At 39.2% G+C, this 72,089-nt stretch overlaps 1 protein-coding gene across 2 annotated transcripts; it reads right to left on the reverse strand.

Annotated features, from left to right (window-relative positions):
* Positions 1-42,494: 42,494 nt before the first annotated feature.
* LOC145156284 (WEB family protein (DUF827)) lies at positions 42,495-44,331 on the reverse strand. 2 transcript variants are annotated; one of them, XM_079075716.1, is made up of 2 exons: positions 44,118-44,331; positions 42,495-43,100 (listed from the first exon to the last, which is right to left on the reverse strand). In XM_079075716.1, the coding sequence occupies exons 1-2, from the start codon at positions 44,238-44,240 to the stop codon at positions 42,633-42,635; spliced, it is 591 nt and encodes a 196-aa protein (XP_078931842.1). In that variant the 5' UTR covers positions 44,241-44,331; the 3' UTR covers positions 42,495-42,632. The 2 variants fall into 2 exon arrangements, with proteins under 2 accessions (XP_078931842.1, XP_078931841.1); XM_079075715.1 differs by having other exon boundaries at positions 42,495-43,112.
* Between the last annotated feature and the right edge of the window lie 27,758 nt (positions 44,332-72,089).

Below are 72,089 nucleotides of genomic sequence, written 5' to 3' on the forward strand. Positions count from 1 at the left end.
GATTAGCATAACATAAGAACTGATTTCGAGCATAATAGAAGAAGAGCAATCAATTTTCAGAAGAATAGAACAAACCTGTTATTGATTTCTGATTTTCGACTTTAGGGCACAAAAAACGCTGGGAAGGCTGCTGGGACGAAACAAACGGGGTTGCAAGGCTGCTGGGACGCTGACGATCGGCTGGGCGGCATCGTTTCAGACGGTCGTCGGCGACGGGAACCAGGAGAAGGAAGCAGACGCGAACTGGGAAGAAAACGCAGGAGGAAGACGCAAGAAGAATAGGAGGCGGGTTATGTTCGACCGTGTGGTTTAGGACAAAACAAGATGCACGTTTCTTTTTTTTTTTAATTTCAGATATTGTTCCGTATCTGAAAAATTAAGAGGTTTTTTAGATTTTAAGAGGTAGAAAATAAGACCGAAACAAACAATCTGAATCTGAATTTTTCAGACATTGCCTCTTAATTTTACAATTAAGAGGTAAACAAACGGAGCCTTACTCTAATTTCTCATCCTCAAATGAGTTTCTAAACTCTAGCTATCTACAATCCCTCGTGGTAATAAGATTCCCCTGACACTTCCAATGCCCTAACTACTCAAGCGGAAAGGCATATGAGGATTCACAGTACATAGATTGGGCAAAACAGAGAACTAACCCGAAAACACTACTTACACTAACCCAACAATATCCCGAAGCAAAACAAATACCGATTAAGGATGACTACACCATTAAAATTATTATAGAATGAGGGTTCCATTTACGTACCAGAGATCTCTTGCGTCTCGATCTTGACCTCCCGAGGAACGGTGATCGGTGGAACCCGAATTCTTTCTGCCCCTAAAGTAGGACAGCTGGACCTGAAATGACCTGCCTTATGACAGTGAAAGCATACCTGACCCTTCTTGCAATCCCGTTGCACATGCCCCCTTTCTCCACACTTGAAACACCTGAACTTGTGACAAGCAAATCCGTGAGTGCCCCCACACTTGCCACACACCTCATGATTCTCCTGAATTCCAGTTCCCAAGTCAACAGCCTCAGACTCCTTGTCCTCTACCGAAGGATCCCTCTTCCTCTTTCCTAGTTGTGACCCCACAACTGGCACTCCCCCAGTAGTCATCTCCATAGCAACACCTTTCGCAGTCTGCAAGGCTGCAGGTCGCTCCTCGAGCATGGTGGTTACCCTCGAAGTGACCCGATCCATGACACCAGACAATTCTTCTTGCAAAATATGTGAGACTTCTACGAAAATCATCTCACGCATCTGATCAACGGACAACACTAGCCTACACTGGCTGCTAGCTCCCGATCCTAATCTGGATCCCGCCTCAAATCGGCTCGTCATCACTATATTGAACATAAACTAGGGAGAAGTCAGATAATCCGCATAAACAACAGGGAACCTACTCCCAACAAAACCCTAGGGGTTGTTACTTCCTTGCTATGTGTATGGGTCCTGTGCTTTCAGTAGTACGGACCCATACTACCTTCCACACATATCTATATTTATCTCAAGTATCATCACAATGCCCTAATAGTATAGCGAGCGCTCAATCCTCACTCCTAAAGGAAGGCTAAATATCTCATAAATGGCCGACTAACCCCGCACAACTCATCCTACCGCCAACTGCCCCACGACCCTCCATTGGTGCCAATTAACTATTGCATGAATACAATCACATGCCGCACGACTTAAACAATCTAAGACTAAAAGATTTAATCCTACAACGGTTGGACTTAGACAGAGTTGCACAGCAGGACCAAATCCCTTACCCTAAGACCATTTAACCCATGTAGCATGTGACTTAGCGTATTCACTCAATAGTTAGTTCACATACGAAAGAGTCATATAAAAATCAATGCGGTACTCTACACAAGATAAGCCATCAAAGATCAGGCAATTCTATCATACGATTCTTGGGGATCCCTATCTTATCACTAGCATGCTGTTCTAACGTATCACAATATCAAATAACCATATGATATTTTGGGGTCTAGTTACGAGCTCCGACTGATCGTGCACTTGCATCCTCCTTTAGTATTTTGAAAACCATTTCAAAATCATTTTGAAAATATTGTCCTTAGTTTGAGACTGGATTCACACGAGTGTTCCTCTAGTTCACTCAAACCAGGGCTTTGATACCAACTTGTAACATCCATAAAAATCATGCCAATTTAAAACTTTTTCAAGCATTCAAAAACCATTAGTTATTACAAAATGTTTTCAAAATAGTTTAAACATCAGAGTATCCCAGAAATCCAAATCAAAAAATGTGAGGAGGTGCACGATCACACCTTCACCTTCCCACGATCATCTGAAGTACCTGAAACAAAATCAACAACTGTAAGCCCGAAGCTAAGTGAGTTCCCCCAAAATACCAACGCCATACAAACCATAACAATATCATACAAACTTCAAGCATATAGAGTCTTCAGCATGTCTGGTCCGCCTCATCGGGCCTTCAACCTTTCTGTACCACTCTCAGAGTTTTCAGCATGACTGGACCGCCCTCACTGGGCCTTCATTCTATCTGGCCCACTCTCAAAACCTTCAGCATGTCTGGTCCGCGCTATCGGGCCTTCAGCCTGTCTGGACCGTTCCCCGGGCCTTCGGCTTGACTAGTACGCCCTACCGGGTCTGCAATCTATCGGGGTCGCCCTGGGTATGTTGGCCTAGAGCACAAAGCAGCACCGCCTCAACCCACCCCCAATCATACAATCAACACATAATATCATATGCTAGCTAGCATGTACAAATAGTCATACAGATCTAACAGATCACTAATCAGAGCATCATCCTATATACCAGGATACCGATGTAACAGATCACGAACATAGCATCATCCTATAACCAGGATACAGATCTAACAGATCACTAACATAATATCATCCTATAACCAGGATACAGATTTAACATATCACTAACATAGCATCATGCAATAACCAGGATAATAATCCAAAAAAGGCCGGCCTTGGTGCCTTGGTGCCTTAGACCCTGTTGATATAGTGAGAAGAACTCACCTCACAAGTAGTTATGTATTGATAATATCCAACTCCCAATCACAACTCTAAACTCAACCGCCTTCAAAAGGTTGCCAAAATGAAGTAGATGTTGGATCGACAAGCTCCTTCTCGTTCTAGGCTTCTCAATATTCAGGTCTCTTCATGAAAAGCACCAAACACACACTCTTTAGCCTCACACACACTCAAAATAGAAGGTTAGCTCGATAGGGTTTGTTTCTGGACGTGAAGGTGGTAAGGGAGGCTGGTGGGAGGACTTAAGGTCCTTTAAATAAGGCGCCAACCCTAAAAATTAGGGTTTTCAAGCACACCCTCAACTCGTCGAGTTGGGTCCTCCAACTCGTTGAGTAGGTTTTAAAGTTCGCGCGGCCCTATGAGTTTCTACACGATGAGTTGGGGACTCCCAATTCGTCGAGTAGGCTTTCTTAAGTGTGCAGAATCCCTAAAATCTAATTCCTGGAAATCGGGGTTTTACAAACTCAATCTGAGTTATAAGATCGATTAATACGAGATTGAGAATCGATAAAGTGAAAATGATAATCGATCGATTAATTTGACTAGGAATATCGATAATTAATATTGATTCAATGAAGATTCAATAAAAAGGTAAGAACAATCAGATTAAGTGTTCGGGCAAAAGAAAAAGTTCAGATAAATCAATTTGGGCTCAAACAATATCATGAATAATAACATATTGAATTTGGGCGAAATATCAAATAAAATGTATTGGATCAACAGTTGAGCTTGAAATTTAGTCTAAAAAACATTTGAATTGGGCTAGATATATGTAAGAATTAAATTGGATCAACAAATTTGACATGAAAAGAAAATAGATCCAATGGAGAGAATCACCAAAGATTTCGAATCTTTTGTCGATTACGCAAAAAGGTTGTCATTTAGGATCGTTGTTCTTAAAATAGTTTCTTAAAACTTCAAGATTAAGCTCTGATACCACATGTAGGATCCCATGAAATAATAGTTGCATAACTAAGAAATGCATAATTGAAAATACATGAATTAAAGTTTAAGAACAAGTGTATAGATAATAGAGTAGTATAAAATTTGTATAAGCATGTGCATGCTTGTATACAATACTCTTTCTCTCTCTCTCTCTTTATCTCTCTCGCTCTCTCTCTCAATTTAAACTAATCATTTATACAAAATATAGGAGTACTCAAAACCTACAAAGTATACTAAACTAGTATATATATATATATATATATATATATATATATATATATATATATATATATATATATATATATGAAATCTCAACCCACAAGGCCTTCTACATGAGAAGCCTTCCACTTTCTCCAAGACCTTCATAATTACCTTCTATATTGAATAGGAGAAAGCCTTCCATGTCAACATCCCATGGAGAGCTTTTCACCCCAACATTATCATAGTTCATCATGGTGTTCACATTCAAAATTTCCATTAAATCGATTAGAAAAGAGGATAAAGATGAAGAAAAAGAAATCGGATAACGAAGATTCATTAACAATTGTAGAATCGTTTAATCACAGTGATCAATCAAAGAATTACGTTATCACTTGCATAATTATTGAATCAGAACAATTGATTCAATAAAGTGCGCGAAAGAGATTCTTTAATCATTTGTGGATTCCTACTATGATGTCAATTGAAAGGAAGTTTGAATAATGTTTTAATTGATCGTAAATTAAATCATAGTTTGTATGAACATCGAATGTGAAGAAGATCTTTGATTCATCTCAATAGTCCAAAATGAGTACAAGTGTACTTGCAGAGAGAAAATGCTCAATGTGTATAAAGAAAAAGGTACAACACAGTTATGTACCTACCCTATTTATATAGTATTCACGGATACAAAAAATATAACAAGACTTCGACATGAAAAAGAGATTTTAAATAATGCCTGTTAAAATACATATACAATCGAAGTCATGTTGACCTTCGATGTTTACAAGACATTCTCTACAAATACCACTACCTAAGCTTCGATATATCACCATACAATAAGACTCTACAAAATTTCCTGGCGAAGATCGGGACTTGATTCGGGTTCAACTTCAGTTTCGATGTCACTAGAGGAAGCGGTTTCATCCTATGCAGCCAAGCTAGTGTGAGAAGCTTTCTATTATCCTTTCGATTTTCAAACACATTACTTCTTTTTCAATTTCGGGATTATAGATTAGTTTACCTGTACGATGAAAAATAAACCAATCCGCGACAATGGCATCAAAGTTTGGTGGTTTTCGGTGCCAACAAAATAAAAACCATAAATCTTATACACTAAAATAGCGTATAGTGGTAAATTGATTGTATCCACGAAGATTGGTTAAATTTGTAAATGTATGAAATCTTGTTGTACAAATACTTGTGAAACTAAAATAAAAATAAAAATAGGGGTTTTAATCTTTCGATTGTTTAAGGAAACTAAAATTATACTAAAACTTGGAAATTGCAAGTAAACAAGCAAATAATTTTGATTCAAATTAAGGTGAGAAAGATGGTTGATATTGTAATTTTATCATTTGAACATTTGGCTAGATAATCATTAGAATCTCAAGGTGCAATACTTGTGTCAAAATCTAACTTGGCTATAGCAACTTATAAGCATAACTTGCTTCCAATCTTCTTAAATGTTAAAATGGTTAGAAAAGCTCATAACACATTTCCTTAATCAAAGTCACAAAATTAATGAAGCATGTAATTTGTAAAAATTAATTAGCATTAGGTTTGAAGAGTTACCAAATCGAAAAGGTAATCAAATGCTTCCATTACCATTATGGAGAAAATATTTTCTTAGTCTAAATGAAATGAAAACAAACATTCAAACTAATTTGTTCTTGTTAATTTGATATCCATTACTTAATCAAGAAATTATCAAAAAAGTTAATATTCATACATCTAAACGCGTGACTAAAGATATATAAATATAAAGGAAGTTTTTCTAGAAAATATATTCATTGACATTCAAACACAAGTTCATGAAATTCTTCAAAATAACCAAGTATTCAAGCAACTAAATCCAACTCAACCAAATGTTAGTTTAGCCAAGCATGGCTAAAATTAAGAAAATGGAATGAAAGTTAGATGTACCAAACATTCCAAGTGAAAAATGAGATGAAAATGATAATCTTCAAGGTGTTCTTGTCTGTTCTTGAGGATCCAAAACTCCAGAGAAAAGCTAAAACTTTTGGATCAAAAAAATAGGTAAACGAGTCCGACCAACTTTCCCCATATACCAACCAACTTTGAAATTTCGGAACTACCCCTACAACGTTCACGCAGACCGTTTTTCATAATTACACGAACTGCGTGAGTCGCTCTGAATTGATAATTTGGCCCATTTAAATGGTCTTCATCCTCTACTCTCTTCTTGTTTTTGGTCCACCCCACTTGTATGTTTTGGAAGCCTAGATGATTGTGAATAAAACACTTCCAAGTTAGCCTAAATCTTCCTTGATCATCCAAAGCCCCAATTAATTACATCTCCATTAGATCAATAGCCCAAATTATTCCTATCTTCTTTTTTTTCTAGCAATCCAAAGTGCACCATTTTCAAGTCCACAAGCATACCCAATCCTCATGTTTCAAGATCACACACTCCTATAATCGCTCCGTATTGCATAATTTTTAATAAATCTGCAATTGAACTCAAAAGACTAGAAAGTACCCGATACAGATAGAAAATAAAAAAAAGGATAATATGCATGATGATTGACTAAATTTGGAAGAAAATATGATAAAATAAACAATAAAAAGATGTAAATAAAATGAAACTATCAAATCTCCCCAACCATAGACATTACTTGTCCTCAAGTAAGAAAAGACTAAAATAAACTCTGGACAAGCTACCCTACCAAAAATAAAAAGAAAGGACAGAGCCTCATAACCTACTCAAGGTCAGTCAACATGGTAAAAATCGGCTTTGCATGGACCCTATGCACCTTCCAAATGTTCCCCACTTTAGAGCCATATACCACTTTCTCAAAGAACTTGAACGGAGAATAGATATCGTCTAGAAGAGGCAGCCATGACAATGTACAAGAAAAAGGAAACACGGGGATGCGCCCAGTGGGGGCACTTTTGAATACATCAATGCAAACCATAATATATAAAGGAAAGACGCCTCCATACACGATGGTCCTACATTGTAACGTCCCAAAGATTATAACCAAAAATTTCATTTTTTTATGTATACAACCATCAACCATCATGTTCATAAAAATCATAAAGGGAATCAAAGTATGTCAAAAATCATCCAGAAATACATCAGAGTCAAATAATGAGGAAAATCATAGTGTGTGCGAGGCGATCACCTTGAGCCCTTCCCCTTCGAACCGGAAGTACCTGAAACATAAACTAAAATCCATAAGCACAAAGTTTAGTGAGTTCCCTAAAATACCTCATACCATACATACAATGGGCCTTTCCTGCCATCCATCGGGCCCTGCCCGACACGAGCCCCGCTCCCCCGCCCGATACAGATCTATCTGTAACATATCATGGGCTCTGCCCAACACACTCATCAGGCCCCGCCTAGCATCGGGCCCCATATGGTATACATACAAACACAAATACAGCACATGAAAGAGTCACACATACAGCTAGCATACTAATAAAAATAATCCATGGGCCGCCATTGGTGCCTTTGACCCGCCAAACACTGTGAGGAGACTCACCTCGATCTGCTGAGGGAAAAAATAAAAACCAGGACGTTGTACCATGGAGTCCCCTCATTAAATCAAAAATAATAAAACCCTAATTAACAATTAGATCGTAAAACATAACCGGAAATCTAATTCATAAAAACTCGACCCCTAGGGGAAAAAGGGCCATTTTACCCTTTTCTTTAATCGGACCAAAACCATAGCCCAATCCCAAAAGTACACGAAGCCCATAATGGCCCAGAACACTAAAGCCCACAGTTGGGAGTACGGTACGCGTAACCAACTCGTACGCCCCGCATATACGCACAGATTGGAAGACGGTGTTCGAACCCAGTACGAGCAACGCACATTCAAGTACGCCCGACCTACTGGTCTAGGAACCAACCCCATATGAATGGCTTAATCCATTAAGAATCTTTTGTCTAAACTTTAGATCTATTCCAAAACAAGGTATTAATCCATAAAGTCACAAGCTTTAAGCTTGTGCATGGAATCATAAGCCCTAAAACCCAATTTTCACACCCTAACCTCAAGAAATGAACTTCAACCATTGCATGGTTGAATTAAACCCCTAAAGATACCATTTTTATGCATAAGGGACCTCAAAAACACTAAGATCTATCGTCCTAAGCTCATGGAGTAGCTTATGCTCACAAGAAACCACTCAAGGGACCAAAATACACCAAGATTTCTAAACTAGCTAGAATCTAGAAGAAGAATCATCAAGGTTGCAACTTTATACCTTTTGTGGCTTGCTAAGATGATGAAGATTCTGGATCTTTTAGCTCTACTCCAATCAATGCTTGATCACCAAGCTCCTACTTCTTCACAATAGACGAAAAGCACTAAAAGTTCACTTTCAAGGCTCAAAATACACAAAGAAAGGCTAGGGTTTTCGTGGGGAGTCTTTAGAGGAAAGGGGAGTGACGAGGGGGAAGCCTCAAGGCTCAGAATGATTTTTAAATAGGAGCCAAACCCTAAAAATTAGGGTTTATGGTTTATGTACGTACGTCCATCGTACGCATGGGTACGCTCAGCGTACGCCATCAACACCCGCGATTCATTTAAGGGAGTACGCCCAGCATACTCCACGTTATTCCCAGCGTAACAGGGACCAAAATGAAATCTTTTTAATACCAAGTCCAATATTGAAGGGAACCAAAAAGTCGATCGTTACTATTCTCCACCACTTGAATCAAACTTCTTCTTCGAAGTGCTCCGTTAAAAACAACTCTGGATAATGCTTCATCATCTCATCCTTATGATCCCACGTCTACTCTGAACCCTTTCGGTGATGCCACTGCACCGTTACCAAATCCACCACCTTATTTCGCAGAGCCTTCTTTGTAACGCCCGCAGATCCGGGCTAGTTAATTTAGAGACAATGGGCATAAAAAAATGAGTTTTGATGGAAGATTATTTAGAAGGATTAATCTTAACCAAGTTATAGTATATGTTACAAGGGTTCCGTACATATAAACAACGCCGAAATCCGAGTTATAACGAAGAAGTTATGGCCCATCGAAGTTTTACGGCAAAATCGGCACGATACTGCGCGACATAAATAATGAATTTATGATAGAGGACTTTTTGGCCTTAGTGATCTAAATAAAAGTTGTATTATACGTTAAACGGAGAACGTGCATAAAAAGAACGCCCAAATCTGACTTCGTATGAGGGAGTTATGATTTTTCTAAGATTTAGCATAATAGTGCACAACCCGAAAATTCGAATTTTAGATCGAGCAGTTTTTGGCCAACAAGACCTAAATGAGAATAGAATATGTCATTAATAGGAACTCAATGACAAAGAAACAGACGAAAACGGAGTCTGTATGTAGAAGTTATGAATTTTACGCGGTCATTTAACAGTATAATCTCCTCATACTGTTAAATTGAAAATCGGTCAAGAATTATCCGACCGAGTCAAAAGGAAAGTTGTAGATCTTGTTTTTACCTACTCGTGGATATAAAGAACGTCAAAAACGGAGCTCGTATGCGAAAGATATGGACGAAGCTTAGTCTCTACTTTTCTCGCGCGGCGAATTCGATACAGTTTTGTAAATCCGAGATAGAATGAGAATTAGCCAACAGGGTCTAAATGAAAGTTGTAGTACTCGTTAATACCAACTCGTGGATATAAATAACGTCGAAAACGGAGCTCGTATGCGAAAGATATGGATGAAGCTTAGTCTCTACTCTTCGTGCGCGGTAAATACGATACAATTTTTGTAAATCTGAGATAGAATGAGGATTAGCCGACGGAGTCTAAATGAAAGTTGTAGTACTCGTAAATACCAATGCGTGGATATAAAGAACATAGAAAATATAGCTAGTACGCGGAAGATACGAACGAAACTTAGGGACTACTCTACGATAAAACTCCTATAAATAAGAGATGAACTCTTCATAATTTCTTCACACCATAAGCCTTTCTTTCTCTCTCTAACTTCTCTCTAGCCTCCCTAAATCCCTCCCAAGTCTAGGGAACCTCGCTAGCATTAGAAGAAAGCCCTGGAGCGCCCGACGGCTCCGAGAAGAAAAGCTTTCGGCTTGGAAACGCTACTCCAGCGAAGCCCGGTTTTTAATAAAAACCCGTTGTACGTGAGCTACGCCTACACTATTTCTAATATAGATTTTATTTAAATACAATAATGTTATTAGGACCTTATAATAATTATTTGGGCTATCATTATGAGTTATATAAGTGTCATTATAATATCTTTTTAACCACTCGCGGTATGGGGAATCTGGTTTGGAGGGCCGCTTGGGTTGCTGGATTCAGAAGTGATATATGCCAAAATGATCATGCCGTCCGGTGTTTCATGTCTGGCCCCTGTCTGTACATAGTGGGTGAAGAGTATTGTTTAAATCTTATATAATAGTAATAATAGCTAGACTATTAATTAGTCTCGGTGAATATTAGACTAAACTCTAGTCGTAATGATACTAGGTTTTGTCGAAGGAAATTGTTTTAAGTAAACGAAGCGATGTCCAAGTACAGAGTCACCACGTTATCAAGTGAGTGCATAGTCCCTTTCATGAACATGATTTTAATACACGTATTAATTATAGTATTAAATATCTGTTAAAGAGTAAAATATTTGTTAAAGAGTTTATGTGTGAGTGCATAGTCCCTTTCATGAACATGATTTTAATACAAGTATTAATTATAGTATTAAATATCTGTTAAAGAGTTAAATATTTGTTAAAGAGTTTATGTGTGAGTGCATAGTTACTTTCATCTTACACATAGATATGAAGTATTTAATATAAATTACGTGCTATGTGTGCATATTATCTGTGTTCTTGATATCTATGAGGGATGAACGATTTATACATGTTTTTAATGATTTAAACTGTATATGTATTTTATATCTACGTGTAACGACGTGAATTTTCAAAACAAATTTTTCATTTTTAAACATATAATCTTCATAACACATTTCATAAAACATCATTTATTTAATTTACAAAACATAACTCCATGTTTAATCAATTAATAATCCAGGATCCTCGAAACATAATTCTTTCTCTGGTGTGTACAATCAAGCCAATGCCTTCCCGCGATCCTGAGAAAAACCTGAAACACATATCACATAACACGGTAAGCACGAAGCTTAGTGAGTTCCCCAAAATACCACATAAACATATTAGCCACTCGAGGCTATAGCTCTGTAAGACCTTCCGGTCAATGTGTCTCAGTGGGACCTTCTGGCCCCACAACTCTGGTAGACCTTCCGGCCCTACCATGACTTGCCTTCCGGCCCCAAACTCTGATTGCCCTCCGGCCCTAACTCTGTTGACCTTCCGGTCCCAAAACATACAACATATACATATCACATAAAGTCACATAACTCATATAAATACATAAGACCTTCCAGTCACATATCCCATAAAGAGTCATAACTCATACATACACATAAGACCTTCCGGTCACTCATAGTTACCGTTCCAGGTAAAGTATAGTGAGAAGACTCACCTTGGCTAGCAGGTGAGCAAATAACCTCGCGCTCGGATCTCAAACTAGCCTCCTCCTAACACAAAGGATGAATATCTCTAATTAATACTCTTTTCACGACTCAGATAATCGAAGACGATTTTTCCTCTTTCTAACTCTTTGAAGTGGGTAAAAGACCATTTTACCCCTCCAAGGTCTCTATTACTTATATTGACCAGAACCCCAAAGTCAACAGAAGTCAAACTCGAGTCAACAGTCCATATTTGACCCAACTCGTCGAGTGCACCCTTGCGACTCGTCGAGTCCCCTTGCATATTCTGAATTCCTCATAAGACTCACTCAGCTCGCCGAGTTGACTCCCAACTCGGTGAGTCAACACCGGGACAAAGCTACTCAGTCAAACCCGCTACGACTCGTCGAGTCATCCCATGGACTCGACGAGTTGGCTCCACCGGATTTCCCGTCCAGCCACCTGAGGTCAGATCTGTGACTCCAACTTATAGATCCAACCTCCTAGCATCCAAAAGTCACGAAAAGGTCCAGACTTTATGCCCAGGCATCAGATATATAGCTCTATTTGACAAAATGACCCTCTTACTGGTGCTTTAGGATCAATACTCTTATGGGACTGCATAAAGCTGGGATCATGGGACTCTCTGGACCTCTCAAGGTCCTGATCTGATGTCTAAGCCTCAAAGGGACTTGACATACTTCATAACTCAACTTAAAAGAGGGTGAAGAAACCCTAATTTCATGAGATCTACTAACCATACGAAAATGGGTATAGATTTATACCTTAAACAGTAGCCTTGAATGGAATAGCAGCAGATCTGAGCCCCTCAAGTTGATTTTGCTTAAACAACCTCCTTTTTCCTTGCAAGAATGCACCAAGATCAAATTAGCCCCCTCCTTCTCTCTATGCTCTCTGTATCAGATAGGGTCTCTCAAGGGAAAGTGTGGCCGCAAATGAAGGCCATAAGAGCCTTTAAATAGGTCACAAACCCAGACAATTAGGGTTTTCCTCAGCAGCGCTGACTCGACGAGTCAGATACCCGACTCGTCGAGTCCATTCATTTTCCACGTCACCCAGACGCGATCCTATTCGACGAGTGGAGGCACCAACTCGTCAAGTCACCCCAGGCAAACTCATACTCACATATAGAAATGTTATACCTCGGAAATTAGGATGTTACACTACGAAAATGTTGGGTAAAACATGGGTAGATGAAATAGTTGATGTGTGATAAAATGATGAGAGGCCTCAATGTTTAAGATGATCTAGCCATCTAGTGGAGTATAGATGACGACCATGGACTATTCTAGATAGTCCAGTGGAACACTAGCAGGCTCGTAACTTGTAGGTGTTTTTGAACTACGTATTCACTAGGTATTTTTGAACTAAGTGTTCACGATATGTTTTGAACTAAGTGTTCACCATATGTTTTGAACTAAGTGTTCACCAGATGTTTTGAACTACGTGTTCACCAGATGTACCCTGTTGTATAAACCCTGGCGACTATGCAACTTAGTGCCTGCCGAGTAAACCCTGGCAACGATGGATTTCGTGCCGATTCCTTAGGAGAATCCTTAGGAATGAATGAACGAGGAATAGCTAATTCTTAGGGTAGACCCTTAAGAGTAAAGAAGATAATGGGGATGGGTAATTGGGTTGATTGATTGATGTTTAAACATAATAATTATATTATTGTGGGTTGAAAACCCTATGTACTCATCAGGTTTCCCAACCTGACCCACTCAAGCTTATTTGTGTCACAGGTGTCGATATGAAGCTACTTTACACTGACAGATTTAAAAGAGATGTAGATCACTAGTGTAAATGAATGTAAGTTCTGTTTATGCTTATGTTTCTGTATTGACGATGACATCCCAAATGTTTTAAAATGAATAAAAATACATTTCTTCGGAAATGCTTTGATAATATATTTATCATGTTTTTATGGAAACAAATTTCACAACATTTTTATTAAAAGAAGTACTCTGATTTTTATAAAGCATAAACAAAATCGGTCTTTTCTGGCAGTGAAAATGGGGATGTCACATTCTTCTTCCTGTCAAGGATCGCCACCGATTTCTCTATACAATTCATGCGATCATCCTCCTGAATGTCCTCCAATGGAGTCACTACAGAATCATCAACCAAACATTTCCATCTGAGAGACGTGAAAAGTGTTCTGGATGTGACTGAGCTCCTTTGGTAGATCCAAATGATACGCAAACCTGACCACCTGGGCTAGCGCCCTGAAATGACTAATATATCTGGGGCCTAGGTTTCCCTGCTTCTTGAATCGGATGACACCATTCCAAGGTGACACCTTCAGGAGTACCATGTCCCCATCCTGGAATTCTAATTCCAACCGGCGTCTATCTACGTAACTCTGTGGCTTTGAGCTTTCTGAAGTCTACCTCGAACCTGCTGAATCAACTTAGTCATCCAAAGTACCACCTCCATGCTACCCATGACTCACTGACTGACTTCACCCAAACATATCGGGGCTCTGAAGTTTCTCCTATAAAGCATCTCAAAAGGAGGTCGATCAATGATTTCATGATAACTGTTATACAAAAACTACGCCAAAGGGAGATACGTATCCTAATTCCCGCCAAAATCTAGTACACATGCCAGAAGCATGTCCTTTATATTTTGGACAGTTCGCTCACTCTGACCATCAGTCCATGGGTGGAATTCATGTTGAAATGCAGACAAGTACCCAACTCTTCATGAAATCTCTTCCAGAACTTGGAAGTAAACCGAAAATCCTTATCAGAAACCACCGAAACCGGCATCCCATGTCGTGCCACAACCTCCCAAATGTAGATGTCGGCCAGATTCTCAGCCGAGATACTCTCTTGGATCGGAATAAAGTGTGCGCTCTTGGTCAATCGATCCTCAATGACCTATATCAAATCCACTCCATGCGCCATCTGTGGCAACTTCGTAATAAAATCCATCGTGATCTCTTCCTATTTCAAAACGAGAATACCTAATGGAGCCATCATGCCATGATGTCGCTGGTTTTGGCGTTGACTTTCATGGAAGTCAAGCACCAATCCACGTACTAGGCTACATCCCGCTTCATGCAAGGCCACCAATAGTCAAGCCGAAGATCTCTATACATTTTCGTCGCTCCGGGATGAATAGAGAACCTTGACTTATGTGTCTCCTCCATCAAAACCTGATACACACCACCCCAATATGGAACCCTTACTCTTCGATGAAGAGTCAATAAACCTCGGCTTTCATAATCAAACAAAGCCACCTGACCCACTATGCGCTTTCTCTTCCGGTGCTCCTCCTTCATAGCCTCAGCCTGTGCTTCCTGAATCTACTCTAAGAGTGGGGTAATCACAGTCATCCTCAGAAACACATCCCTGATCGGAGTGGTATCCGTCTTGCAGCTGAGAGCACCGACCACCACATTGGCCTACCCCGGGTGGTAAAGGATCTCGCAATCATAATCCTTCACCACATCCAACCACCTATGCTGGCTCATATTTAAATTTGGCTGATACATTGGATACCTCATACTCTTGAGATCCATGTAAATGGTACAACGGACCCCATAGAGATAATGTCGCCAAATCTTGAGGGCGAAAACCACAGCCCCCAACTCCAAATCATGCGTAGGATAGTTCGCCTCATGAGGATTCAGCTGCATCGAAGCGTATGCAATCACATGACCCCGCTGCATCAACACTGCCCCCAGACCCATGATCCACGCATCACAGTATACCATAAAATCCTCACCACCCTCAGGCAGGGTCAGAATCGGTGCCTTACACAATAACTGTCTCAGAGTCTCAAAAGATTTCTTCTGCTCAGGCCCCCTACGAAAAGTGATGGTCTTCTTCGTCAACCAGGTCCAAGGAACTGCTATCTTGGAGAAATTTTGAATGAATATCAGATAGTAACCTGTCAATCCAAGGAAACTCTAAATCTCGGATGGAGACCTCGGAACCTCGCACCTCATCAATGCCTCAACCTTGGCCGGATCGACCAGGATATCGTTCTGCTTGACCAGGTGTCCCAGAAACTGCACCTCGCGCAACCAGAACTTACACTTGGGGAACTTTGCATACTATTGGGTTTTCTATGCTACAACATCCTATGGTGCACATACAACCCTAAATACCTTGGATCTATGTTTTCACTAATTATACATGCAAATGGTTTCCAAGGCATTAAACCTATAAATAGCATGCATTTGACACAAACCATATAAGATACTAGTTAGGATAACATACCTTTTATGTAGCTTGAAGTCTTGATGTATTTGGCTTTAAGAGCTTAGCCCCAATAGTGTGGAAGCCTCAAATGAAGTCACAACAAATCATGGACAAAGGATGAAACTTGAGAGAGAATCTTCATACACCATAAACCATCCATATGAACGCCAAGAACATGTCACAAGTTTTTGGCTATGTACTCACCTATTTATATGTAGGATTCCAAACGTCATGGGTATAACCCAAATCCATACCCATGGGTTTTATGATCCATGGTTCATGTGGCCCAACTCTTTATGTATCCATACATAAACTTGTTGGGTTATGAGCATTCTAACACTCCTAAGTGTACATGCAACCCTAAATACCTTGGATCTATGTTTTCTCTATTATACATACAATTATGAACATCCAAGGTATTATCCTAATCTAGCATACAAAATAATAAATATAACAAGATAGAATACATACCTCTTTGATGTAGAATGTCTTCATGAAGCTTGAGTGCCTAGTGCCCCAAGTGTGACACCTCAAATGGTTCACACAACACCAAATACACTTGGAATAACTTGAGAGAAACTTGAACACTCCTTGAAATCGTCTAGCCCTCACACTCACACATTAGTGCACGATTTCTTGAGCCATGGGATTCTTTTATATGGTGGCTATTAGGGTTACACCATGTAACTCATAACTTTACCCATTCCTTATGCTCCATGGATTTTAACCTCCATGGAGTATCCATGGGTCACCCCATGGACTTAGTCCAACATAAGGAATCTTGGATCACAAGCCCACATATATAAGAATGAATGATTTACACAATCAACCCATATATTTAAGTAGTCTCCTTTTGATCACTTAATTAATTCCAAATTAATTCTTGATCAATACTAATTAAATAACCTTATTAATATATTAGAACTTATAATATATTAACCAACCTTAAGTGTTATTTCTCTCATTATAGTCTATCCAAATGCATGATGCCATGCAACCCAAATGGACCATGCCGGGTCGGGTCAAGTCTTACCAATTATAGTTATGGACTTAGACATTAATCCAACAGTCTCCCACTTGGATAAGTCTAAAACTATTATTGCGTATGACTTCAGGAACCGATCAGCAATCGTAGCTCTCAAAAGCTTCTGTCAAACTCTGACCTTGTCGATGAACTCTGACCTTTGTCAATGACTTGTCCATTAGATAAGGGATCATATATTCCTCCATTCTAGATATCATATGGACTGAGACATGGATTATCAATCATTCTCTCTGTCCATTTGTTGTTTCTCGATTTCCGATTCATGATGACTGACTGATTGAACAAATCAAATCAGTCCTGGCTTGGCCAAGCACTCACATGTATCATCTTTAAATCATCGAGGGGCCCACAGATATCGCTTTTATCCCGAAGGTAAAAGGAATGGATAAACTTCGACTCATATGGCTTGTTCTACTACTTGTTGAATCATACACAAAGGCACGTTTTATAACATCGAGTTACCAATGCGCTTTCGTGCAATCAATGTATAACCAACTCATAGTAACAACTCATATCTCTAGGTTTGAAGAATATAAGATATTATCGTCTCATGATCACTCGTGATAAAATCCATGAAGTGATTCAAATGAGCGCGGGTTGAATCCAATACTCAGAACTTAAGAGCACTCATGAGTGTTGTAGCACCACTTTGTCCACCAACTTGGACCTCTACAAACCAACCCATGACAGTCTTGATTCATATCTACTTCCAACATATGACCGACTGTGGATGGTTTGAATAACTTAATCATTCAGGAAGAGCGACTTAGTTATTCTGGAAGTCAAAACATGCAAAGTGAAACACAAGAATAAATGAATCAAATATGGTATCAAACCCTATGAATATAAATAAACACTTTTATTTATCACCATACTGATTACTCATTATTCATTGTTTCGGTTTTATCAACTTTATACTTGAATTTAAAACAATAGTTGTCCCATGCTCCAAGCATGTACACTATGTTTTCTAAACACTAGTCATGCCATACACCAAGTATGCATACTATGTTTGTCTATGATCTTTACTTTGTAAAATAGATCAATTGAACATCACTCCAATGATCCTCTTTTCACAGTCCCAAATCCTTACTGCAAATGCAAGAATTCCAAATTCATGCCATTTACTGAAATCTGTTAGATTCTAAACTTATATGCATTGATCCTCTTAATGATTATGCACGAAGTCAGAAAGACTTGACAACAATCATTACAGAGCATTCCAAAGGAGATCAGCTCCTTGGAAACATCCTTCTTTCATTAAGTTTCCTAATCTTACACAGATTGAATAATTTCTAACTTTGAAACATTTCCATATTCCATTTTGACTATCACTTCTGAACAAGAGTTGCCTCCTTACTGATTATGTCAATATGGTCCTTCCAGAATTAACATTATACTTCCAACTGTCCTTGAGCAACCAATCTTTGGTAAACCTTAGATTGTCCTCGACAATTTCTTAATCATTTTAGTCATATCCAATTCTAGACCTTTTCCCTTCATAATGCCCCAAGCATTTGGAAAATTTTAGAAAGGATGAATATAGCACATGTAATCGATCCTATATCCGAAGTATATGGGACACGATTCATGATGTCTCACATAAAGACAAAACCAGTCTTTTGCTATAATATTTCCATTTCAATTTGCCAAGTTCTCAAAATTCAGATTATGAAAAGGGATGCCATAATCATAATCGAATTTTAGAACGCAAATAATGGACCCATATATAGAATTTCCTTATGTTGAGCCATTCCAACATGAAATTCATATATATATATCCTTGATTAAATACGACTAAAATCTCAATCTAAGCTTTTAGAATTGAAATGAAGTATAATTTCCTCTCCCTTAATTATAGCAAAACAACTTTTTCAACCCCTGCAACCTCACGAATTGAAACTTTTGTTTTCTATAATTAACATTGCTAACTTGCAACCTTTGTCATAATTATCATGCTCCCACTAACATGATAATTATTAGCATAACACTTATGCTCCCACTAGCTTTGACATGTACTCAGAAATCGGCTGACTTTCTTACCAAAGTTCAGATTTCTGATACTAGATTGTTTTGATAAAACTTTATCAAAATCATACACCTCTCTTAGATAGCTCACATGTGTGTCTAAACAATTTTAGAACTATGAAAAGGGATGCCGTAATCATAGTCTCAATTGTTTAGACCTTTGCCACTTCTCACAAGTCCATGTTAGTGTGCCGGTAAACCACACACGCTCCACTAACGACTTTGAGAATGCAAATATCACAATTACTATCTAGCTAAAATCTACTTAGTGAAAGTGTTTCCTCACCATCATTTTCATGAATCGGAGAGAAACCTTATGACACTTAGATTTAATAGTGTATGTGTTCTTATCCATGTGTATTTGTCAAAACCATAATCACAAGACAAGGTTAGTGACAAATCCAAACTCATATTGATTAAACTTGTGCAATCTTAAATTCTTGCCATTTGGCAGCTCAGGTGCCTGCCATTGCTTCCAAGTAGTTGTGCAACCAATTGAGAACTCTCAGAACTCCTATGCAAAGCCAACTTGAATAGGCACAAAAATTTCAACACGATAGGTTATAAACCTCAAGTCGTGTGCTAGTGAAGGACTTTAGGTTTTATTCTTGATTAAATCTTGAAACTTTCAAGAGCTTTAAGACTCCTACTGTCCTCTTGACATATAAGACTCCCTTGTCAAATATTCAAGAGATAGTGCGGATTCTTTATCAAGACTAACACTTTACACAATTGGCCTAAGTTGGTCTCTGTTTTATCCAAAACATCACAACTTACCAATTTCAAATGTACAAGAGTAGATAACCTTTTACTCTTACATTTGACTAGTGTTAACAAACCCTCTTTAAGATATGTCACTCAAGTTACAATCTTGGAGTATGACTCTAAGAATTGTTTTGGAACGAAGTATGACTCATCTTTTTTATTTAACCATTTCAAAAATTCATGACTCCTCTTCTTAGTCATAAGAATGCACTAAGATGACTTTAGAGGACCAATTGTGATATGGTATCTTAATCATTAAGATGATCATAAACATGATACTAAAGTACTCTCCCATCTTTTCAGATTTGAGAAAGTTTTATCTTTCTGCCATTCTTTGATTCTTCTTATTCGTTCTGTCTCACATTGAAACTTCTCCAATGCTACAGACTTATACTTAAACTTATAAGTATAACCATATTTACTGAACTTAAGTAAATCATGACGAATAGTCTTCTTGATCTTTTGTGGTGGACTTGACCAGTGCACAAGAATGTGTACTCGATCCCTTAGTCCTTTCCTTATTCACATAAGGAATTAGTCTTAATTTTCCAAGCTGAAAGTTCTCATTCATCATACTATACAACTTGCATGATTCCAAGTTTCGGTCCAATTGAACCTTGGGTGATGAGAATCTTTCCTTATTTGGTAATATTAGACACTACCACAACCGAAAGAATCAAATCCATTTTTCCAATATTGCTATCAATGGAATCTTATAAGCAACAACTTTTCACAAATGCCATTGTAAGGATACTTAAAATAAATAAAATCAAAACCTTTTTCTTTTATTTTAAAACTTTACGGAAAAACTTATCCTTACAATCCATATGAAAACCTTGTTGTTATCTATTCCTAAGCAATATAAATATCATAACTCTTAAGTAATAGCCCAAAATTCTGATCACCGAACCATGCGATTGAAATCCATCTTCGCGATCAGAATCAACATGTACTTAATAGAGTTAGACAATGGACTTTACCTGAAGTAGAGCCAAACTTATTGACTTTAACATCCTTAGGTAAATTTGGCAGCTTCGTAACCAATGCCCCTTCCTTTGGCAATAGTTACCTATGGACCCTTGATAATGGGACTATCTCAGACTTCGCCTCTCTCTTTACCATTGGGTCAACCGAGTTGACTATGGCCGATCCCTTTCCATTGGGAAGAGAGAGCTTTACTGGATATCCAATGTCATCATTGTCAATGTCCATAGCGTTTTAGGAAGTTGATCTTAGCAAATAGATAAGATCATTAAGGGTCTTGTCTTAGTCTGTTTCATAGGATTCCCAAAAGAACTAACTATGTGACTTAGAAAGTAGTTGAGCCACCAACTTTCTCAAGACTTTGACACCCAACTCTCCCGGCTTGTCAATATGTGACTACATCTCCGAGATGTGATCACACCTAGACCTTGCATTGCCAATAGGGCTTGAGTGACCTTAAACTTTTTAGGAACTTGTGGGTTAGGGAGAATAATTGGAGGAGGTGAAAGAAGTATGATATCCATGGGACATCATCTTCATTTAGGAAAGCTTGTTTCAAGAGATTTGGGAAGATCATAAATGTCTAGACCAGACATCTTTTTGGGAGATATTCAAGATAGTTGATTTAAAGTCCTTAATATGACACCCAATATGAAATATTAAGGCTAGGACCCAACAAACTATTTTATAACTTAGAAGAGGGATGCCGTAATCCAAGCTATATAATATTTGAAGGTAGGTGAATGACGATTCACCAATTTCCACCATGAAAAACGAAATAATTTATTAGGTTTTAATTGGATTTGAAAGTCCTAGATCTTTGAGATTCATTGAACTATTCAAAGGCATGTTTCAATCTCGAGTGTGCCCTTCAGGTTTTGTGACTGGGATGCCGATGATCACAAAACAAGGTGTGAATAACCATGCAAATATACTTGGTACCCTTAATATTTACCCCTTAATCAGTGTGTCGGTTAACCACACACGCTCCACCGATATTATGATAAATATTAAGTTACCCTTTGCCTACCTTGTTAAGTCCAGGTTAGTGTGCCGGTTAACCACACACGCTCCACTAAAGACTTAAGCAAAGTGCAAACTGTAATTTCATGGGTTAGCACCAAATTCACATTTTCCTAAGTAACTAAGATTGGGTATTAATAAGAGTTTAGTTACTTAGTATTTATCATTAATACTTTTAATGAAAGGAGAACTATAGTCCTTGTCCTACCCGTTCGGCTAACGACCCTCCACCAGTCAAGGAAGCGGTGGGTGAGAGTGGACACCCATTAAACTGTCATTTTATAGGCAGTAACCTTATACCCCCCTTATAGACCGGCTTCGTGAATGAGGCCTACTAACGGTAAGACTGACTTTACTCTTAAACATATATATAAATATTATTAACTTATAATATTATAAAGTATAAGGGTTGAATTTTAACTTTTAAAATTCTAAGGGCTAACTTGGAATTAAAGTATTCATAAGTGAAAACTTTTCAAATTCCAAAACTTGAGGGCAAATTTTGAAACTATTCAAAACTAATTAATTCCATAACTTATGAGTTTAAAGTAGTTTTAATTAAAAAAAAAACTCTTCAAGTTCCATAACTTGAGGACAAGTTATGGAAGACTTTAAACTAATTAATAAAAAAAAAAAAATTATTATAACTTATGGAACTAATTAAGGTTACACTTTTTTTTTTAATTTAATGAAGAGACTCTTGAACCTCCATAACTTGAGGACAAGTTATGGAGTCATAAAACCATTTAATTAAAACTAGACTCTTCATTTTGTAACCTTTGCCAACTTTTATGAGTTTTATGATTCTTAAATGTGACTTTTCATATAACTTGAGGACAAATTACAAAAACACACTTTGGAATCAACTCTTAGATTAAAATGGATTGAAAACAACTATTTCACACAACTTTTCTATTAATCTAAGAACCTCATAAGAACAAGATAATTCAAATCATCAATCTTCAAGAAATTAGCATGAACATACAAACTAATACAAATCTTGAAATTATGACAATTATCTTAGAAATTGGATTAGCATGAACATTACCACATCAAAAACAAGTTTATAAGTCCAAAAACATCTTAGGGTAATGTTCCTAGTCCAATTCCAGCCAAAACAATCGAATATATGCATCCAACTCGATTTTTCAGCTACTTTTGCAAGTATAACAAGAAAACAAGCCTAGGCTCTGATACCACTGTTGGGTTATGAGCATTCTAACACTCCTAAGTGTACATGCAACCCTAAATACCTTGGATCTATGTTTTCTCTATTATACATACAATTATGAACATCCAAGGTATTATCCTAATCTAGCATACAAAATAATAAATATAACAAGATAGAATACATACCTCTTTGATGTAGAATGTCTTCATGAAGCTTGAGTGCCTAGTGCCCCAAGTGTGACACCTCAAATGGTTCACACAACACCAAATACACTTGGAATAACTTGAGAGAAACTTGAACACTCCTTGAAATCGTCTAGCCCTCACACTCACACATTAGTGCACGATTTCTTGAGCCATGGGATTCTTTTATATGGTGGCTATTAGGGTTACACCATGTAACTCATAACTTTACCCATTCCTTATGCTCCCTGGATTTTAACCTCCATGGAGTATCCATGGGTCACCCCATGGACTTAGTCCAACATAAGGAATCTTGGATCACAAGCCCACATATATAAGAATGAATGATTTACACAATCAACCCATATATTTAATTAGTCTCCTTTTGATCACTTAATTAATTCCAAATTAATTCTTGATCAATACTAATTAAATAACCTTATTAATATATTAGAACTTATAATATATTAACCAACCTTAAGTGTTATTTCTCTCATTATAGTCTATCCAAATGCATGATGCCATGCAACCCAAATGGACCATGCCGGGTCGGGTCAAGTCTTACCAATTATAGTTATGGACTTAGACATTAATCCAACAAAACTTGGTCCAACATGGATCATAAGCCCAACACATATAAATATAACTAATTACTATAATTAGTCCCCATAGATTTAATTAGTCTCTTTTGATCACTAAATTAATTCCAAATTAATTCTTGATCAATACTAATTAAAACATATGATTTCATATTAATATATTAGAACTTATAATATATTAATAAATCATATATAACCTTCTCTCAAGAGTCTATCCTAACAAATTGTCTTGATGATATGCAACCCAAATGGACCATGCTACTCTCAGGTCAAGTACATACCAATAATAGTTATGGGCTTAGACATCTAATCCAACACATACAACTTCTCCATCCTTAAAGTCTTCAACACCTCTCTGAAATGCTCCTCATGTTGTTCTTAAGTCTTGGAGTAGACTCGGATGTCATCATAAAATACAATCACAGACCAGTCCAACATAGGCCTGCATACGTGATTCATGAGATCCATGAATGCGGCTGGAGCATTGGTGAGTCTGAAGGTCATCACCACGAACTCGTAATGACAATAACGAGTTCAGAAGGCTGTCTTCCGCGTATCCTCCTCTCTAACCCTCATCTAATGATAACCTAGATGCAAATCAATATTGGAAAACCAAGATGCACCCTGAAGTAGGTCAAATAAATCGTCAATCCTCGGGAGTGGATAACGATTATTCACCATCAGCTTATTAAACTCCCGGGAGTTGATACACATTTGATGTGACCCATCCTTTTTCTTCACAAACAAGATCGACGCTCCCCATGGTGAAATACTCGGCAAAATAAATCCCTTGTCCAACAACTCCTCCAGCTGTGAGACAATTCATGCATCTCTGGGGGTGCTAACCGATAAGGTGCTTTGGCTATCGTAGCCGCACCTAGAACCATGTCTATCCGAAACTCCACTTGCCTATTTGGAGGTAATACAGTAAAATTCTCTGGGAAAACATCTGGGTACTTCCGAACAATCGGTACATTGGCCATAGCCACCTTACCTGCCTAACAGGTATCCACCACATAAGCCACATATTCGGAACAACCCTTCTGAAGATAACGCCTAGCCCTTACTGCCAAACAGAGGATCGATCAATACTGAACACTCTCCCCCTGAATCACCAACTCTCCCCCACTTGGGCTCTGAATACGTAACAACTCATGTTCGCAATCAATCATTGCCCTATTGGGGCTCAACATATCTAGACCTACAATAACCTTGCTCTCGCGCAGGGGAATGGGAACCAAATCGATCGGGTACCTCTCACTAAACAACTCCAATATGCATCCACGATAAACCCTCGATACTCGCACGGGACGATCGTCAACAATGTCAACCTGTAATGGATAATCCAGCTCCCCAGAGCATCAACAAACCTCTTGTTGAGCGCAAGAGATACAAAGGATCGGGTAGCCCCCGAAGAAAACAAAACCTGAGCGGAGAAACCGTTCACAAGGAACGACCCTAAAAGAAAAACACATATATAAGCAAGAAAATCAAAATAAATAAAGAGATAAGGAGAAGATACATAACCATGACCACATCTGGTGCTGCAAGAGCCTCCTCTGTTCTCAGCTGAAATTCTCTGCTCCTCACAACAGGCGCCTCCACCTTGCTCTGGCAGCCATCTATGACCCTAAGTCCTACCGCTGCTAAACTCGGAGAGTTGGCCTTTTATGGCCCCTCTGATTTCAATGGAAGTAAATCAGATCATATACCTGTGTGGTGGTGGTGACAATGCAATCCTCGATGAAGTGACTCGTCCTACCGCACTTGAAGCAGCCATGTTGAGTCTAATTGTGTTGCGTCTTGGGCTTTATGTTTTGTATCCGGATTGGGCCTGTCCATCCGTGATTATCTGATAGGGTTATACTATAAATATGCATGCATGTATGCGTTAGAGTTTGTTGATCATTACGTTCATTGTTTTGTAACCCTAAACACCTTTATAGTCGAAGTTCTTAATCGAGCTCTTCTGAGGTGTTGAAGTTTTAATCATTCAACATATTCAAAGCCATTCTTGTGTTCTTGATTACGTTCTTAATTGTTTGCTTGAATAGAATCTAACGATCCTAAAAGAACTTTGTTCTAACAATTGGTATCAGAGCAGGAGACTGTGTGATCAATACACATTCCTTCTGTATTCAGAATTCTTTAGGGTTTTCGCTTTTATCGTATAAATAGAAGTCGTCTTCTTCGTATCGACGACAACTCTGTTTCAGATAAAACCCTAATCCCAAGTTTACAGGTTTGATTCTAGTAGCTCACCATGTCTCACGAAGATTCGCAAACAAATCCCATCAACATCTCAAACAGCATTGGATCAACAACCAGGATACCCATACTCTACACTCAAGACTATGAAGTATGGGCGCATCACTTTGAAGACTACGTGGTTGGATCTTAAGATAATGGCTATCTCATCTGGGAAGCTATCACACTCGGGCCGTTTGTTCATTCAGGAACGAACACGACAGTTAAGTCCCAAAAGGAATATAACAACCTGGTGGCGGATGTAGAGAAGATGCCACAGGATGAGAAAGACAAGTTGTTGTGTAACGTGAAGGCCACGAGAATGATCAGATTCGCCTTGCAATCTGACACTTTTCGATTGGTTGGATCATGCACGACGGCCAAAGAAATCTAGGATAGGTTAAAAGAACTTTATTCAACTGATGAAGATCTGGAACACTCCATTCAAACCTTGCTGCTGTCAGAATTTGGAGTTTTCGAACAGAAACCAGAAGAAAAACTCATACAAACTTTCGATCGGTTCAGTCATCTCCTAAGTAAGATGATCAAGCATGGAATAGAAATAAAGTTGATCGAGCAGAAGGTGACCTTCATGAACGGTCTGAGACCAGAATGGATGGCTGTGGTTTCAACCGTGAAAGCGCATGAACAATTTAAATCTTACTCGCTAGCGAAACTTGTGGGAATACTTAAGTCCCATGAGAGTGTAGTAACCAAAGAAGCGAAAGTAGTTTCAGGTGTGGGATCGTTAGCGCTTGTCTCAAAAGGAAAAAGCATTGCAGAAGAAGAAGAAGAGTCTGATATGTCTGAGTGTGATCTTACAAGCGAAGAGTATGCTATGATGGTCACCAATCCAAAGAAGTTTGCACGAAGAAAATTTCCTATCAACAAGAACCGAAACTGGCAGGGAAGTTACAGTTATGAGAAGATGAAGGATGAAGCGAAAGTCTCTTCTCAAAAGGATGAAGATAAGAAGGAGAGCAAGCTTGCGGGAGACTCTGGGTTCGACTGTAATTACTGTCACGGGAAGAACCACTTTGCCAAAGATTTCATGCTAAGGAAAATGGCTGAGAAAAGAGATGGTGAAGATGATGAGGCGTACTATATGCGCAAGGTGGAAGAGATCAAGAAAAATAACGCGACTAATAGTTCTATGAATGCCTTAATTGTGCAGGAAAATGCAGATAAAGATGAGTTCGGTGGCGTTGAAGTTTGGTCAACCGACTCTGAAGATGAAGAGGTGAGAAAGCCCACTCATGGAAAGGCTTATGTGGCAAAGGAAGTAGGTTTGGCTGGAAGGTGTTTAATTGTCACAGCTGGTTCATCAACCGAAAGTGCAAGTGAGGAACCGAACCTGACTGAGGACAAGTGTTTTGCGGCCATGCCTGTGAGTGAGATGATCAACGACTGCGATCGGTTGATCAAAAAGGTACAATCCATCCTTCAATCACTTAAAGTTCCAATAACAGATTACGAAGAAGAATTAAATGAATTAAAATTTAAATTTTCTAAATTAAGTGGTAGTCTCATGCAAACTCGCTTAGCGAATTCTAACCTAACTGACCAACTCAGCAGGGTGTCTTCAAAAAGTGAGGAGAGAAGGATGTGGATTAAGCTGAAGGAGGCGGAGTTAATTAGGGCTAGGGATGAAAGTATTTATTTTCAAAGAGACAATTTAAAGTTTTTAAAACAAAGGAATGTTTTTTGTTTAACTGCTAAGCGTTTATACTTTAATATTGCTCAATTGCATTTAGGTTGTGAGATAGGAAAGAAGATTCATAAGATGATGTTACCCTTCCTTGAATTTAAGGAGGATGAGGTCATAGCAGAATGTGAATCGGTAGTATCATCAGAAGAGACATCCATGTCTTACAAAATAGGACTGGACAAGATAGAAACCTTCATTGATTTTAAGGAACACAAATGTATGCTCAAAAATATTTTAGATGAAAATGATAGGTTAAAAATTAAGTCTGAAACTATTCAATCCTTTGACTCGTCAAATGCCAAATTAACTTCAGAAAATAAAATGAACTTAGATAATACGTGTGAATTTGATGAGGAAAGTGAGATGAGTGAAATCTCAGTAGAAGACGAAGTTGATTGCTCTGAGTTCATGAAGAGTGAAACCGAGAATGAGAAACCCCTCATTTCTAAAAATTCGGTTGAATTCGCTCACTTGTCGAAAGAAAAGCCACAGAAACTCAAGGAAAAAGCTATAGTCTATCAAAAGGTTCAAACTGTGCCGAATCAGGTATATGCAGTTACAGGGGTCACTGCTAAACAAACGGCAGAATTAAAGATCTTGGTCGACAAAGATAATGCTGAAGGATGTGACGATTATTTTTGGTCTGCCCCTATTGACAATGCAGATGAAACCGTAGGCTTATCTGAGCAAACTTCATGGAGGGTTAAAGGAAGATATGTTGCTGAACCCATCAACAAACCCTCAAGTTTCGACAAACCAAGCACAAGTGGAACTAAAGAAATCCCTGAAGAACCGATGACAGAACCAACTGTTTCAACAAATACAACCGAAAGTAAAAAGGAGAAGCCAAAGGCTAACTTCAATATCCACAAATCACAGAAGGAGTTAGCTGAACAGAAATGCTTAAGAAATCAATGATACGCAAGGAATCTGAATGAGCGAAAACGTCACTGGGAATCCCAAAATCCCAACTACGTACCTCCTAAGAAAGAATCAATGGATAAAGGAAAGGAAAAACTGAAAGGAAAAGAAAACTTCAGCCCAAATTCCTACTATTCCAAATCTCAGAACCGAATGTCTAATTTCGGTTCCCACACTAGCGTACCGAACCGAAAGTCAAGTTTCGGTCCCCACATGGGCTCACCGAACCGAAATACAAGTTTCGGTCCAAACGCCAAGGCTAACAACCAAAAGCCTACTTTCGGTCCCAACAACAGCACTCAAAACCGAAAGTCGAGTCTCGGTCCTAAGTCTAGTTTCGGTCCTTCTAACTTCCAAAGAAAATTAACTTCAATGAAGGATATCAAAGGCAAGGGAAAGCTTTATTCTGAGTTCAATGATAAGAAAAAGTCAACTAACCCTAGGATTAAAAAGAATATTCCTAACCCATCTAACAACACACAAACTAATGCACCAAAAATTAAACAAGATAAAACTAAAATCAAGGTGTATACCATTAAAAGAAAAGATCAAACCACTCTAGTAAAAAGAGCATATTTAGTTGATATTTCTTCTGTACTTCCTTTTTCTATGAAAAACTCACCAGGACCCAAGAAACTTTGGGTTCCTAAATCTGCTTGAATTTGCAGGTAATCATTGACGAGCAATTCGATGATGAATGGTATATAGACAGTGGCTGCTCGCGTCACATGACAGGAAGGAAGGAAGAGCTGAGGGAGTTTCGATCCCTAAAAGATGGTGGGTGTGTAAAGTATGGAAATAACTCCTATGGAACAATCAAGGGATATGGTATGATTACCAATGGAGATTTCTCGATTCGAAAAGTGGCGTATGTGGAAGGATTGCAGCATAACCTCATCAGCGTGTCACAATTAGTTGTGGAACAGGTCTGAAAGTATCATTTGATGATGAGGGCTCTGAAATAATAGAAAAGCAATCGGAAAAGGTTCTACTAAAGTCTGAACGCAAAGGAGAAATGTATCCTTTAAATCTCAACCCAATACGAGGAAAACCAGCAATATGTCTGCTGTCAAAGGCGACCACTGATGAAATCTGGTTGTGGCATCGATGTCTATCGCACCTGAACTTCAAAGACATTAATAAGTCGGTGCTTGGTGATCACGTTCGAGGACTCCCTCTTCTCAAGTTTGACAAGGAACATCTGTGTGCAGCGTGTGAGATGGGCAAACAAAGCAGAAAGAGCCACCCTACACGAATCAATACAAACATTGTTGAAGCTCTTGAACTATTGCACATTGACTTATGTGGACCTTCAGCTATTGAGAGCATCGGTGGTAGTAAGTACATCCTTGTTATTGTAGATGATTTTTCGCGCTTCACCTGGGTTTTCTTTCTTAAACAGAAATCAGATGCAACTCCCAAGTTGAAGACTTTTATCAAGCAAGTGGAAGTGTAGCTGAGAAAGACGGTGAGGAATATCAGAAGTTACAACGGTCTGGAATTCAAGAATAACGATTTTGAGGACTTTCTGGCTGACAAGGGGATAACTCACAATTTTTCGGCCTCCTATACACCACAACAGAATGTGATTGTTGAAAGACGAAACCGTTCTTTGTGTGAGGCAGCCAGAACCATGCTCAGTTTCGCTTCTCTTCCGTTATACTTCTGGGCTGATGCAGTTGCAGCCGCGTGCTACATTCAGAACCGATCTTTGCTCAACAAGAGATTCTTAATCACTCCATACGATATCATAAAAAATCGAAAGCCCAACGTCAAATTTTTCCATGTGTTCGGTTCAAGGTGCTTCATCTTTAATTCAAAGGAGAACCAAAACAAGTTTGACGTCAAAGCAGATGAAGGAATTTTTCTTGGTTATTCACTCACTTCAAAAGCCTACAAAGTGTTGAACAAACGCTCCAAACGAATTGAAGAAACATATTATGTCACCTTTGACGATAACTACATGAAGAAAGTGCAAAGGAGTGAAAGTGACTTAGATGAAATATTTCCGGAATCTGCACAGGTCTCGGTTCCAATATCCAACTTGTTTGAAGAGTACATTCGGTTATTCGATGAACCAAAGAAAGCGGCACACTTAGAGGCGAAAGCAACAGATAACAAAATTGATAATCTCAAAAAGATCATAGATGAAGCTGCCAAAGAAATGGAAAGTGAACCTCCTAAAACTATAGGTGTTCAATCCTCAACTGACTCTCCCATCAACGGCTCAATATTCAAGGGGGAGAGTTCTTCAGCACCAAAGACAACCGAAATGTCTTTCGAGGGGGAGAGTCCTATTCTATCCCCAACTCCTAAAGGTCCAAGCGAGGGAGAGAATCCAACTCCCGCAAAGGATGCAAATTCTGATACTGCCACAGGTTACACTTCGCCAGTCGAGGGGGAGAAAGAGAATGCAACTGACGAAGGCGAAGGTGATCAATCAGAACTTGAAGAGGAAGTGAATGCTGAATTGGATCCAGCATATGACCCAAATTATCCTCTGTTAGTCAAATGGACCAAGGACCATCCCAAAGCTCAAATTATTGGAGAATCATCTGAAAAAGTACTCACTCGCTCACAGTTGAAAGCGAAACAAACTGCATTATTCTCTAAAGTTGAATTATGTATGTTTAATTCGTTCATATCCAAGATCGAGCCGAAAACAGTTAATGCTGCACTTGATCATTCTGATTGGGTTCAAGCAATGCAAGATGAGCTCCATGAGTTTGAACGCAACCGAGTTTGGAGGCTGATTCCTACACCAAAGGATGCTTCAGTAGTCGGCTTAAAATGGGTCTTCAGAAATAAATTAGATAAAGAGGGGAATGTCATTCGCAACAAGGCTCGGTTGGTGGTGAAAGGTTATTGCCAAGAGGAAGGGATAGATTATGAGGAAACCTTCGCTCTGGTAGCTAGGTTGGAGTCGGTTAGAATCTTCCTGGCATATGCTGCTCATAAAAACTTCGAAGTTTTCCAAATGGATGTCAAATGCGCTTTCTTGAATGGGGAACTAGAAGAAACAATGTATGTTGAGCAACCTCCCGGGTTCGTGAATGAGAAATTCCCTGATCATTGCTATGTGCTGGATAAAGCGGTATATGGTTTGAAGCAAGCACCGAGAGCCTGGTATGAAACTTTAACTCGCTTTCTGAAAATGTCGAAATTTAAGCAAGGTTCGGTTGACCCAACCTTCTTCCGAAAGAAAGAAGGCGAACATCTAATGATAGTTCAAATTTATGTCGATGACATCATCTTCGGCTCCACCAATCCTAGCTTAACAGCTGAATTCAGGAAGTTGATATAGACTAAATTTGAAATGAGCGCAATGGGTCCGATTAATTTTTTCCTTGGTTTGAATATTAGACAGGGACCAGAAGGTATTTTTATTAACCAGGAGGCGTATACAAAGACCCTGGTAACAAAATTTGGCATGACAGGAGACTCAAAAGTGAAGGTTCCTATGGCATTTGGCACCAAGTTAACACCTACTCTGGAAAAACCTACTGTTGACATAACACTATATCGACAAATGATAGGGTCCCTTATGTATCTAACAGCTAGTAGACCGGACATTATGTTTTTTGTTTGTTACTGTGCTAGGTTTCAAGCTAATCCAAGAGAACCTCACATGGTGGCGGTGAAAAATATTTTTCGTTACCTGAAGCGAACCTCATCTCTCGGTCTCTGGTATCCTGCTAGATCTGGATTCTTCATTCAAGCCTTTTCTGATGCTGATCTTGGAGGATGTGGTCTGGACCGAAAGAGCACTACAGGTGGATGCCAATTTCTTGACGGAAAACTGGTTAGCTGGCAGTCCAAGAAGTAAACCTGTGTGTCACTTTCAACAGCCGAAGCTGAGTATATAGCTGCAGCATCTTGTACTTCTCAAGTCATATGGATTCAAAATCAACTAAGAGATTACGGGCTAAGTATGAAGAAGATTCCTCTCTATTGTGACTCAGAAAGTGCAATAAGGATATGTCATAATCCAGTACAACACTCAAAGACTAAGCACATTGCACTTAGATATCATTTCATCAAGGATCACGTAGAAGATGGGAACGTGGAAGTGCATTTTGTTCGATCCTCTGATCAATTGGCTGACATATTCACTAAAGCCTTACCTGAAGCGAGTTTCAATAAAATTCTGCAAGGCTTGGGAATGATGGAAGCGGAGTCGGTACCGAATCCTTAATTCAACACCTAAAAATTAGACAAGCGAAATGGAGCGAACGCTCGGTCTATTTCGGCTCCATAATTTTCGGGAACCGAAATGAACCAACCGCTCGGTCTATTTTGGCTCTGGAATTTTGAGGAACCGAAATGAACCGACCGCTTGGTCTATTTCGGCTCCATAATTTTCGGGAACAGAAATGAACCGACCGCTCGGTCTATTTCGACTCTGGAATTTTAAGGAACCGAAATGAACCGACCGCTCGGTCTATTTCGCTTCATTCCTTTAAGATAAGGTTTCGGTTGTACATTTTGTTCAAAGAGTGTTTTATGCAACTTTATTTTCTTTTTCTGTTTTTATTATTTTTCAGAAAAATTCAAAAATCCAAAAATATTTTCTCTTTCTGTTTTTATTATTTTTCAGAAAAACTCAAAACATAAAAAAAAAATTTGGTTGTTTTTGTTTGTTTGTTTTGTTTTTGTGGTGTGTTTGTTTGCTTGTTCTTTTACATAGGTCCCAAGTATACCAGTATAACAGAGTTTGGAGCTAAGGCAGGTATAATCATTTACATAAGAACTAGTTAAGGGTCCCTAGAAGCATGCTGCTGCATGTTGACCAATGCCTCTACGACTTAGAGCAAGGCCTTAATGATTCGATCACTACCTATCGTTTCTTCCCAATCAGGCTGTTAAAATCAACTCAGTCTAGAGCTACCTTACTCTTCTCATATAAGTTCAGAGTTTTCCTGCTTAGTCACGTCTATATAGCAGGAGGTACTTTCGGTTCTTTAGCCACCCTCCTTATATTCTCCATCTACTTTCGGTTCACCAACTGTAACCCTTGAGACTCTCGGTCTTTACCACTGAGGTTTATGGTTGCACAAAATCTGTGTTTATGATCTTAGATATGTATACCACGTACTGAGTGAAACCCACAATCCAACACCAACAACGAATTGACGGTGAATTGTCATATTCAAGGCTTTTTGTCTAACACCAAGGCTTTTTCTTCCCATAAAGATCCAGTTTCTTTTTGTTTTTGAGATTTCTATATCTTCCTTAGTCACTATAAAATATATCCCACCTACTTGTTCAACAGACCACATCGGTCTCACAAGTACTTCTTCCGATGTTCGGTCTTATGTTAAGCATCGACGTTCGGTTGAAGATAAGCCACCTTAAGCATATGACTTAAAAAGAAGCCTTTCAATGTTTCTCTACAAAAATTTGATCGTTATTTCACGGGAACCCACACAAGCACTTCAAGTCTCTCTTGAATTTGAAGGAAGCGATTCTTGCCCGAAATCTCCTGCTTTATGTCTTATAATGAGACATCACTCACATCCAATACACATTTGCTTTATTTCTTTATCTTTTGTCACTCTATTGCACGAAAATTTTAATTTTCCAACATTCTGGTTGTTGTTGGTTCGATTTCTGTTTATCTTTTGGCGAAACAGGGGAAATTCTACATCTTGGAGCGAAACTGAATTTCAAACGACGATTGAGGATAAGAATTTGGGCGCGTGAATTTGAACGGTCTCAATACCCACGCGTGCTGACGTATATCTGGGAGTAACCAACCTGTCACATCGCGCTTTTTCAGGCGACGTTTTAATGACCGCGTCATTATCATGATGATTTTTCTCTCTCCTAGCAACGGTATATAAAGGGTTTCTAATTTTATTTGTCTTTTATCAGCAACAAATTCTCTCAAATTACAAAGCAAGTTCAAACTGTTCATCTTCTTCCTTCGATCCACAATGGCGACTTCTTCATCAGTTCACGATCAGACTGCTTCGTCTACATTGCTTTCGATCAAGCCTAATCAGAACTTGATTATTGAACTCAATCCGTTTCTATACGACGCGTATATGCTACACGTGGTTGAATGTTTGAAATATTCACCATTGGTTATCGCCCTAACACAGGTGGAAGCTGTTCCGATGTCCCTTTTATCACAGGTTTACATTACTGCTTCTTATAACAAGAACAAGGAACGAATGTACTTCCAAATCCACTCTCATAAAGCTTCTATGTAAAAAGGAAGATTTTGTTCCCTTTTGCACCTGACTGTGGATTCATCTGTAATTTCACCCGACTTCATCACCACTACTCAACTTTTCTCAATGCTATATGAAATGGGCTACACTGACGTGTTTACCACGATAGCGAAGGTTAAGAAGTCATGCCTACCGTCTCCGTGGAATGGAATGCTTACTCTTCTTATCAAGAGTTTGGCAGAAAGAAGTGTTGGATCTGATGGCACCAGCAAGGGTTTTCTAACCCTTCTCTATGGCCTTTACAATGGTCTCAATCTTGATTATGGGAGTATTATCTGGTCTCAAGTGGTTCAAAGCCTCAACACATCAACGAGGCATTCTGAAATCTCGTGTGCACGATTCTGGACTATCATTACACGAAGGGCGATTAATTCTTTGGAAATTCCGGTAATGAAGGATGCCCTCGTTTCGTCTATTGCTACGTTTCACACTAAAAAGATTATAATTTCTGATCCTAAGAAGTTCCCTCACATTGGCTCTATCCCAGAGACAATGTACCGGTGTGTCACAACCGAGAGTAAACTCTTTGCTGGATATCGCAAGCTTCCTCCTACGGAACCGAGAGTCCTTTCTCCTGAACAACAGGCTGCCCTAGATGCTGTGGACAAGCCTAGTAACCGAGGGAAACGGACTACTACCAAGAAAGAGACAACAGAGGATGCTAAGTCTAAGACCGCCAAGTCCAAGAAGCGAAAGTCTGAAAAAGGAGATTCTTCTAAGCCGAAGAAAATTAAAAAGATGGCGAAAAGATCCAAGAGTCCTACTCCTCCCAGTTCAGAACACGATGAGGAGGATGAAGAAGAAGAAATTCATCATGACTCACCGAGAGGTAACACTCCTCCCCGATCTCCTACTCCAACCGAATCTCCTCATAACAAACTTCCAACCCCACCTCCATCACCAAAACAGACAGTTCCAGTTTCGGTTCCTCCTATTCCTCCACCTACCACATCTCCAAAAACAACTTCCTTACCACCACCACCAGTTTCGTCTGTTCCTATTTCTACAACTCCCATCTTAACTCCTATTTTTTCACAATCCACTACAACCACTATTCCTGAACCGACAGTAGGATTCAACGTATCTGATACGGGGGCGACTACTGAAACAGAACCCCCAGTTACTTCTACACCCCTTTCACCCTCGCCTTCAACCGACTCCGGTGCCACTCTCGGTGGTGCTAATGATGAGTATGATTCTACATACTGTAGTCCCTATAGGCTTCCTACTGATGAGGATGATGATGCTCCAGTCACGAGACAACACCTCCAGAGCATTCACGAGAAGCTTGATAGATTGCTTGAGGACAGCAAGTCGTATAGTGGTGTTGTGCTTAAAGCATTTTTGGACACTGCTCTTGAACAATACACTGAGTCCATTGAAAAATCCACCAAAGCTGTTAATGATTCTACCTCCTCTTGTCAAAAGGCCACCACTGATGTTACTGAAATTGTACATAGTACTCAGATCTTTCTTGAGTCACTTAAAGGTCATGCTGATGCAAATGCAGCAACGGTGAATGCTTCTGTGGATTCTTTGTCCAAGTCTCTTCAAGAAGAACAAACGAAGTTTGAGGATGTTCGTTCTTCCATCCGAGCCGAGAACTCTTTACTTATCAGTTCGGTGAATTCTCGACTTGAATCTCTTCACGCTGATTTGGCAAAAGAAAGTTCTCTGAAGGAAGAACTTGCTAGCCAAACATCCATGGGTGAACTACAGAAAGTGCAGCTCGCCCAAGCAGAAAAAGAAATTTCTTTGTTGAAGACCGAAAGAGCTGTTTTTCGCAGCTGTGCAGGGGATGTGAAGGATATGCTCACCAACATTCTTGGTGCTCATGATCCTATCCTCACTTTGACCATTCGGAATCATCTTACAACAAAATTTCTTCCTGCCCTTGCATTGTTACACGAGATGAAGGGTGTTTCAGAGAAATTCGTTGCTCCAAAACAAGGGGGAGAGGGTGCTCATCAACCGAAGGTTAAGACTGAAACCGAAACTGCTCAACCAAAGGTCAAAGTTACAACCGAACTAAAGGATAATGTAGCTTCAGGTTCTGGTCGACAAGAAAAGCAAAAGGAGATTGATGATGATAGCAGTAACGAATCTGGTGAAACTATTGCTGAGGCTCTTAAGCGAAAGAAGAGAGATAAAGAGCTTGATGAAACCTTGAAGATTACAAGGGAAGCAGAGGAGAGGGAGAGGAGAAACAAGGAAGAAGAAGAAGCCTTGAACTGCAAGAAGGCCTTGTTTCCCCTATGGACTAAAGAGGCACTTATCAATCAAGCTATAGAGTTTCCAAGTGTTTATTGGTTGGAACCTGTTGCTTCGTTTGACTGTGATAATTCTAAGGACTCGCAGTTCGACATGCCAATAACAAGAAAGGCGTTCACGTTTCACTGTTTCGATTCGACTGCTGAGGTTCCTTTTCCTCATCCAAAGGTTGACCGAGAGCTTATTGATTTCTATCTGAAGTATGGACAACCGCAGTACTTGACATGGAGCGCACAGAAGATAATCACTGTCAAGGTACTGAAACCTACGTCTGCTGGGAGGTTTATAAATGTTAATTTTAAAATCACACGAGGCTTTGCAAACTCGGTGTCGATTATTTCCCTAGCAGACCTTCCAAATCTAAATCCTCATGATTGGATTTTATTATTCAATATTCTGCTCACAAATCCGAGGTAATATGAACCGATATTGGAGCACTTGAAGAGGATGTTGGCTTCTTACATCCATGAGGTTGCAGCTATGGATCAAGAGATAGCGAAAGTAATGAACAAGAAACCAACCATCAAGCCAACACCGAAACCAGGAGATGTGAATAAGATGAAGATGGGCCAAATAGATTCAAAACATCTCACTGTGATGTTTACAAAAGGCGAAGCTCACAGATTTTTATTCGCTCTTGTTGATAAACATTTATTCTCAACTGACTGCTTGGAGCACATCATCAACATTGTTCATCGGTGCAAGCAGAACTCAGAAGCTGACAAGAAGAACTTTACTGACATGCTTCGGTGGTACATAACGTTCCGTCATCATTTGCTGGCTATCATTCCGAAGGTGTTCAAAACAATAAAGAAGTCTTCTGCAGCTCAGCCGAAGTGAGCTTTCGGTCCCATTGACGCAAAGGGGGAGATTGTTGAGTCAAATTGTGTTGCGTCTTGGGCTTTATGTTTTGTATCCGGATTGGGCATGTCCATCTGTGATTATCTGATAGGGTTATACTATAAATATGCATGCATGTATGCGTTAGAGTTTGTTGATCATTACGTTCATTGTTTTGTAACCCTAAACACCTCTACAGTCGAAGTTCTTAATCGAGCTCTTCTGAGGTGTTGAAGTTTTAATCATTCGACATATTCAAAGCCATTCTTGTGTTCTTGATTACGTTCTTAATTGTTTGCTTGCATAGAATCTAACGATCCTAAAAAAACTTTTTTCTAACAAGCCAGAACCACCCAACTTGCAAGCTTCATCGTGCATCTTGCCACACTTGCCGCAGTGCGATCTTGAAACAAAAACCTTGGGCCTCTTTCCCGAACCCTCTGATCTCTAAACCTGATCCGACTTCCTCTTCTTCTCCATATCTAGGTCAATCTCCCTCTCTCTGTCTCTCTCCACCATATCATCCAGTGTCCCGCAACTAAATATGCTCACAAACTGTCTGATATCGCTCCTCAACCTATCATGATATCTCGTCTTCTTCATATCCTTGTCTGCCACATACTGCAGAACCAGTAAATCCCTCTCGTGAAACATAATGGTCATCTCCGCCACTCTCTCAGTAGTCTGGCGAAGGTCCAGAAAATCCCTCGCCAACTACTGAACCTCAATTACAGGTGTAAACTTATCCCGAAACCTCATCACAAAATCATCCCAAGTCATCGAATCAACCGCCTCGCCTCCCAAGGCGTGACCAACCTCCTCCTACCAGTCACGAGCTCTGTCTTTCAGAAGACAGGATGCAAGCCTAACCTTCAACCCCTCAGGGCAGCAACTAGTACGGAAGGCATTCATGATATCCGCTAACCAATGCCTGCTCGCAATCAGGTCCTTCTTCCTGGAGAATTTCAGAGCCCCACATGCCCGAAACTCTCGGAAAGTCAAAGTGCAAGCTCCACCATCGCCACCATCTCAGAACGAAAAGCACCTAATCGCTCATCCATAACCTCTATGATACCCTCCTTAATTGTACCGAAGATCACATGAGTCTTTTCTAGAATATTGCACGTAATCTCTGATGAAATGAATTCCGACATCTGATCATCTATATGTCTGGCCCCAGAGCCAGAACCCGAACCATCACCGACACCAAAACCAACACCGGCACCCATATCTCCACCAGAACTTCCTAGAGTGACCACCATACTGAAAACAAACCATACAAACCATCAAAATATACTCGAAGAATCCCACATTCTAAAAGCTCCCCAGCACCATCGTGACTTTCCTAGACTCGAGTACGGACCCTGTTCTTCCAGTAGTACAGGCCCAATACTACCTTCCACATCTATCTGTACTTTCCTCAAGGATATCCATGAATCCCCCAAGTTACATCCCTATCAATCTAGACCATCTCTAGCAATCAAAGCTCACTGCGCCGAATCACCTCCTAAGTTTTCCTGGGACTACCATCACACCACCCTCCGCCATCAACTGCAGAAGGAACTCTCTCTAATACCTTCTAACTAGCTTACGAACACAATTACATATCACCAACACCAGATAATTCTTCGACTAAAGGTCTCACACTACAACGGTTGGACTCAAACAAGAGTTGCGCAATAGGGTTAAACCTAACCTTATAAAATATATAATCTCAGTAATATGTAACTTAATGCATTTGCTTACTAGTTAGCTGATATTAATGGGAATTCCCAAAAGAACAAATTAAGCAACATTCGAGCATTGAGTAATCTGAATCAAAGTATAACCTAAACAGGCCATCCTATCATCCGACTCATCCAATACTAGCATGCTAGTCTACAAGCACATACAATTGGCATATAAAAGCATCTCTCCTAGCATTGTATCATGCAATCCTGAGAAGATCCTTAGCCCTAATCTAGCATGCGATTCACAAATTCACATTTCAAAGCATATCACATAGAATATGTATAGGTATTTTGGGAAAACTTACTTGAGCTCGGTCGATTGCATGCACCACACCCCTTTCTTTTATTAGAAAATCCTTTAATAAAAACATTTCTTTTTATGAAAAATCCACCAAACCCTCGGTTTGAGTTCAGACACACCTACGAGTATGCCTGAATCCCTCAAACCAAGGCTCTGATACCAACTTGTAACATCCTAAAGATTATAACCAAAATTTTCATTTTTATATTTATAAAACCATCAAATTCATGTTTCTAAAAGTCATAAAGGAAATCAAATTATGTCAACAATCATCCAAAAATACATCAGAGTCAAATAATATAGAAAATCATAGTGTGTGCAATGCGATCACCTCGAGCCCTTCCCCTTCGAATCGGAAGTACCTAAAACATAAAGTAAAAACCGTAAGCACAAAGCTTAGCGTGTTTCCAAAAATACCTCATACCATACATATAATAGGCCTTTCCCACCGTCCATCAGGCCCCGCCCGACACACTCATCATGCCCTGCCTGGCATCGGGCCCCGCGCGGTATACATACAAACACATATGCAACACATGCAAGAGTCACACAAACAACTAGCATACTAATAACAATAATCCATGCTCCGACATTGGTGCCTTCGACCAGCCAAACACTGTGATGAGACTCGCCTCGATCTATTGATAGAAAAATAACAATCGGGCTGCTGAACCGAAGAATCCCTGCACTAAAACACAAATAAAAAAACCCAAATTAACAATTAGGTCATAAACCATAACCGGGAATCTAATTCATGAAACCCGACTCTTAGGGGGAAAGGGCTATTTTACCCTTTTCTTTAATCGGCCCAAAACCATAGCCCAAGCCCAAGAGTACCCGAAGCCCGCAAAGGCCTAAAACACTAAAGCCCACCGTTGGGAGTACGTTGAGCATACCCAACTTGTAAGCCCTACATACACGCACCAATCGAAAGACGGGGTTCGAACCTAGTACGCGCAACGTACATTCAAGTACGCCCGACGTACTGGTCTAGGAACCAACCCCATATTAATGGCTTAATCCATTTTGACTCTTTCATACAAACTTCATATCTACTCCAAAACAAGGTCTTAATCCATAAAGTCACAAGCTTTAAGCTTGTGCATGGCTTAATAAGCCCTAAAGCCCAATTCTCACACCCTAACTTCAAGAAATGAACACCAACCTTTTCATAGTTGAGTTAAAACCTTAAAGCTACCATTTTTATGCACAAGGGACCTCAAAAAAACTAAGATCTATCATCCTATTCTCATGGAGTAGCTTATGCTCACAAGCAACCACTCAAGGGACCAAAATACACCAAGATTTCTAAACTAGTTAGATCTAGAAGAAGAGTCATCAAGGTTGTAACTTTATACCTTCTGAGGCTTGCCAAGTTGATGAAGATTATGGATCTTTAAGCTCCACTCGAATCTATGCTTGATCACCAAGCTCCTACTTCTTCACAATACACCAAAAGTTCACTTTCAAGGCTCAAAACACAAAAGGAAAGGCTAGGGTTTTCGTGGGGAGTATTTAGATGAAATGGGGATGATGAGGAGGTAGCCTCAAGCCTCATAACGATGTTTAAATAGGGGCCAAAACCTAAAAATTAGGGTTTGTGGTCTGTGTACGTATGCTCGCGCGTACGCATGGGTACGATCAACGTACGCCTTCAACACTCACGATTCATTTAAGGGAGTATGCCCAGCGTACTCCATGTTACGCCCAGCATAACATGGACCAAAATGAAATCTTTTTAATACTAAGTCCAATATTCAAAGGTACCTGAAATTCGAACATTGCAAACATTGGTCAGGCCAACGCGTGTAATAATGAAATATGGTGCAGCACGACCTCCGGGCAAACATCTGGCTTCAGGGGTTTCTTCCTTGACTGTCCTTTCACATTCTACCATCTTTCCTTCATTACCTTTTCTCACCAAATTCAAAAGTAAAAATTACAACTCAATCTAAGAACATTGACACAACACAACCTAGATATTCGTCCTTGAATTTTTATTTTTCGGTCTTCTGTCTTTTGTCAACTCAACTTGTTTTTTTTTTATATATTTTGAGAACGTGCTTGAGCTTAAATTTTCACTTGATCTCTTATTCTTTTTTTTATGCTTCTTTTCTTTATTTATCTTGTTTTTGCTGCTTTGCCTGGATATCTTCTTTTGTTGTTTCTTTTTGTGACTTCGCTTTTCCAACTTTTCTACATTTTTGTTTTGTTTTATTCTTTGAAGGATAAGGATTTTCCCCATATGTAGAGGCTAAAATGACCACATAATGCTCATTGACAATGTGTCAAGATCTACTAAAAAGGGTCGGGAATGACTCAAAAAATGGGTGTTACCAAAAAATTATGGTCCAAGAAATGTGATTTGGGGTACCCGACTCAAAGTTCATCAATATATATATATATATATATATATATATATATATATATATATATATATATATAAACGAAACATACGAATCTAGATCACAATCATTTATGTAACTTTGTCCAAGTTGTAACTACGTGTACCTCGCATTATTAAAGTCGTACTCCTCACATATCTTTGCTATTTTAGCATATAAAACAACCCCACAAAACACTTGGTTTTAGTTATGTTCATACCGTTCCTTATTACAAGAAAACTTTCTCAAGATCATACATTCAAAGTCACTTAACTTCCATAAACTCTCCTTTTATTGAAGTTAAACATATATCGATTAAACATGGATTATGTTTTTCTTTTTGGTAAAAATCCCACCAATCAATGGGATCAAGGCCTTCTTTTTCTTCTTTCTCAAAGAAGGATGCCGTTCTAGCACAGTGGCATCACATGGTTGTATCATAACTTGTGCAACCGAAGGTGGATTTGCAAATGTCACGTATCTTTTCTTCTGAAATTCTAGTTCGGATGTTGCATTGTGACTTGTACTCTCAGGTTTCACTTCAAATTTGGTGACATCTTCTATGAATTCAAAATCCTCTTCGATGCCAGGGTGATTTTTGGAGTTTTGTTTAAGTTGTTGTAGCTCGTATTTGGTGCGTTCGAGTTCTTGTTGTAGAGAAGAAAGACAAGTTGCCATTAGCATTCGATCTTCTTGTGCCTCTTCAAGTCTTTGCTTTGTTTCCTCCAACTCTATGGTGATAGGCATAGGAATTTTTTCATATTCTTTCACATTGTTTTCTATCTGCATATTAATCTAATAAAATCCAAATTAAATAGAAAAAAAAGTTGTTATATCTAGTGACAAAATATAACAGGTTAATCCATTGATTATCAGTTGGAAATTAAGCAACTTAATGGTTTCTACTTAAAAAAATGACAAAATATCATATGTGGAATAAACTTGTAAATTAATAGAAATTTCTTATATATTTTGCCAGTTAACCCTGAAAAATGAAAATAACATAATTTTATATCATAAAATCACAAGGCTTTTCCCGTGACTTCGGTCAGAAAGAATGCCTTCACTCACTTTTAAGCAATCCCCTTCTTTTCCATATAATATCGTTTTTCCAGTGAGATAATAAATTCGTTATATCAACTTTTGTGTTTCCTCCATTGTACTGATAGAATCTAGTGAAAAAAGTTTATTGATTATATATTAAAATTAAAATTAAAGATAAAGATCGTAATGTATTTTCATTGAGCTATTTATTATAGTATTTTTTATCCCAACATTATACTTTACAAAAATCTAATAATCAAACTATAAAATAATGTATATTGTTAAATCTGCATGACTTTATCAAAAATAGTCTCTTAATAAGAAATTTTTAAAAATACAATATATAACTACGTATATTTTACAAAAAACCCCGTTAGTAAAAAAAAGTTAAAAATCCAATATTGTAAGATAAGATTTATAGTAATCCTATATTTTATTATAACTACTTAGTCAAAATAACTAAATTTCAAACGTCAAATTGTAACAAACAACCACGAACAAAATTCTACTCGATAACGTATTATGTTAACCTTTTGACGATAATTGAATACATAAAATATCAATGATATGAACACAAGAATTTGGTATATAGTTGGAATTAACATAGTTTCAATTCCAACACCATTAAATTTATGTAAAAAAAAAACTCAAAACTTACGTATTAGAAGTTAAAATGATCGTTGATAATTTAAAGTTTCATTTTTTTAGTCTAAAAAAATGTAAAAGAAATGACATGATTTGGAAAAAGAAGTAAACCTCTTTGAGTTTGTTGGCGTAAACTCCGCTGGCGAGAACTTTCTCGCCGAACAAGGCGACGGCCTCCTTGACGGACTTGAAAGGGGCGGTGGTATCGATTTCTGCTCTTTTCATCATCATCATTAATTGATTAGTGAGTGAGTGGGAAGAGAGATAGATATGGTGAACAGAAGCTTCCTTTCTTCGCGGCCACTTCACTTGCTGAGAGAATTCTGTTACAGGTGGGAGCACCAGTTGTTTATTGCTTCTTATCAAGTTGTTGACTTGAAATGGATCATGGGCCTAGTTGAGCCCATTTTGGATTGTTGGAATAATGGAATTTGATTGTGACTAATAACTAACCAGATTAAAATTTGATCAAGCCCGATTGTGTTTGGTTTTGTTGTTAGATTTAGAAAAGAAAAAAAATTATTTATCTTTAGGTAGTAATTTAAGAATAAAAGATAGAACGGATAGGAAAAAAAACTAGAGTTGACAAAAACAAATACGATAGAAACCAACACGAAATAAAAATATGTAGGTAATAGATTTTAGCTAGTTTAATTAAATAGATTGACCCGAAACTACACAAAAGTTAACGGACAATTGAAAAGTCAAGTTATTCTAACTCGTTTAATATGACAACCAGCACGACACATTTATAAGGTTTACTAAAAACCCTACATCTGACAGAGTTACATGGTGTATATATTATATGATCATCATCATCATATGATAGTTAAATTATGAAACGCTGACGATAAATTGAGTCCACCTTGGCCAGACATCCTTTATAGGATTCCTTTTCACGACCGTTATATTGTTGGGCAACAAGAGAACATTTTGTAGTCGGTTCGAAACACATAATTAAATGTCTTTTTTTTTTTACAAAATTTCAAATATAAATTGGCATCTGTTTATATTCATATTATTTAAACTAACATAAACGATTGTTTATATTTGAGTATTGGTCTAGTTTTTGACCAAACCGCATGTAATCATTATTGGACCGATATTAGACCATACTATATGTTTTCTTTAAACTTCGTAGATTAATTACATGATTGCGGAAACAAACAATTTTAATCTAAGGCAAGTAAACTCTAAGATTTACAAAGATCTTTAACCTAATTGATATTAACAACAACAAGATGGATAATAATTACTAACATTTAGCAAAACCAATTTGCTTGAAGAACTTAGATGTTGATTGAATTCCAACAAACCAAGGAAGATAGCTGTAACCCCCCCCCCCCTCCTCCTGGCACGTATCACAATTGCTCTTTCTTGGGCACGCTTAACTAAAGAGTTCTTATGGGATCTGCTGCCCTCACGACTTCAAAATGTGTTGTGATAGGAAAGGTATCCACAATTTTTATAAGGAATGCTTAGTTCTCCTTCATAACCGGTGTGGGTTCAGGTGCAAGTATCCACACTCTTTGTAATTTTCGAGATGTTACAAGTTGTGGTATCAGATTATCAGGTGCAAGTTGTAACATCTGTTTTTCAAGATTCCCTTTGCTAGTATAAAATGATGGATTTCATAATTATGATCCTACACTAATCGTAGGAGAGCTACGATGAGCATAGGTATGCCTACGCTAAGTGTAGCACCGTTGTTTGCATAAAACCTTAGATTCTGGGTTTGGGTACTATTTAAGCATCTCTAACTTTAGGGTTTCTAAAAATAAGTCTTCATCTTCTAAAGAACGAAACCCTGGCCTTCATTTCCCTCTCCTCCCTCCTTTTGTTTGTTGTGGGTGCCATTTTGGTAGTTTTCAAGGAAGTTCATCATTCTTTGGAGCTTAAGTGAGTGTTTCCATAAGAGATCAAGCTTTTATGCATCTTGAGGGCCTTTGTAAGTCATCAAGCTCCCAAGTTTATGATTCAAGCTTTCTAGATCTTTCATTTTATGGTATTTGGGTCCCTTTTTGAGGTTTTGGTTGGAGTTCAAGGAAGAACTCTAGATAAAGCTTGCAACTTTATGATTATAGGATGTCCTTTGAGTGTTTTATCTTTTCGATATTGAGTTTGGACTTGTTTTGATGTCATGTAAGGGTTCAAGGTCATACTTTCACCATTTTTGACCTAGAAGGGTGTAGGACATGCATGGGACATGCATCTCCATAAAGTTTTGATTTTTATGAGTTATTTTTTTAGTATAATGGACGTATAGAAAGTTTGGGATATTGGCTTAGCGGATTAAGAACTTAACCAACAGGTTAGTTCTGTAAACAGTGTACGCTGAGCGTAGCATTGTGCTACGCTGAGCGTATGGATGAAGGAATACGACTATTTTGTCTTTTAGTGCTAAGTTGAGCGTAGATGAGCTATGTCGAGCGTAGGTCTACAATGAGCATAGGTATGTCTACGCTAAGCATAGCGCCAGACACTTGACTTTTTTACTATTTTGACTTTTTAGTCAAACTTGATTGGATATGAGTTTTGGATTAAGGATTGTTAATAGGTGGTACGTGCTCGTGATTTTTCAAGTATTGACTTGCGTTCGAGGTGTGTGGACTTTCAGATATATTTAAGTGAGTTCCACTATGCCATGTATCCTATTGTATATCCTTTGTATGTTAGGATAGTGTAACATCCCCCTCCGACACGTATCATAATATTGTTCGATTTGTGGTCCCGACACAAAAACTTCCCAGGGTCACCCATCCGTAAATTGCTCTTTCCCGGGCATGCTTAACCACAAAGTTCTTATGGGATCCGCTGCCCTCACGGCTTTGAAATGCGTTTTGACAGGAAAGGTATCCAAACTCCTTATAAGAAATGCGTAGCTCTCATTCCTAGTCGATGTGAGATTAGGTGCAACATACCTTCATCCCCCCCCCCCCCTCATTATAGGGTCTGACGACCCTGTCGAAAACATCAACCCTTGCCCAGTACAGGACTTAATTAAAAGTAGTCGGGGGCAGGGTAAATAGGGAAGGCTAGTTGCTATGGGTATGGACATACTAGTATTTTTCTACGATTTTATGTTACATGATTATGTGATAGTGATAGTTTAGGTTCTATATAATTGAAGTTGGATAGCCTAAGAACTCTTGGCCTAATACCCAAGTGTGATGTTCTTGTATGATTATTCGCTCTCGGGTGGGTCATCTATTCGTTTGTCTATATGATCCCTGATTACATATGACTTCATGATCAGATAGGAAAGATTGTGGTTGGAGCACAACACTGATAGGAAAACCTATGGTTAGATCACAGTACAGATAGGATGGACTGTGGTTGGATCACAACACTAACAATTACTTAAAAATGTACATAACAATTACTTAAAATTTCATAACACTAACAACTGTGGTTGGATCACAACACTTGGGAAATTACAAGTGTAACATCCTTAAAATTTCATAAAATTTAAACTTTTCAAAACAACCATTTTTCTATAGAAGTGTTTACAAAAAAAACCGTTGTTCTCAAAAAATTACTTAAAAATCAGAATCTCTTTCAACATATCTTTCAAAACATTCACATTATCAGAGTTTCCCAGAAATCATAAGAACAAAACGCAAGGATGTGTACGGTCACGCCTTCACCTTGCCACGATCCACTGAAGTACTTGAAACCATAAACCAAAACTATAAGCACGGAGCTTAATGAGTTCCCCCAAAGTACCAACACCCAAACAGATAACATACACAAATAACAGCATGCATACAGAGCCTTCAGCATGTCTGGTCCGCCTCATCGGGCCTTCAGCCTGTCTGGACCGCTCCCGAGCCTTCGGCATGACTGGACCGCCTCGCAGGGCCTACAGCCTATCCAGACCACTCGTCGGGCCTTCGGCTTGACTGGACTGCCTCATAGGGCCTTCAGTCTGTATGTGCCGCCCTGGGTCTGTTGGCCTTCAGCACAAAGTAGTACCGCATCAACCTGACCACACACAGACACACATGTCGACATGTACATAACAATAAAGAGATAACCAGTCAACAAATAAACAGGCAGATCTTACAGATCACTAAGCATAACATCATCCTATCTACCAGGATACAAATCTAACAAATCATAACAACATAGTAACATCCTATCTACCAGGATACAGATCTAACAGATCCTAACAACATAGCAACATCCTACTACCAGGATACCGATCTAATAGATCACCACAACATACAAGCATACGATAAACCAAGATAACAATCTAAAAAGGCCTGGCATTGGTGCCTTCGACCCACAAGCATTGTGAGGGAAACTCACCTCAAATGGTAGACAAATCCTACAATTGTTGCTGCTAAGAAGCAGCTCTAAAGACTGAGCCAAAACCTAAAAAACAAACTTCATTAATACTCATGGCTAATCCAATATAGGGCCCAACAATGGCCCAGCCAACTAGACCCACTATTAACCCAAGCCCATTGGGCCCATTAAGGCCCAACTACTAACTATGCCCTCTAAGGACCAAATCTAAACTGGGCCCACAAGGCCCAACTCCAAACTCCTTAGGCCCAAACTGGGAAATTCAATCAGATCAGTCCACACGTGGCCCAAAACAGAAAGCCCAAATCCCAAAACCAAGTACAAGATCAAAAGCCCAAAAGTCAACTAGTGACACGAACGTTGGGTGTTCCCTTGTGGAGCGTTGGGCATTCGTCACTAGACCATCCATAGGGACACCAGACTGGAACGTGCGGCGTTCCCCATCCTTACGTACGGCGTTCCTGGCCAAAAACCAAAAAAATGCAAAAATGACTTAATAACTTAAACCCAACATCCAGAACTTCCAAATAGGTCCATATCAGTGTCTTAATCCATAAAGTTGACCACTTGGCACCTTTTCATGGTCCAAAAAGGACCCAAACATGATTCCAAACACCCAAACTTCACAAAGTGACCAATAACTCAAACATGGGAGGACTTAATGCATCAAGACTCCAACTTTAAATCAAAACCAACTCAGAAAAGGCAACATCTACAAATCTTAGTCTCTTGGAGTGACTCAAACTCACAAAGAGCCTAAAAAGAGCATAACATGCATACTTCAAGTCCCAACTTAGATCTATGATGTAGAAGCACCAAGATGAGAACTTTATACCTTCAATAGGGTTGAAATGATGTAAAACCTCTGGGTCTACAAGCTCTCATTAATCCCTTGATTCTTCTATCAACACCTTCTTCTTCAAAATCACCCAAATAAACCCAAAATGCTCAAGGTAAGCTCAAAATTCATGCAAGAGGCTTAGGGTTTCGTTCTTAGGGTTAGATAGGATGAAGGCTGAAGGAAATGAGGGTTGGAGGTGAGTTAAGGTGTTTAAATAGGGTTCAAGACCCGAAAATTAGGGTTTAATCTGCCCAGATTAACGTAGCGCATTCCCTTGGGGAGCGCAGGGCGTTCCCAAATACACCCGCGTCCATAACACCCAAGTACACATCTCGTACGCCTTGCGTACCCGGGTCGGACCAAACCCTTCTAACTTCAAATGGTCATAACTTCTTCGTTATAACTCCGATTTTGACATTCTTTATATCCACGGAAAGGTAACGAGAAGCCCTGCACTTCTATCAGCTTTATTTAGCCTGGAAACCAACCGAACTAAAATCCAAAATTCATAAAAGCCCAAAACCAACGCCTTTACTGATACCCTTGGCTCTAAAGAACAACCCGAACCCTTTCATCACCCACATCCAAATGGGTCTACAACTTTCTTCCCAAAGGCCCTAAACCTTATGATAACTGATGATTGGGCCGCAACCCCGAATAACAAAGTCATTCGGAACCGAGTGTTACAACTCTCCCCTAGTTAAATTTGATTTGGTCCTCGAAATCATTCCTTACCGTCCTTGGCACGCACAACAACCTGATTAATATGGTTATGTCCCAGATCATGCCATAACCTTCCCAAGGTAACCGAAACCAACCCTAGCATGGCTCCCCAACCCGAAGACGAACGTATCCTCTCACCATACGACAATAATCCCTTGCAAAATAGCCACCCCTACTCAATCTAAAATCTGAAGTCTCAAGATGGTCTGACTTCCTGGCAGACTACCCACACTGAACCGCTACCATTCAAATTCCACTAGAAAATAGAATTACAGACCAATTATCGCTGTAGAACACTTATGCTCGATATAAATCTCAGATAATCCAAACTGCAAATGACTTAGTATTTCCCGAACAACAAGCTACTCCGCCCACACGAATACCAAATCACTAATACTGCCCGAACATCGTGCTGCCTTCTAGCTGCTTTCCAAAAGCAGTCGAGACCTCCCTGGTCCTAAATTGTCTACTAATTATCTAAAATACTGGATTCTTGCCCAATTGCTGAGTAAAAAGGCATGACACTTATCCATCAAAATATATATTCAACTCTTGATGATAACGATTCCATGAACACAATGAGATACAAAATACTGACTTCCTCAACTGTCAGACTGATACACTGCTGCTATGAGCTTGGAACCTCATCACTTGCCTGACCTTCACAATGGTAGAACCATCTATTTAAATCTACGCCCAGTCCTAAACTAGGGCATTACCAGAACCATGAAGAATGATCCTCGAAACACACTGACCGCAAACTTAACCCAAAACTGAACCATATGATGAATTCAAAATCTAAATACACTCAACTCTTTGCTATGCCAATACCAACCACTGCTTCGTTGAGCAACGGTGTGACAACCGTCACTTTCTGGTCAAGTATGAGACAAAGAAAATCAACAAGTCAAACTGGTCAACTCAACTAGTACTAATATGATTAGGGATTACTTTATGTTTACTAATGTATGACTCTAAATCTTAAATGCAAAGTAACACTTCAAAGTTTCAAATGTTCAAAATTCTAAACCCTAATCAGAAGGAGGGAAGTAACAACTCTACAAAACACTCTCACGTGCCCTTCGGGGGTGTATATCACTCAAAATGGGATGTAACTAAGCCTACGGTCTTTGAACTACGAATAAAATCATTAATAAAGGCTCCCGACAAAGTCTCTCTTAATCTCTCCAATTGTATCTATCTCTCTCCTAAATCTCTCAAAGTATGTGAAATCTCTCCCAAATCTCTCCAAGTATGTGAAATCTCTCCCAAATCTCTCCAAGTATGTGAAATCTCTCCCAAATCTCTTCAAGTATGTGAAATCTCTCCCAAATCTCTCCAAGTATGTGAAATCTCTCCCAAATATCTTCAAGTATGTGAAATCTCTCCCAAATCTCTCCAAGCATGTGAAATCTCTCCCAAATCTCTCCAAGTATGTGAAATCTCTCTCAAATCTCTCCAAGTATGTGAAATCTCTCCCAAATCTCTCTATGTACATTCCTCAGTCGAAAACAGCCCAAAACCAAAGGAGAAAACCAAAAGGAACCCTCTTGGTCCGGAACCCTCTTAGTCCGGAACCCTCTTGGTCCGGAACCGGACAATTTCGCATCTCAGCTTCGGACTCCCCACTTCGGAACCATGAAAGAGCTTCGGAATATCCACCTTTGGCTCTGGAACCCTCGCATGTTCGCTTCTTTCTCCCGGTTTTCGACCACTTTTGCGTTTTAAGCTCGTTTTTCATGATTTTCGCGTGAGATTTTCACCCAAACTTATATTTTGACATATAAGACCATATATATTCATATTTTAATCACATTTTGGGGAAATCTCAAGTTAAGAACAATATCTAGTGGGTGAGATATTGAGATAGAGTGTTGATCTTTCCATAAAGTATGACTCAAGTTAACCCCCATACCCACATAGGACAACCCTCAGTCACTATTCATCCATACCTAGTCAACTATTTGTCCTCTCACACCTCTCCTCCAGCTGGTATCTTGAACAAAAGTTGGAAACCCCCATCTCTCCTTCCACTTTACTCACTCTCTCACCAAGAAACAAACACTTCTCTCTCATTTCCCTCTCAAAGAACTAAAGAACTCCAAGGCTGCCTTTGAGCTTCTCACCCTCATTCAGTAAGTATTCTCATCCTACATTGAACATTCTTCACTCCTTCACTTAGATTATGAATCTCTCATAACAAATGTCACCATAATTGTTCTTAGATCTTCAACTCTCCAAGCTCCTATCAAGTGTTCTTGACTTGGAAACCCTTTCTCTTCAGCATACATCTAAGGAAATCACTCAAGGTGAGTTCATACCCCTACATTTTCATGTTTTCTTCTATTTTTAAGAGGGGGAATACAAGTTAATAAATCAAAAACTTAACTAAGCTCAAACCACAGGTTTCATCAGCAAAGTTGAGTCCCATTCACGGACTGTTTTGACTATCTTAAACTTAATATCTTTCAAAACTATTTTATATGCTATTAGTTCAGGTTTATACCTTTCTAATTACTACTTGCACATCTCCATACGATTTTTCTACAATTTATGGTGATTTTTATAAAACTATCTATCAATTCAGAAACAAATCCGGACCAGTCTGTGAATATGAGCATTTTCACACAAGTTAGAGACTTCTAAAAATCATAACAAAAATTATGAATAAACTAGACACAAGTACTAAACTCTCCGAGTTTACGGATTTAGTTTTTGGCTTCATATGATTTTTATATGGTTTTTCTAAAACAGTGCAGAATGGTTAAAAACTAGTTAAACTTTCATAACACTTTGTAACATGTTGAGCAAAGTGTTTATATTTGATGATTTCATATTTTACATGTGTTTTCTGTTAAGTTACATTTAAATAACAGAAATTACTCACTGAATTGTAAGAGTCCTTTACCATTACAAATATACAAGGTGAAACATAAGAATTATGGTTATGCTTTGCTAAACATACCACTTACTTAGAAAAAGGTTTTACACTCAATACAAACGGGTTTTTCATATGCTACATGATAAACTATAACAGGAATAGTTTATGGATTTCACATCACAAGTTTATTACACAAAGGGTGATTTCACTTCCACCACGGAAAAGGTTTACATTCAAACTATACGTAAACTCGTTAACGTAAGTTGTGAGACAATTCTTCAATTGTACTCTTAGAGTACGGGTTAAAAAATTCCTGTTAGTTATAACAAGAATCTCTTGTAGGGATAGCGTGATAATTGTGTATAGATCTATATTGGGATTGACACCCCACACCTCGCTGCTAGCTACAGCAGGACCTGCAGGGCTATGGGTGACAAAAGTCATTCTAGTTATAGTATGGTTATAACGACTCACATAGGGAGTTAACAACATTTCAAGTTTACGGGGAAAATGCTACTTTAAAAAGGGGTTTTATCTATCTAAAACTACAAACACGTTATAAGTACAAAATACACACATACTCTCAGTCTTGGGATTTAAGACTACATGACTTTTATAAGGAAAATATTGGATTTTCTTGGGTACACATTACAATTACAAACACGTTATAAGTACAAAATACACACATACTCTCGGTCTTGGGAATTAAGACCACATGACTTATAAGGAAAATATTGGATTTTCTTGGGTATACATTACAATTACAAACACGTTATAAGTAAAAAATACACACATACTCTCGGTCTTGAGATTTAAGACTACATGACTTTTTATAAGGAAAATAATGGATTTTTCTTGAAGTATACATTACCATTACAAACAAAGGTTTTCAAACTCTACATCCAAAAGCTTATGAACTCACCAACTTAATTGTTGACACTTTTTTGAAATTACTTGTATTCTCCGGAAATCAGTGAAACAGGAAATCAACAGCTTTTGAGGATGGGACGTTGAATCGTCAAACATTTCATTTTTGTCATCATAGTGTAATTGATTTTGAAACATGTAAACTCATACTATGGTGTAACTCTTTCAATTATATTTATGATGGTTGTATTTACTTTGAGCACTATTATACTCGTTGTTATGATATTATACATGAAGTCCGCCACCCCCGGACGTTTCCGCCATCCTTGGTTTGGGGGTGTGACAGAATGGTATCAGAGCATTGTTTATACTGAACTAAGTATATCGAACCACATAAGATATACAAACTATAAATGCATTGGGACTAAAGTCTCTGATTTAAACATTTTCAAATAACTATACTTTTAGAAATGAAATAGTTTCTTGTTAAAAAGTATGAGTACATGCACACATGGAATATAGTGTCATATCTAGGTCGATACAAAAGTAAAATGAGGAGTTGGACACTACGAGTAGACCTTGGGATATGTAATCAGACTTGGGATGAATATAGTCTGATCAACTATATTTATCCGAGGTGTGACTAACGTATGCCGGGGAATGGTCGTAATGAGCAACAAGCCTAAAAACTTCCCATACAAGAAAATCGTTAAGAACCCAACATAACATTTAAAATACTATAGGAGTATTTTGTGGTACAATAACTTATGTGAAAACTAAACAAATTCTTGCTAGTAGATCTATAATCACTAAGTGAATACACTAAGGTTATATATAACTTAGATATCATAGACTTAGAATCTGTGATCATTGCTTTACTTCATGTTCCTTGTTTGGTTGTGGTTTTGGAGTATGATCACTTATTCGAAGGTCTATCATATCTTTTGTTATATGTAATTGATATGCACCATGTCATTATAGAAGTAACTAAGGAAGACCAAACCCCTATAAGTATTTCTAGGAATACGACTATATAATATGTCTCTTACCCCACCCCTATTCTCGCACGGACATCATAGCAAGATTTTACTTACCAGGAGACCCCTACTTTCCGAACCCGGGGATATAGTGGATGTTTCGGAAAAGAGTCGGAAGTGGAGCCAGACGTCATCAACTCTCCTTACATAGCCATGGTTCTCGCAAACCGTTTCGACTACATCGGACCTGTGCCCCGTTGGGCAACATTGATCGAGGGGTGGAGTCGCCATCAGTGAAAGCGATCACCATTTGGAGACCAACGAGGTTGTAATGACCTCAACCATGGGGGGACCGGCTGACAGAGCTCTCCCGGTGATGACCCAGCAGATCACGAACATCGAGTTAGGGAGCTGCGCGCTGCTACAGACGCTACCATCTCACAAACTCGAGACTTAGAAGGAGACTGCTATTTCAGAGACCAACTCATTAAGGACCTTATCACCGCTCGGGGAAAGGCAAAGGAGTTTCAGGATAGACACTCGACACTCGAAGAGAGAATGCTCGCAGCCGAGCGTAGGTGTCACACCCCCGAACCAGACGGCGGAAACGTCCGGGGGCTCGTGTGACTAACAATTGAATAATCATCACAATGAATATACATGAATCATAAAACGATCATCACCAACATTACATAATATAACTAGCATTGTTTACATCAAGTACATTGTTAAAATACATAAGTTCAAATTGTTAATAATACGATAAGTGTTGTTATATAAAACAAAACCCTACACACTTGCAAATCTTCCAGCTTAACGATTACCTGAGAATACAAGTTATTTTGAAAACGATCAACATATATAATGTTGGTGAGTTCATAAGTATGTTTGAGTAAAAGTCTTTGTATCTTTCATAAAAACCCAGAAAATACGATATTTACTGTAAAATGTCTGAAAATGTTGTGAAAATCAAGTATAAATGCATGTGTGAATTTCATAGTTATAGCTTATAAAAGAGTAGTTTAGATTCATTGTATTGTGAATAAATGATAAATGTATATGAATAATTTCCCCCAGAAAATCCGATATTTTCTGTTTTATAACAATGTCTAGTTTCTTGTATCGTTAAATAAGTTGTTTTGCATTGACACAAATCGAAGAGTTTATCTTCGAAAGTTTACTTTTGGTATTGAATCCCTATATGAGCCGTTATAACCATGCATGATAATGACTAGGTCGCCCGTCTTGGTATTTTTCCAAATGTCGGTCTTGCTAAGGATGTTGTCGCCCTAGACTGGCCTAGTCTAGCTGTAGCGAACAGCTAAGGCGTGGGGGGGTCACCCCGTATAGATCTATACACAAACTCCCGCTTTCCTACCAGGAAACTCTGATTATAACTACAGGCTACGATTGTACACTCAGAGGTGCCAACCGACATGTCTCACTAGATTCTCAACCCCTTTTTGTATTATGTTTAATGTTTATGTATAAGTGGTATGTTTTTGTATTCGAAAGGTACATATATAGGTATACGACATTTGATGATTACACAAAGGTATAGTTACGACATACTAACATGTGAAGTTTCCATTCCAAGCCCTATTAGCATGTAATTAGACCACAAAGGCCCAATAACAAGTAAAAGGGTAATTTAGGCCCAATGGACATGTAAATGGGCCACAAAAGCCCAATAAACATGTAATCCATAACTTAGGTCCAAATTAACATGTAAGTGGGTCGCAAGACCCAATAAACATGTCATGGAAAACATTGGGTTTAATATACACTTAATTGGGCCCTTAGGGCCCAATGTCCAAGTAATGTGGATATTAGGCCCAATAAATAGTTATCGACATATTTCGTTCGTTTGTTTTATTCCGTTGTTTGTTTTAGCTTGAGGTTTACTAGATATATGATAAGAAGCTTTCATTTTGTAAAAATGACATTTTTGGCCAATAATCCTCCAATTTTTAATTAAGGCCCAAAGTTTTGTAAAAATGACACTTTAGCCCATAATTTATAAAAATTTGTAATTTTGTCCCAAATGTTTGGAATTTCAAGGATTTAGCCCAAAAAGTTATATTTTCACATGTAGAACCCTATTTTGCAGAAAAGTACATTTTCAGCCCCTTGTTTGTAAAAATTTACACTTTCGGCCCAATTTTGGAAAATTTTACATTTTTGGTCCAATTTGAAAATAAATGTTATTTTCACCCCTAAATTTGGTTTTTTTTTACATTTATGACTCAAACTTTGGCCAAATAACATTTTTAAACCCCAAAACTTCATTTTTTTCGCAAATTGGGCCCAAAACCGTGAGGCCCAAAGGTTTTGGCCCATTAAGCTCAAATTTGCATTTTTGGCCCTTTTTAAAGTATGTTTAACATAAAAATACATTTTTATATATGTAGGACCTGTTTGGCCCTTATAAAAACATAAATGTCACTTTTTGCCCTTATCTTTTGTTTTCTTAACAATTTTGACCTTTAACAAGGTTTTTGTTGAAATCTTTTGTATCTTAAACATGTAATCAATTTTGGCTTGATAATATGATGTATATAATGTCATAGTTCATAGATCTTTGCTAAATAATACTTAAAATTTCGAGATTCACTAAGATCTAACACATTTTTACCAAATAAACTAAGAATTCACACAAAACATGCATATAACACATAGATCTACACATTTTTACTTGCATTCTCCCCTAAAAATCATATGAAAACCGAAAACAAGGGGGTATGAACTCACCTTTTCTTGATGTATCGGTTTTTGAAGAAGAAGTGGAAATGATTTTTGGTCTTAGCACACCTTTGTTGTGAATCTCGAGTTTATGAAGCTTCAAAGATGTGATCATGGAATAAAAACCATGTAAGAAAGAGTTTTTCATGTTAAGATGAAAGAAGATACTTGTGTTTGACAATAACTTACCAAAGATTTGAATGATTTGATGAAGATCCTTAGAACCCCAACAAATTTTTGAGATATTGGAGGAAGGAAGAGGATGATTTTAGAGAAGTTTTGAGAGAATTTTTAAGTGTGTGTGTATGTGTGTTTTGGCTCTCGGCCGAAGATAGAAGAAGAGTGGGGAAGAGAGTGGTGAGGTGACTAGCATGGATGTATGAGAGATCTTAACATTGATACATGTTGGACAATATGGAGGTGGCACCTCCAAAGTCAACCCCCCCATTTCACTTCTCTTTTTTTTGTTCACATAGGCTGAGATTTTGGGCCAAGAAGAAAGGGTGGAGTGGTTTGGGCCCATTAACTTTAGTTAGGATCTTTGGATCCTAAACATAAAAATTTTCAGCCCATTGGTCCCTTGGAAGCATTCACGGCCCAAATAGAATAAAAGAATGGGCTTTTAGCTCACTAAGGTTAATTGGATTAGTTATGGCCCAATAAGGCCCATTAGGTTTAGAATGAACCATTCTAGACCCAAATGGTACAAAATGTTTTAGATTTATGAATTGGGTCCAATTAGGATCCAATTAGGGCTTCTAAGTCCAATAAAGTTGAATTGGGTGCTTATTGGCCCATTAGGTCCAATAGGGAAAATCCTAGTCCGATATGGACTTAAACCATGGATCTTAGGGTTTCAGACTCTTTGATGAATATGAATGGTGAATCTAAATGAGCATTGAGTGAGATTTACTTAGAGTATATGTTTTACAATAGTTGAATGGTTACATAGGAATAGAATTTCCTAGCTAAAATGCCAGTTGCGACATCATCCTCCCGTTAGAGGGAATTTCGTCCCAAAATTCTTTTGAAAACAAGGATTATGAAGGAAAGAATAAGTGAGGGTACTTTTGCTTCATCTAGTCTTCACGTTCCCATGTGAATTTTGGTCCACGTTTCGCGCTCCATCGAACCTTCACGACCGAGATGCGACTTTGCTTTGTACGCTTCACCTCCCTATCCATAATCTCGACTGGTTCTTCGACGAATAGGAGGTTCTCGTTTATCTCAATCTCTTCCAAAGGGACGACAAGGGTTTCATCTGATAGACACTTTTTCAGATTCGAGACGTGGAACACTGGGTGTACGTTGCTGAGCTCGACGGGTAGCTGCAGCTTGTAAGCCACTGGACCAATCCGGGCAAGAATCTCGAACGGTCCAATGTACCACGGGTTCAATTTTCCTCTTTTCCCAAATCGAATCATTCCCTTCCATGGAGAGAACTTTAATAACACGCGATCCCCGACTTGAAACTCTAGTGGCTTTCGCCGCTTGTAAGCGTAGCTCTTTTGTCGGTCTCGCGATGCTTGAAGTCGAGCTTTGATTTAGACTATCTTCTCGGTTGTTTCATGAATGATTTCGGGTCCTGTAAGAGCACTGTCTGGCGATTACCCTTTTGCTAGTTGAGTGTCACCCACCTCGGCCCAACATAGGGGCGATCTACATTTACGACCATAGAGAGCCTCGAAGGGAGCAACCTTGATGCTCGTATGGTAAATGTTGTTATAGGAGAATTCGATCAGGGGCAAGTGGGCATCCCATGATTTTCCGAAGTCAATCACACAAGCTCAGAGCATATCCTCAAGCGTCTGGACTTTACGCTCACTCTGACCATCCGTCTGAGGGTGGTAGGCGGTGCTCATATCTAGCTGTGTTCCCATTGCCTTCTGAAGAGATTACCAGAATCTTGAAGTAAATCTGCTATCTCGATCCGAGATAATAGATACTGGCACTCCATGGAGTCTCACGACCTCCTTGATGTAGATTCGGGGTCAGCTTTTCCATCTTATAGGATTCTTTTATTGGCAGGAAATGAGCGGATTTTGTCAATCTATCGACAATTACCCAGATAGCAACCAATCGTTCTGCTGTCTTTGGCAATTTGGTCACGAAGTCCATAGTAATCCTTTCCCCTTTCCACTCGGGTATCACTGGTTGTTGCAATAGTCCCGAGGGCTTTTGGTATTCCACTTTCACCTTAGCACAAGTAAGACACTTGCCCACGAAAGTAGCTATCTCTTCCTTCATATTAGGCCACCAATATTGTTGCTTGATATCCAAATACATTTTATCTAACCCCGGATGAATAGAATATCGCGTCTTGTGGGCTTCATGTATGACTTTCTCTCTGAATCCCCCAATTTTGGGAACCCAGATTCTATTCATGAAGTAGTGGGTTCCATCGTCTTTAACTTCGAGCTCCTTCTCCATTCCTCGTAGCGATTCACTAGCGACATTCTCTGGCTTCAATGCCTCCAATTGAGCTTCCTTGATCTGTGAGGCTAGATGAGATTGGATGGTGATTGACAGAGTCTTCACACGACGATTTGAATACTCCTTTCTGCTCAGGGCATCGGCTGCCACGTTAGCCTTGCCTGGATGATATTTGATCTCACACTCATAATCATTTAATAGCTCAAACCATCTTCATTGCCTCATGTTTAGCTCCTTTTGATTAAGAATGTGCTGGAGGCTCTTGTGGTCTGTAAAGATGGCACACGTGCTACCATAGAGGTAGTGCCTCCAAATTTTTAGGGCGAAGACCACCGCCCCCAGTTCAAGATCATGAGTAGTGTAATTTACTTCATGCGTTTTCAGTTGTCTGGATGCATAAGAAATTACTTTCTCTCGTTGCATGAGGACACAACCTAAACCCTGATTCGAAGCATCACAGTAAACTATGAAGTCTTCGGTTCCCTCTGGTAAGGATAGCACTGGAGCACTACAGAGGGCTTGCTTCAAGGTTTAGAAGGCAAACTCTTGGTTTTCAGTCCATTTGACGGGTACGCCTTTTTGGGTTAACGTGGTGAGGGGTTTGGCTATCTTGGAAAAGTTCTGAATGAATCTTCGGTAGTATCCTGCAAGACTCAAGAATTGGTGAATTTTTGTTGGCATTGACGGAATTGCCCAGTTTTCGATTGCTTTGATTTTGGAGGGGTCCACATGTATTCCTTCCTGACTGCCTACATGGCCCAGGAAGTTCACACTGCGGAGCCAGAACTCGCACTTGGAGAGTTTCGCATACAACTTCTCAGCCCGTAGGGTTTCTAAAATCTGTTGAAGGTGTTGGCTATGATCTTCTTCGCTTCGAGAGTACACGAGAATATCGTTGATGAAAACGATCACGAATTTATCAAGGAATGGGCGGAAGATTCGATTCATGAGGTCCATAAATGCAGTGGGGGCATTTGTTAGACCGAAGGGCATTACGACGAATTCGTAATGACCGTAACAAGTTCGGAAAGCAGTCTTAGGAATGTCCTCATCTCGGACTTTGAGTTGGTGATAACCGGATCTCAGATCTATCTTTGAAAAGTAACTAGCTCCTTGAAGCTGGTCAAACAGATCATCGATTCGCAGAAGTGGATACCGGTTTTTGATGGTGAGTTTGTTTAATTCCCTATAGTCGATGCACATCCTGAAGAATCCGTCTTTCTTTTTAACGAAAAGAACAGGAGCTCCCCATGGCGAGAAGCTGGGTCTGATAAATCCTTTATCCAGGAGTTCGCTTAGTTGGCTTGATAATTCTTGCATTTCAGCAGGGGCCAACCTATAGGGTGATTTGGCTATTGGAGTGGCTCCAGGCACTAGGTCGATTCGGAATTCGATTTGTCGTTCTGGGGGTATTCCCGGAAGATCTTCTAGAAACACGTCTAGGAAGTCACACGCCACTGGAATGTTGTGAATGCTCGCTTCCTCTTTGGTTTTATCCTCCACGTGAGCAAGGAATGCGTAGTTCTTCTTCTGTAGACACCTTTGCGCCTTAATACATGAGATAAGGCGAAGGTTTGTGCCGGGTTTATCTTTGTAGATTATTAGGGTTTCGTGATTAGGAAGATGAAGGCGAACGGCCTTCTCGTGAGACATAATATCGGCATGATGGGGGCTTAACCAATCCATGCTGATGATCACATCAAAACTCCTAATATTTACTGGCATCAAATTTATTTGGAAAGAGTGTTTGTTTAGTGTTAACGTACATCCTATATAGATATCTTTTGTTGTTTCCGATTTCCCATTATCCATTTCCACCGTAAAAGCTTCGTTGAGCTTCTGGGGTTGTTGATTTAGCAAGTGTTTGAATTTATTACTAACAAAACTTCGTTCCGCCCCACTATCAAATAAGATGCATTCATACGAGTTGTTAAGTAGGAAAGTACCGGTGACAACGGCTGGATCCTGCACTGCTTCACCCTGACCCATTGTCAGCACTCTCCCTGCTGCTACTGTCCCTTGATTGTTCGCGTTGGGGTAGTTTCTCCTGAAATGCCTGGTCTTCCCACATCCGTAACAGGTATAGCTGGCTCCAGCATTGGTGTTGTTGTTATTGTTGTTGTTTGTCATCTGGTTCTATGGAAGCTGAGTCCTACAATACTTTGTTATATGGCCCTTCCGGTTGCACCTTATGCAACTCATCTCTCTGAACACTCCATGATGGTGGAAGTTGCATTTGTTACACTTGGGAAGATTTTTTGAATACTGCTTTGAAGCATTTGGCGTGGATGAGGCTGGAGCATGTGGTGTGGTGGTAGCTTGTGTTGCAGCATGGATAGACACCGTTTGTTGCTTCTTAGACAATTCCGAGTTTTGCTTTCCCTTTCTCTTGTTGTTTCTCCCCTTCTTGTTCTCTTCTTCCTTCTTAACCTCCACTTCCACTGTTTTGGCACCCTTCTTATTGCCATGATCATACAGTTTCTTGGCCAGTCTCTTGGCGCTATCAAACGTCTCAGGGTTTTCCGCAATGACATTCCCTTGGATAGGTGCAGTCAATCCCCAGACAAACCTCTCAATCTTTTTCCCTTCTGAGGTGATCATTCCGGGTCACAGAAGAGATAGCTCGCTAAACCAGGATATGTATGCGCCGATATTGGAGTTTTGAACCGTGAAGTTCCACAACTCTTGTTCCATATTCTGAATCTCACCTCTAGGACTGTATTCCGCTAACATCATCTCCTTCAGCTCTTCCCAGGGCATCACGTTCGCCACCGGAAGTGTCATGGCCTCTACGTGGCCATTCCACCAGGAGAGAGCTTGGTCAATGAACGTGCAGGCTGTGAACTTGACCTTACGCTCATCCAGACATCCGCAGATTTCAAAGATAGATTCTACCTTCTTGATCCATCTCTTTAGGGCTATTACGCCTCATGTCCCATTAAAGGCCCGAGGTTTGGCGTTGGTAAAGTCCTTGTAGGTGAACGATCGTGCGGCTCCGTGGTTTGTCCCTTGATTGGTGCTTCCGGCTCCCTGCCCGTTGCCTTCTCCGTTGTTTCCATTGCGAATCCGCGTGAGTGCTGCAGTGACCGCAACGGACACTGCTCCCTGGAATGCAACCGAGTTTATCTCAGGTGGGGTCGGTGTTGCGTTGTTTCCACGGTTGGGTCTTTGAGGCATCTTTCTATCATGGAATGGAAAGATGTTGAGTGCCTATTGTTTTTGCGAGTTTGTGATCCTATAGACTAGGGGTATAGTGTGTGTATTTAAGTAATTTCATGCATTAACATAAAACAAGGAAAATAAAACACATAGCAGATGAGAACGTCATGATAAAACATAAAGCATTTTCATTAATACTAATAGTTTTGATACATGAAAATTTGCCAGAAGGCATACAGTACATGAGGAAAATATAAAATCTGGCAGCATAACGACTCTATGAGTAGTGTGATCACTTAAACATAGAGTCGATAGTACATATCATAGTACGCCTAAGAGAATCCTAATACTAATAAGATACACTAATCCTGAGAAATGTCTAAAGGTAGTAGCAAAATCATATCCCAAAATGCTGTGCCAATAACTGAGCCATCTCGATCATTTCTCTGATGACCTCATCCCTCTGCTACTCAGCTTGGACGGCTCGTGCCTCCATAGCAAACAGCTGTTGCCGAAGTGTGGCGACCTCTTCCTCCGGAGAATGATCCTCACTAATGGGATCTGCTGGCAGAGTAGGGTGGTCCTGGTGTGCCTCATAGGTAGGTGGTTCGACAGGGGCCTCATTCGTGTTCCTATCTTCCTCCATGTCCTCGTCAGTCCCCTCAAACTCATAGTCGGTATCAGCGTACTCGTCGGGCCCAACGTCATGGGCTCCTCCTTGTTCTTCTTCGGGATCCTCCTCAAGCATCCCTTGAGCCACTAGCGCTTGGTGGAAATGTACTCCTTGCTGATCATCATCCATGATGACTGCATGGGAAGCGGGAACAAGTCATGTTTTGATTATTCCTATAGTATATTTTTAGTTATTTAAGTTTTGAGTTCCCTAGAGTTTTTGGAGAGTAAGGTAGGCTTTTGGATTTATTTCCTGCTATGATTACTCCTGAACACATGTTGGTCGTATTCTGAATAAATATAGTTGATCAGGCTAAATTTATCCCTAATATGACTACATAACTGCCCAGGTTTAATCATAGTGTTCAATTTCCTCCAGAAGCTTTTATTAGATGTTGTTAGATTATTATCGTAGTATGCGCACATAAGTGTGAAATTTTTTTTGTTCAGAGTTATTAGTCCCATTGTGTTTATAGTTGCATATCATGTATGGTTAGATATGCTAGTTCACAATAAACATTGCTCTGATACCAACCTGTCACACCCCCGAACCAGACGGCGGAAACGTCCGGGGGCTCGTGTGACTAACAATTGAATAATCATCACAATGAATATACATGAATCATAACACGATCATCACCAACAGTACATAATACAACTAGCATTGTTTACATCAAGTACATTGTTAAAATACATAAGTTCAAATTGTTAATAGTACGATAAGTGCTGTTACATAAAACAAAACCCTACACACTTGCAAATCTTCCAGCTTAACTATTACCTGAGAATACAAGTTATTTTGAAAACGGTCAACATATATAATGTTGGTGAGTTCATAAGTATGTTCGAGTAAAAGTCTTTGTATCTTTCATAAAAACCCAGAAAATCTGATATTTTCTGTAAAATGTCTGAAAATTTTGTGAAAATCAAGTATAAATGCATGTGTGAATTTCATAGTTATAGCTTATAAAAGAGTAGTTTGGATTCATTGTATTGTGAGTAAATGATAAATGTATATGAAGAATTTCCCCCAAAAAATCCGATATTTTCTGTTTTATAACAATGTCTAGTTTCTTGTATCGTTAAATAAGTTGTTTTGCATTGACACAATCGAAGAGTTTATCTTCGAAAGTTTACTTTTGGTATTGAATCCCTATATGAGCCGTTATAACCATGCATGATAATGACTAGGTCATCCGTCTTGGTATTTTTCCAAATGCCGGTCTTGCTAAGGATGTTGTCGCCCTAGACTGGCCTAGTCTAGCTGTAGCGAACAGCTAAGGCGTGGGGGGTCACCCCGTATAGATCTATACACAAACTCCCTCTTTCCTACCAGGAAACTCTGATTATAACTACAGGCTACGATTGTACACTTAGAGGTGCCAACCGACATGTCTCACTAGATTCTCAAACCCTTTTTGTATTATGTTTAATGTTTATGTATAAGTGGTATGTTTTTGTATTCGAAAGGTACATATATAGGTATACGACATTTGATGATTACACAAAGGTATAGTTACGGCATACTAACATGTAAAATTTCCATTCCAAGCCCTATTAGCATGTAATTAGACCACACAGACCCAATAACATGTAAAAGGGTAATTTAGGCGCAATAGGCATGTAAATGGGTCACAAAAGCCCAATAAACATGTAATTCATAACTTAGGTCCAAATTAACATGTAAGTGGGTCGCAAGACCCAATAACATGTCATGGAAAACATTGGGTTTAATATACACTTATTTGGGCCCTTAGGGCCCAATGGCCGAGTAATGTGGATATTAGGCCCAATAAATAGTTATCGACGTATTTCGTTCGTTTATTTTTTTCTGTTGTTTGTTTTAACTTGAGGTTTACTAGATTGATGATAAGAAGCTTTAATTTTGTAAAAATGAGACTTTAGTCCGTAATTTATAAAAGTTTGTAATTTTGTCCCAAATGTTTGGAATTTCACGGATTTAGCCCAAAAAGTTATTTTCACATTTAGAACCCTGTTTTGCAGAAAAGTACATTTTCAGCCCCTTGTTTGTAAAAATTTACACTTTCGGCCCAATTTTGGAAAATTTTACTTTTTTGGTCCAATTTGAAAATAATTGTTATTTTCACCCCTAAATTTGGTTTATTTACATTTATGACTCAAACTTTGGCCAAATAACATTTTTAAACCCCAAAACTTCATTTTTTTCGCAAATTGGGCCCAAAATCGTGAGGCCCAAAGGTTTTGGCCCCTTAAGCGCAAATTTGCATTTTTGGCCCTTTTTAAAGTATGTTTAACATAAAAATACCTTATTATACATGTAGGACCTGTTTGGCCCTTATAAAAACATAAATGTCACTTTTTGCCCTTATCTTTTGTTTTCTTAACAATTTTGACCTTTAACAAGGTTTTTGTTGAAATCTTTTGTATCTTAAACATGTCATCACTTTTGGCTTGATAATATGATGTATATAATGTCATAGTTTATAGATCTTTTCTAAATAATACTTAAATTTCGAGATTCACTAAGATCTAACACATTTTTACCAAATAAACTAAGAATTCACACAAAACATGCATATAACACATAGATCTACACATTTTTACTTGCATTCTCCCCCAAAAATCATATGAAAACCGAAAACAATGGGGTATGAACTCACCTTTACTTGATGTATCGGTTTTTGAAGAAGAAGTGGAAAGGATTTTTGGTCTTAGCACACCTTTGTTGTGAATCTCGAGTTTATGAAGCTTCTAAGGTGTGATCATGGAATAAAAATCATGTAAGAAAGAGTTTTTCATGTTAAGATGAAAGAAGATACTTTTGTTTGACAATAACTTACCAAATATTTGAATGAATTGATGAAGATCCTTAGAACCCTAGCAAATTTTTGAGATCTTGGAGGAAGGAAGATGATGATTTTAGAGAAGTTTAAAGAGAATTTTCAGGTGTGTGTGTGTGTGTTTTGGCTCTCGGCCGAAGAAAGAAGAAGAGGGGGGAAGAGAGTGTTGAGGTGACTAGCATGGATGTATGGGAGATCTTAACATTGATACATGTTGGACAATATGGAGGTGACAGCTCCAAAGTCAACCCCCCCATTTCACTTCTCATTTTTTTTGTTCACATGGGTCAAGATTTTGGGCCAAGAAGAAAGGGTGGAGTAGTTTGGGCCCATTAACTTTAGTTAGGATCTTTGGATCCTAAACATAAAAAATTTCGGCCCATTGGGCCCTTGGAAGCATTCATGGCCCAAATAGAATAAAAGAATGATCTTTTAGCTCACTAAGGTTAATTGGATTAGTTATGGCCCAATAAGGCCCATTAGGGTTAGAATGAACCATTCTAGACCCAAATGGTACAAAATGTTTTAGATTTATGAATTGGGTCCAATTAGGATCTAATTAGGGCTTCTAAGTCCAATAAAGTTGAATTGGGTGCTTATTGGCCCATTAGGTCCAATAGGGAAAATCCTAGTCCGATATGGACTTAAACCATGGATCTTAGGGCTTCAGACTCTTTGATGAACATGAATGGTGAATCTAAATGAGCATTGAGTGAGATTTACTTAGAGTATATGTTTTACAATAGTTGAATGGTTACATAAGAATAGAATTTCCTAGCTAAAATGCCAATTGCGACAGCAGGTTGGCAGAACTACATGACGCATCGACTTCGTTTCAAGCACCACAAGGGACAGATCGTCACGAGTAGAATTCATACTACTCACAAGACCTTGTAGATTGGGTTATGAGCATGCGTTGATGGTACTCTCCTCCATGTGTAGGCTTGACCCTGCGATTTAGTGATTACACTAGTCGAGGGATTTATTTGCAGTCCGAACTTTCCCTTGCACTGATGTGGTGTAGACCTGCATCAAGCACAAAATTTTCTCTAAAAACTAAATATACTAGAATCATACAAATGAAATGGACATGCGTATTATTTCAATTGGAGCAATACTACTAAAAATTCATAAGTTTCATATATATAAACTCTCATTATGAATTGTTTTCAGAACACCATGAAAATCGGAATGCGATGCGCTTAGAACTAAGATAAACTTAGTTAGATAAGTCACGACGTATAAGCCCTTATTAAAGACTCATTACCATCTCTCCTTTTTAATCATTATGGTCGAAAGGTACCTTCTTCGTAGGCCTATAGGGTGCGATCATACCAGTACAGATGCACCGGATCCCATCAGAACTCCTCAGCTAAGTGTGTTTGGGCAAAGAATGTTAGCAGAAACATCGAGAATAGTTTAGTAAAGTACAAAATTTATATATGTGCATATAAATAGTAAGGATATAACTAGGGATAATCATCCCCACTCACGAAATCGTTTCTCCCCATGAAACAGAGTTATGTCTTCACAAGGAGGTAGCCAGCCAACTAGCAAGGCACAAATCCTACAGATAGACTCTGCTACTTTTCAAGCTGCGGTCATGGCGCAACTCAATGCTAAGAATGCCAACGGAGACGAAGGCGGTGTCGACAATACTAACCGCAGTAATAGTCAAGAACACCAGCGGGTGTCTACCAACGAAGACGCCTCAGACCACAAACCTAAGAGCAAGAAACGAGAGTTTTGGGACACAAAGAAGCGCAACCTATCTCAAAAACGCGCTAAAAGACAACAATCCGTGGCTGCCCCTACAATTACAACAGCAGTCACGACTCATGCTTCGACATTAGCCACAACGTCTGCCACTCAAGCACCGGCCAGACGATATATGGGAACACTTCCAAAGTGTAACAAGTGTAGCTACCACCACAATAGGGTTTGTCGAGTGTTGAAATGTAAAAACTACAACAGGAACGGGCATACTGCTCGCTTCTGTAGGACTCAGGTCCAGCTCATTGCTTCAATCACTAATACCATCGTAAGTCCAGTATGCCACCTATGCGGTGAAACGGGACACTTCAAGAGAGACTGTCCAACTGAGAGGAATGACGGAGGAGCAGGAGGAGTGTGACAACCGAACCAGCAGGAGCAACAAGCAACCTTACTAGGACTTTTGGGAATATTTCAAAAACAAGAACATTTAAGTACCATATGTTTGTAATGTATGTGGTATGTTTGCTAAGAATTTCATCTTTTAAAGAGTAGTTAAAATAATCTCTCGTTCAATCAAATCAAAAAACTTATATACATCCAGCGATCATAGAGAATCCTGTTAGGGATCATAATATGAAGTATCCTCGCTAATTATCAAAATACATTTACTATCAGTACTAGATGCTGCAATGCGAATCATTTGCAGTAATAATAACACCGACCAACACAAAACGTACTAACAAGAAGCACAGGGTGCTCTATCTCCCTAACAAATATTTCGTACGAATACAACCTAACACATGTCTTACTAAAAATATTCGATGTCGTCATTCGATTTGGATTGGTTTAGTCCTCACCTTCCCAATTGAATGACTACGAAAAGACCCTTACCTAACCCGCTGAATATCGAAACCCTCGTATCTCGTAAACATAAATCCGACACGGACCTCCGGGTCATCCCTCGTTGCGAAACCTCGAAGTACTCATGGGAGGAGTATTATGTCCTCCGAAACCTTTCCGAAGTATTCCCAGCAGACCATTCGGGAATATCACGCATGCAGCAGATAAAGTTCAAGTCCAGAGGCTTAGGACGAATGCAGTCAACCTATCACTACTAAGTGTATACGCGAGGACAATATATAATTAAGATTCTACGAACATTGGATGTGTGTTTCCGCCCTATTTCCTGTTCCTTGTCTGGTTGTGGACTTGGGGCAGAGTCACCCATCCAACTGTCTTACCAACCTTAATTACATAGGACCTATATGTGCGAGTAATGATAGATGGACCATGTACGAGTCCTACCATGAACTTTGGGACAAGGCTACCCAGGAGTGCGAGTGGACGTTTTACCATTCGAATAAGTCTAGTCGCGTAAACTGAACCCATATGCTCCCTACCGATCTAAACGGAAAATGAGAATCAAAAACCACTTAGAGAGGGAAGCAAGAAACCGCCCTCCAAACACTGAAGTAGGCCCTATGCAACGCTCCGAGGAGAAGTCGTTACTTATGCCTCAAGACGGCTAAGGACGTACGGGGTCAGCTAGGTCACGCATGACCTCGAACTAGGAGCAGTAGTATTCACCCTAGGGATCTGAAGGCACTATCTCTACGACACGAAATGTACAATCTTCACCTATCATAAGAACCTAGAAAGCAAGAGCGGTATGACACGTTATCCCATGAACCGGTTCTGGACACCAAAGTTAGTGGATTCAGAAACACCGTCACGAACGAAGCACATAAAAACTCACCACCCCATTCATCCAGGCTCATACAAGATGTATCTGGACCATAAAAGGTGATATCGGTGGCCAAATAGGAAAGCTGACATCGCTATATATGTGGACGAGTATCTGACATGTGCCAAGGTCAGGGTAGAATCACAGAAGCCTTCGAGTTTCGTACAACAACCCGTGATACCTGAAGGGAAGTGGAAGCGGATAACCATGGATTTCATAACCAAGTTGCCACACACTTCCTACCAATCAAAGAAACCGACAAGATAGAGAAATTGACTAGAACATACATCAAACAGATTATACGACTGCATGATATGTCAATGTCCATCACCTCCGACAGAGATAGTAGATTCATTTCGCAAATTTGGCAATCACTCCAAAAGTCTCTGGGAACCAGGCCGGATATAAGTACGACTTACCACCTACAAACCGACGGGCAGAGCGAAAGAACTATTCAAACCTTGGAAGATATGCTAAGAGCGTGTGTTATTGACTTCGGTAAAGCGTGGGATACCCACTTACCACTTATTGAATTCTCGTACAACAACAACTATCATACTAGCATCAAGGTCGCGCCATTTGAAGCTCTTTATGGCCGCAAGTGCAGATCACCACTATGCTGGGCTGAAGTGGGAGATACACACTTAGCAAAAGGGCAAGTCCCTAACAGTACCCTCACTGGCCCTGAAATCATAAGGGAAACTATGGAAAATATTGTTCAAATTCGAGAAAGACTGAAATCATCTAGAGATCGACAAAAGAGCTACGCCGATAAGCGACGCAAACCCTTGGAATTCCAGGTTGGGGACCGGGTGCTACTGAAGGTCTCACCATGGAAAGGAATGATACGTTTTGGTAAAATTGGTAAACTAACTCCAAGGTATATCGGGCCGTTCGAAATCCTTGCCAGGATTGGCCCAGTGGCATACAAGCTTCGGCTACCCCAAGAACTTAACAACGTACACCCGACCTTCCATGTATCAAATTTAAAGAAGTGTCTGTCTGACGAGACTCTTGTGATCCCACTCGAGGAAATCGAGGTCAACGAGAGTCTCCACTGCGTAGAAGAACCGGTAGAAATCATGGATCGAGTGATCAAGAGAAAAAAACAGAGTCGCATCCCTATAGTGAAGGTCCGTTGGAACGCTAAACGAGGACACGAGTTCACCTGGGAACACGAAGATCAGATGAAACAAAAATACCCACACCTCTTCCCGAACTCTTGAAGCCCCGGTCAAAGTGATAATTTCGGGACAAAATTCCTTCTAACGGGGGGATAATGCGACAACCGTCACTTTCTGGTCAAGTCTGAGTCAAAGAAAATCACCAAGTCAAACTGGTCAACTCAACTAGTACTAATATGATTAGGGATTACTTTATGTTTACTAATGTATGACTCTAAATCTTAAATGCAAAGTAACACTTGAAAGTATCAAATGTTCAAAATTCTAAACCCTAATCAGAAGGAGGGAAGTAACAACTCTATAAAACACTATCACGTGCCCTTCGGGGGTTTATAACACTCAAAATGGGATGTAACTAAGCCTACGGTCTTTGAACTACGAAGAAAAACATTAATAAAGGCTCCCCATAAAGTCTCTCTCAATCTCTCCAATTGTATCTATCTCTCTCCCAAATCTCTCCAAGTATGTGAAATCTCTCCCAAATCTCTCCAAGTATGTGAAATCTCTCCCAAATCTCTTCAAGTATGTGAAATCTCTCCAAGTATGTGAAATCTCTCCCCAATCTCTCCAAGTATGTGAAATCTCTCCCCAATCTCTCCAAGTATGTGAAATCTCTCCCAAATCTCTCCAAGTATGTGAAATCTCTCTCAAATCTCTTCAAGTATGTGAAATCTCTCCCAAATCTCTCCAAGTATGTGAAATCTCTCCCAAATCTCTTCAAGTATGTGAAATCTCTCCTAAATCTCTCCAAGCATGTGAAATCTCTCCCAAATCTCTCCAAGTATGTGAAATCTCTCCCAAATATCTCCAAGTATGTGAAATCTCTCCTAAATCTCTCTATGTACCTTCCTCAGTCGAAAACAGCCCAAAATCAAAGGAGAAAACCCAAAGGAACCCTCTTGGTGCGAAACCCTCTTGGTGCGGAACCCTCTTGGTCCGGAACCGGACAATTTCGCATCTCAGCTTCGGACTCCCCACTTCGGAACCATGAAAGAGCTTCGGAATATCCAC

Source organism: Lactuca virosa, chromosome 2, assembly GCF_052849685.1.
Source record: "Lactuca virosa cultivar CGN04683 chromosome 2, Lactuca_virosa_CGN04683_v6, whole genome shotgun sequence".
In the NCBI taxonomy this organism is placed as follows: Eukaryota; Viridiplantae; Streptophyta; class Magnoliopsida; order Asterales; family Asteraceae; genus Lactuca; species Lactuca virosa.

Coding starts and splice junctions, on each gene's coding strand:
- LOC145156284 (XM_079075715.1), bottom strand. CDS start 44,240: ATGATGATGATGAAAAGAGCAGAAATCGATACCACCGCCCCTTTCAAG. Junction 43,113..44,117: donor ACGCCAACAAACTCAAAGAG/GTTTACTTCTTT, acceptor GGATTTTATTAG/ATTAATATGCAGATAGAAAA.